At 39.4% G+C, this 72,089-nt stretch overlaps 1 pseudogene; it reads right to left on the reverse strand.

Moving 5' to 3' along the window:
* Positions 1-7,266: 7,266 nt before the first annotated feature.
* LOC134315267 (uncharacterized) lies at positions 7,267-9,926 on the reverse strand (annotated as a pseudogene).
* Between the last annotated feature and the right edge of the window lie 62,163 nt (positions 9,927-72,089).

Below are 72,089 nucleotides of genomic sequence, written 5' to 3' on the forward strand. Positions count from 1 at the left end.
GATGGCTGCAATTAAATGTTGTCCACCTGCACGTCCTCCTTGTTCTCATCTGTTAGTCTTTATGGTGAGTAGCCCACTCTCTGCACGCTGCTAAAGGAAGCAATGTGCATGTGTAATGCAGTTATGTTCCTACTGATGCATGAAGCTCTGGCTCTGCTTTTTGTCACGACCTCGCCACTAAAGTCAATTTGCCAAGGCTCCACAGAATGTAATATTTCTTTAATCAGATAAACAAGGATGTTATGTAGGCTGGCGCTATTGATAGGAGGAAATAATTATACTTGGCTCGGAATAATTTCACCCGCTGTGCATTACAGTAAACTCCATAAAATCCTGACCAGCACCCCATCCCACTGGCAGGATTTTATTGTTGTGCAATAAGATTGAGATCTAAGAGAGGCAGAGAATGATGGAGAGAGTCTTTCAAGAGGAAAGAGGAGATGGAACAAGTAGGAAGATTCTATTATTGCCTGTCTGTTTTTCTTCCTTTCTTTCATTGTAGTGATGACTTATTGATCATTAAAGGACAGGAAAACATTAGAGGTTGAACTTGCCTGTGACTTCAGGTCAGTGGAGACACAGGTACAGCTTTACAACTACACAGCATGATGTTAAAAGTTAAAGCTAGAAACATTCTCAAATATGCAGATGGGAACATTTCAAGCTATGCAAGATATATACACCGATCAGCCATAACATTAAAACCACTTCCTTGCTTCTACACTCACTGTCCATTTTATCAGCTTCACTTACCATATAGAAGCACTTTGTAGTTCTACAATTACTGACTGTAGTCCATCTGTTTCTCTGCTTTCACCCTGTTCTTCAATGGTCAGGACCCCCACAGGACCACTACAGAGCAGGTATTATTTAGGTGGTGGATCATTCTCAGCACTGCAGTGACACTGACATGGTGGTGGTGTGTTAGTGTGTGTTGTGCTGTTATGAGTGGACCAGACACAGCAGCGCTGCTGGAGGTTTTCAATACCATGTCCACTCACTGTCCACTCTATTAGATACTCCTACCTAGTTGGTCTACCTTGTAGATGTAAAGAGACGATCGCTCATTTATTGCTGCTGTTTGAGTTGGTCATCTTCTAGACCTTCATCAGTGGTCACAGGCAAGGACGGATTAAGGATAGTCTGGGCCCCTGGGCAAAGAGTTGCAGGGGCCCTCGTGATCAAGGGCCCTCTAATGGTATGCCCTGCTCTTCTCTAGGGCCCCCTGGTAGGGGCTCTCATAACCAGGGCCCTCTAAAAATATGCCCCCCTCTTTCCTAGGACCCCTAATAGCCAGAAGTCGAAGTCAGAGCAGTGCCACAACGCCTCATCCATTTTCATAAGGGGCCCAAAAGCATGGCTAGGGCCCAAAAGCATGGCTAGGGCCCCCAAAAGCATGGCTAGGGGCCCCAAAAGCATGGCTAGGGCCCCCAAGAGGCCCTGGGGTCAAAGTCCCTAATAGTCAGAGGATCCTTTAAATGGAGGGCCCTCGGAAATAAAAATATATTGTATCATAAATGTTGATAGGCATCGCAAAATGTTTTGGTGGTCCTGACGATTGAAGAACAGCATGAAAGGGGGCTAACGAAGCATGCAGAGAAATAGATGGACTACAGTCAGAATTGTAGAACTTCAAGGTGCTTCTACAAGGTCAGTGGAGCTGATAAAATGGACAATGTCTGTAGGAACAAGGAGGTGGGTTTAATGTTATGGCTGAACATTGTATTTACATACTGTTGCGTTCCAAATTGTTTTACCTGGACAATTCTACTAATTATTGAGTTCAGATGTTTAGGCCATACACATGGCATCAATCATTTAGTCATACAATATCCATTAACAAATAATAGCAAATATTAATGTGGGTCATGGTAAACAGGTCAGAGACGTTACACATGGCATGGTTATAGGATGCCAACTTTGTGCAAGGCAAGCATAATCTGGCATGCCAATTGGCATTGCTAATATTGTGATATAGAAGTGCTAACAACTAAAGACTTACAAACTTGTTTTGGCAGCAACATCAGCGCAATAACTATGTAGTGGAAGCATCCATATCTACCAGCTGCACACAAGTCTAAGATCACTATGTGCAGTGCTGATTGTCAGCTTGATTGGCATAAAGCACTCAGACACTGGACTCTGCATAAGTAAAAATGTTCTCAGGAGTGATGAATATTTGGGACTGGCAAAAAGTCTACATGGTGCCAACTGTAGAGTGAAAAAAGTGATTTGGCAATAAGCATTGAAAGGCATTACACATGTGGCAGTTTGAAATTTGCAGTGGCTTCCCATGTCTCTTAGGAATTTTACCTTATTACCTAGGATCTTGGTGACAGTAATGGTGCAGTGATAAGTCCTTTTTGAATATATCAGTGTTTGTGTGACAAATAAAACCACCTGGGTCACTGCAACAAGACTTGGCCTGCCACTGCCCCATGGTGGCATGCAATTACTGACATTACCTCCTTAGTGATAAGAGCAAAATATGTAATAAAATAGCAAAAATTCACAGCACAAATGAATTTTGCATGAAATAAAAAAGAACAACATGTTTTTTCCAAGTGTGCTCGAAGTTCTCAAAGTGCCCTTAAAGCTATCAAGCTTAACCTTTGTGAATATCTGTGTTGGAGCTATCAAGCAGTGAAACACAATACGCCTTGATCATGCCTCTTGATGAAAGCTGAATTTATCAAACTGTGGATGAGCAGTCCCATCTCTGCCTGTAATTATTTAGACTCCATTTTTAGTTAATTATTGTCATTAGCATTATATGCTTTAAGTGAACGCATAATTTAGTGTGGGGGATCTCAGCTGAGCATTTAAAATGAATAGAACATTTGGTTTTTGGGGAAGGTGATAGAAAACAGCTGAAAAAGAAACAATTATTTTAACGATCTTACTAATGCAGATGTTGTACATTTGATTTAGCTTGATAATCACCTACTGCTAGCAGTGAGCAACTGGTTAGAAGCAGGAACATGCAGAACTTCAGTGCTGGAAACGTTTCAATATTAGGAAGATTTACGATTCAGAAGGCTTTATTGTCATTGTAGCTAAATACAAGTACAAATTAAAACAAAACAATGTTTCTCCAGGACCAGAGTTATTTGGTAGTTTTAATTTCTTTAGCATTAATCTATAATGCAAATGAAAAAAAATATATATAATTCCTGGATTTCTATGAAGATCAAGATTTCTAATACTTGGTTTAATTTTTTAACATTATAAAAGAAGTAAATCTAGTTATAAAATTTTTACATGTAGAATTTACCCATTGTTCCTATTGTTACCCAATTTATCATCACTGACATGGTGGCGGTGTACCACCATAGCAGCGCTGCTGGAGTTTTTAAACACCTCACTGTCACTGCTGGATTGAGAATAGTCCACCAACCAAAAATATCCAGCCAACAGCGCCCCATGGGCAGCGTCCTGTGACCACTGATGAAGGTCTAGAAGATGACCTCAAACAGCAGTAATAGATGAGCGATCGTCTCTGACTTCACATCTACAAGGTGGACCAACTAGGTAGGAGTGTCTAATAGAGTGGACAGTGAGTGGACACATTATTTAAAATCTCCAGCAGCATTGCTGTGTCTGCTCCACTCATACCAGCACAATGTACAAGCACTGCAAGCACTGCATTTGGTATTGTGTAAGTTAGGAATTACGTCAGATATGCCATTTTGACATAATACAGTAACATTGCTTATTAACTCTACATTGCTTAATTGCCATGTAAAATAAATCAGTAGCAACTATGTAGGCTGTTAAATCATTATGCCAATTGAAAATAGCTAGCTTGATTTCTAAGGCTACGTTTGAATCATTCTATACCTGTTCCATTTGCATACTGTATACATAATATGAACAAAGTATGTGGACAGCACTCATCTCCCTTATTATTGCATTTTGGTCAACCCATTGCTAACAGCTGTATAAAACATCAGTTATATAAAACAAAATAGATGTCTTTAACTAAGTGGCAACATTTCAGAAAGTGCTCAAATTGAGGTCCACAAAGCATGGTTTGACAAGTTTGGTGGGGAAAAACTCTAGTGGATTGCACAAAACTTATTGTCAATTTAAGATTACATGGCTGAATTGCATTTTTGGCAGAATACCACAGTACACTGTGTAATATAAATACAAACATATGTTTTACATAAAAATACTGTAAAAGTAACACACAGAAGATCTATACAAATAAGACATCAGTTGCAGATACAGTTTTGTTAATCTCGACTACAAGAACCAGAACAAGAAGCACACTCAGTGCTTAGGCGTCACTGGGCTTTTCAACAGGTCAATGAGCCCAAGCATACCCAAATGTCCAACAAAGCTTGGTTTCAAAAGAAGTCCTGGAGGATTCTGGAGTGAATAACAGTCAATACAGTCACCTGACCTATCCCATAGAAAATATTAATTGAGTTATTTGGTGGCTATGATGTATGTGCTAAGATTTCTCAGGAATGCTGCCCAAAGCTGGTGTCTGGCTATGCATCACATTTGAAGCAGGTCATAACAGCAAAAATGTGCTCTACTAAATACTAAAATCACTAAAAGTGGCATTTTTGTTGAAGTTGAAGAATCCACTTGTTATATTAGTTGTGTTGAGCTATTTAAATGGTTCTTGTTTAGTTTATTGCAGAGAGCTGAAAGTTTGCTAATTAGCAGTGGGGGTTGAATAATTTTGATTGCAACTTGCTCTACAACAGGCTAGTTTGACTACACGCTATATTGGCACAGATATGTAACCAGCTGTAATTTATTATAATCACTAAAGGAGGTCGTGCCACAACTGACTTTCTCTCTGCATCATGAAAATAATAATCTAAATTACTGTTTGTATAAATTTGACTTTGTGATTGTCATATTGTCATATTAAAGCATCATTTTCCAGCATAATTGTATTGGATTAATTTGTAATTAAAAAAGAATAAAAAGTCTTTGCAGAGAGGCAAATTACCATTGCAATGCAAAGCTGTTAGAGAGCTAAAATTACCACCGAGGGCTTCAGTGAGGAGATGTGCTTTTAGGTGAGACCACAGTTTCATCACTAAAACTGTTGTGTGCCAGTAAACTGTGGAAAACATAAACACCTTGCAAAAATTACCAGGGTACATAGATTGAGCAAGTGGGTAAAGTGCCCTGGTGTAAGCTGTGTTTGCAGCTGTTTTTGTGAGGGTTTTATAGCTACATAAAACAAACACACAGAGAAAAGGAGAAAGCAAAAGGGGTAGTGAACAAAAGAGAAGAAAGGCGACCAGATTCGCTTTTCTCTTCTTGGGAGCAGCACAGCGTGAGGAAAAGCTTGTTAAAATCCTAATAGTGGCTATCAAAGGGTATTGATTATCCTTCCTGGCCTGTTTGGGTGACAAAGTGAGCATTAAGGCGGGACCAAAATGTATGTTGTGTGTCCTTTGGGGTAGCTCCCTGAGTGGTGAGAAGCCTGCCTGAAGCGGCTCCACCGTCCCATTCACCCTCCTGCCACCAGATAATCCACTTCTCCGGCTCACATCAAACAGCCTGCCCCAGGGCCTGGAAAACAAGCTGCAGCCTAATCACACTGCATCCAATGCACACAGATGATGATCCTTCTTCCTCTTATTCATACAGGTCTGTGAGAAAAAAGTAATTGCATCCCATTTGTGTGTCTGTTATTGCATATTTGTCCAGCTGAATGATTAAAGATTATTAAACAAGGTAACAACACATTTTCTTAAAACTGAATTCTATTTATGTAAGGATTACATAATTATGTTACACCTATGTCATGCTTTAAAATAAGTACCCCCTTTGTGTATAATTAGTGAGACAATGTAAATAATTAAACACAACCAAGCTTGTTTTAAGCTAGTCATGTCGATAATAAATCTTAAAACCTTAAATTTTTAATCTTGAATTTTTAAGAAGATTTTTGAGGCCTCCACAAAAACACAGTAGAACAATGTCATCAAACAGAGAAATTATTATTACTATTTAGGATTTTTACGTCATGTTTTACACACTGTAGTTACATTCATGACAGCACAGGTAGTTACACATTACACAAGATTTAACAGTTTACAAGTTTAATGTCAAACAATCTGTTAATATTATCATACTGTTAATATTTTAGTGTCTGAGATTAAGACAGAACACATCTATCACATATCTACAATTCTTTAAAATAAAACTGTGAAAGATATTTTATGTTAGATATAAATAAAAAATAAAAATACTGTTCTTGTTATTGAATTAGTAACTATGTTTAATTAATAGCATTATTTAAATTATGTTTTTTTGGATATCCTTAATGGTGCTGGGAATCAGTTCTAAACAAATTATGGCGGTCTTATTTAAAATAATAAATTGGAACAATGGGTGAATTCTAATTTGTTTATTAAAATGTTATCATTAGATTTATTCTGTATATTGCAGATCCTAAGAATTACGCTAACCCTCTGATAAGTCTTCTATCTTGACATTCATAATTTCAAAAGTTACTGTTAGATTTAATTATTTTAACATTATAATGTTGAGTAATGCTGAACAGTTCCAGGATCCTGGTGACCTGGGTTGAATCTTGTCTCTGATCACTGTCTGTGGGAGATTGGCATGTTGTTTTACAATTGTGTTTATTTTATTTAGGTACACTAATTTTCTTACATCTCCAAAAATACCAGTAGCTGTATTGACTACTTTAAATTTGACATAGGTGTGAGTGAAGCATCTGTAATGGATAGGAGCCTTTTTGGTTGTATTATTGTCTTGCATCCAGTGGTTCTGTCTAGGCCGAGTGCAACCCTGATCAGGATAAAATGATTACTGGAACTGAATAAATTAATAAATGAATAATAGAAGCATTCCAATATGTGTCTTGCACTGCAAGAGCAGGAACAAGAAACAGCTGTGCCTTTCTCCCTATGGAACTTACTGATTCTGTTGCCATGAATCTATGCAAAAAAATCAGTGCTTACATTAGCACACCTGCACTGCCTCTGGATGGGCATCCCTGGGCTTCAGTTCTCCACCTGGAACCCAAACAGCTAAGGGAGAAAGTGCATACCCTCAGCATGGGACTCAACTATGCCCATTTCACAACTCACAATAGTGCCGTCACCTCTCCAACTGAGTCGTCAAGATATTTACACCTCTGACTGTAGTCTCTCTCTCTCTCTCTCTCTAGCTCTCTCTACCTTTTGCTTACTAGCTCTTTTTTGATTCAGCTCAAAAAGATACAGAAACACATTTACTCTGTCACATACAATATTATTCACATTACAAATGATGTTCAGTGATTGTTAAATCCATCACATCATCAGAATGTTTCAGATGTGATGAACCTGAACCAAGAACATGACCAGGTTTGATAATGGCAGTGTGCTGAACCTGTAAAGCACAAATTCAGCATATTCAAAATGGTTAAGTGAATTAATCCACAGCAGTGGCCTCTCTGGGGAGACCTACCTGTAGTGTAATACCATAAATGCTTTAGGCTGTTTGTCGGATCTGCAGATTATTCAGGAATGTATAGCCATTGCTCTGCAGGAAAAAGAAACCTGATCTAAGATGTGTCAGATTATTATAGGAGTAACATATTCTACTGAATCATTTATTAAAAAAATTGGCAGCACTGGACATGGTGGAAGCCAAAATAAGACATAAATTTGTTACACTTAAGAAAAAATATTAATATGCCATCCACAAAGTTGAATCAGTTCATCTGGACAAAGGTTGTTGTAGAGATACGTTTCATCACTCAATTCGAATGACTTCTTCAGTCTGAGCTGGTGTTGAATACCCAAACCTTATATGCAGTTGATTTGCATAACGACCGATCACCGCCCATTGCATAACAATGGAACTGGTGATCAGGTCTATATGAAATTCACAATGACCATTAATTACAATGGCCATGTGTGTCTTTCACACATGATTGGGGTAAAGCTCCAATGACGGCGTTGTATGATGGTGAGAGATGTACTCTCAGGCCCCCTCCCCGGTTCAGAGATGGTCGTTCCCTGTTCACGTAAATGGCCTCTTTGACTCCACGTTCAAACCAGCGTTCCTCCTTGTCAAGGATCTGCACATCTTCATCATTAAATGAGTGGCCGCTGGCTTGCAGGTGAGTGTAAACCGCAGAGTCCTGGCCAGAAGAGGTCGATCTTCTATGTTGGGCCATCCGTTTCGCCAGTGGCTGTTTAGTTTCCCCGATGTACAGTTCCCGGCAATCCTCCCGGCACCTAACAGCATACACTACGTTACTCTGTTTGTGTCGAGGAACCCGGTCCTTAGGGTGAACTAATTTCTGGCGTAGCGTGTTCTGGGGTTTGAAAGCAACTGAAACACGGTGTTTGGAGAATATCCGTCTTAATTGTTCCGATACTCCCGCCACATACGGAATCACCACTGGTTTGCGCTTAGCCCGCGGTTGTTCTTCTCCTCCCTTCGATCCACTGGAGCTGTGTTTGGGCATTTTTCCCGCTTTTACGAATGCCCAGTTGGGATAACCACATTCACCCAGGGCCTTCTTGACATGAGATTTCTCTCTATCCTTGGCCGTAGTGTCTGTGGGGATGCTGTTCGTCCGGTGGTGCAGCGTCCTGATGACTCCTAGTTTGTGCTCCAAAGGATGATGGGAGTCAAACCTTAAGTACTGGTCCGTGTGCGTTGGTTTGCGGTAAACATTTACTTTCAACCGTCTCCCATCTTTACTAGCAATTACACAGTCTAAGAAGGCTAAAACGTTGTTGCTTGCATCCTCCCTTTTGAACTTGATGTGTTTGTCCACCGAGTTGATGTGGTCCGTGAAATGTGGTACTTCCTCTGATTTTATTTTAACCCAGGTGTCGTCCACATATCTGAACCAATGACTCGGTGGTGTCCCTGAGTAGGTCCTTAGTGCCTTCTTTTCCACTTCCACCATGTACAGGTTTGCAACAATAGGTGAGACGGGGGACCCCATAGCACACCCATGTTTCTGTTTGTAGAACTGTCCTCTGTACGAGAAGTAGGTGGACTGAAGACACAGTTCTAGGAGTGTGCACACCTGGTCCGTTGTAAGGGTGGTCCTCGTGCTCCGGGTGGGGTCGCCTTGTAGTTTCCTACGGACCACCTCCACTGCCTCAGCAACCGGAATGCACGTGAAGAGGGATGTAACATCATACGAGACCATTGTTTCCTCCATCTCAATGATGACGCCCTTCACCTTGTCCACAAAGTCCATGGTGTTCTGAATGTGATGTTCCGTGCTACCTACCAACGGGTTGAGAATCGATGCTAGAAACTTAGAAATGTTATAAGTCACAGAGTTAATCATACAAACAATGGGTCGTAAAGGTACATCCTGTTTGTGTATCTTAGGTAACCCATACAGACTAGGAGTAGCCTCCCCCGGATATAATTTGTAGTACAAAGCCCTGTCAATAGCATTGTTCTGTTTTAAAACTTTCAGACAATCTATCACCTTTTTCTTGTAGCTACTACCTGGATCTCGTTTCAGCAGCTCATAAGTGTTAGTGTCACTAAGTAACAACATCACTTTCTCATGATAGTCTATCTGGTTTAATAGAACAGTACATCTACCTTTGTCAGCAGGAAGTATGATGATGTTATTGTCCTTACTAAGTGTAGTAAGTGCATACCTCTCGTCTCTGCTGATGTTGGATGGCGGAGGCTTTGCATTACTCAGGCAAGCTGACACTTTCATCCGCAACTGTTCCGCTTCCAGGTCGGAGATGTTGTTGTTGCGGATTGCTGATTCTGTGGCTGTGATCAGTTCCACTAGTGGGACTTGCTTTGGTGTAACAGCGAAATTCAACCCCTTAGCCAAGATGTCTTTCTCCGCTTGTGTGAGTTTGTCTGTCCGACAAGTTTTTTACCCACTTGTCCACATCACCAGCGTGTGTTTGCCCTTCATTCCTCTTTCGGCCATCCATGGTCTGTTGGTGTTTCTGTCCTGCAGCAAGCAAGTCAAACTTTTTTTGCTGCCTGGTTTTTGACTTTTCATGTTGTCCTAGACGAGCCTTCTGCGTGAAGTTAATCACCTGTTGGAGAGTGGGCTCATCTAGACGTGATGTAAGTCTTTGTACAATCTGCTCCTCTCTAGTTTTTAAGACAATCGACAGCTCAGACTGAAGAAGTCATTCGGATTGAGTGACGAAACGTATCTCTACAACAAACTTGTGTCCAGATGAACAGATTCAACTTTATGGATTTGTGTACCTGGATTATTGAGCATGCATCAAAAAATAAATATGCCATGTTAGACAAGTACAGTATATAGACAATATACACTGATCAGCCATAACATCAAAACCACCTACTTGTTTCTACACTCACTGTCCATTTTATCAGCCCCGCTTACCATATAGAAGCACTTTGTAGTTCAACAATTACTAACGAGTAATCTAACGCGTTACTATTTCCAATCCAGTAATCAGATTAAAGTTACTTATCCAAGTTACTGTGCGTTACTATTTTTGTAATTTTCCTTAGTAAAAAGATATTTTTGCTTTCTTCTTGGCAGGGGCGGAGCCAGGGGGTGGCCAGTGGTTGCCATGGCCACCATAAAGTAATCTTCGGCCACCCCTATGGCCCCCCCCACCACCGCTTTGCCGGCAATTTTTTTGCGGAAGCATTTCTGCACGCAGGAGCAGCGCACCTCAGATGAGTAGTTCTTCACCAAAACAGTGCAGTAATACACTCAACATAAATGTCAACCACCAACACAGTTACAGAAGTAGTATTATTTAGTAGTATTCGTGGCGCGCTACGAGTAAAAGCGCCAGCTGGCTCTGCGCATTCCAGTGTTGCCAGATTGGGCGATTATCCGCCAAATTGGGCGGATTTTGTTGGAAAACAATTTAATAGCAGGTAAATAACACTTCTATTTAAAAGACAATCTTCCGTTTTAAGAAGCTCCAGCATTGTAGAAGGCTATTAAAAGTAAAGTCAATTTTCAATGCTGATTTAGCGTAATAGTGTTGGTCAGTCTGTATCATATTCTTGAAAGAAAATTAAAATTTGTTTTCCATGCATTCACACTAGCATGTTCTGGGATTCAATTGAGTCTCATCAGTAAACACAAGTTGGCAGCCAAATGAATATCTTTGAAATATTTCGCATTATATAACTAATAAAGTAACTTGTAATCTAACTTAGTTACTTTTAAAATCAAGTAATCCATAAAGTAACTAAGTTACTTTTTAAAGGAGTAATCAGTAATCAGTAATCAGATTACTTTTTCAAGGTAACTATGCCATCACTGCATATAGGAGCACTTTGTAGCTCTACAATTACTGACTGTAGTCCATCTGTTTCTCTGCATGCTTTGTTAGCCCCCTTCCATGCTGTTCTTCAATGGTCAGGACTCTCCCAGGACCACTACAGAGTAGGTATTATTTAGGTCGGGGATCATTCTCAGTACTGCAGTGACAATGACGTGGGGGTGGTGTGTTAGTGTGTGTTGTGCTGGTATGAGTGGATAAGACACAGCAGCGCTAATGGAGTTTTTAAACACCTCACTGTCACTGCTGGACTGAGAATAGTCCACCAACCAAAAATATCCAGCCAACAGCATCCCATGGGCAGCGTCCTGTGACCACCGATAAAGGGCTAGAAGATGACCAACTCAAACAGCAGCAATAGATGAGCGATCGTCTCTGACTTTACACCTGTGTCTAATAGAGTGGACAGTGAGTGGACACGGTATTTAAAAACTCCAGCAGCGCTGCTGTGTCTGATCCACTCATACCAGCACAACACACACTAACACACCACCACCATGTCATTGTCACTGCAGTGCTGAGAATGATCCACCACCTAAATAATACATGCTCTGTGGGGGTCCTGACCATTGAAGAACAGGGAGAAAGCAGGTTAAAAAAGTATGTAGAGAAATAGATGGACTACAGTCAATAATTGTAGAGCTATGGCTACCCTTATAAAATTGCTGGCCCCTCCAGTGTACTGTGCAGGTGAGTTTGCCTCACAGATTGCAGCAGCTAATCGCGGTCTCGTTTCTCTAGTGCAGGATTGTTGTTGTACAGTAAAATGTTAATTGTATCGTATTAGTCTAAGCACATCAGATAATTAGTTATATATTAACTATATCAAAACGAAGCACTGTTAAGTAGTGTTATTGGTATTTTGATACTTTTACAGGCCCATCTACCGTGGAGGCTCAGTTTACAGAAATATGCCCACCTGCCATGCCGTTATGGCTAACATAGGACAGATGACTGACGTTCACTTTGATCAAGCAGGTGCTGCGCCTCATCAGTGTTAATTTGCTGCAGCTGGGAGACCTCTTTATATACCGGTTTCATTGGCCATCTTGCCGCAGGCTCATTCTTTAAAAACAGGCCTACCTTACCACAGGCACCCATTTGCAAGCCCTGCATTTGCAAGGTCAGAATACATGAACCTGAATGCAGGTTGATAAGTAGAAAACTATTAACAAAATACAGGTGGCCAAAATAACAGAAACTAAAAGCAAATGTGTCTACAAAGCCATGCTGTTGCAGTGCTTGCACAATGAAACATGGCATTGTCTTGGTAAAATAACCTCAGACTTTCCAGAAAAAGCAGTCAACTTAGTTGCAGCAATTGTATCTTAGCATATGTGACATATCAATATACACCTCTGCATCAGTGGTACCTTCACAATATGCAAGTCACACATGCCAAGGACACTGATGCCCTCCTATACCCCCGCTCACTGTTGGGATAAAGGGAACTTGACATCCATTTATTTTTTCCAAAAATATCTGAAACACAGACTTATCACACAGACTTAGTGTCTTTTGGTTTATATTGAGATTAGCTTGGGCCTTATGAAAGAAGTGATGTATGGCTTTCTCTTTGCATAACAGATTCTCAAGTTCATTTCTTGTTGCAGTTTCATTAGCCCATGTGGCTATCTTTATCACAGTAGCATGACAGTTTCTTATGCAGTGCCATCTGAGTGTACAAGGTCACACACATTTAATACAATTCAGGTTTGCGTCCCTACTCTACACAGAGAAAGATTTCTCTCAATTGTCTTTGAACATATAATTGGCCTACATATTAACTATTATTATAGATTATGAATATACTTGTAAGAACTTATATAAGGAATGAATAATTATTCATCAGTGTAGGCTTCTAATCAGCCATAACATTAAAACCACCTCCTTGTTTCTACACTCACTGTCCATTTTATCAGCTCCACTTACCACATTTCACCCTGTTCTTCAATGGTCAGGACCTCCACAGGACCACCACAGATTGAGTGCTGATGGAGTTTTTAAACATCTCACTGTCACTGCTGGACTGAGAATAGTCCACCAACCAAAAATATATCCAGCCAACAGCACCCCGTGGGCAGCGTCCTGTGACCACTGATGAAGGTCTAGAAGATGACCAACTCAAACAGCAGCAATAGATGAGCGATCGTCTCTGACTTTACATCTACAAGGTGCACCAACTAGGTAGTAGTGTCTAATAGAGTTTACAGTGAGTGGACACGGTATTTAAAAACTCCATCATCATTGCTGTGTCTAATCCACTCATACCAGCACAACACACACTAACACACCACCACCATGTCAGTGTCACTGTAGTGCTGAGAATGATCCAACACCCAAATTATACTTGCTCTGTGGGGGTTCTGACCATTGAAGAACAGGGTGAAAGCAGGGTAAAAAAATCAAGCAGAAAAACAGATGGACTACAGTCAGTAATTGTTGAACTACAAAGTGCTTCTATATGATAAGTGGAGCTGATAAAATGGACAGTTGGTGTAGAAAGAAGGAGGTGGTTTTAATGTTATGGCTGATTGGTGAGTCCTTTTGCTCCCTGGCACTAGTGTTGGATGTAAAGGTCTGGCTTGCAATTGATGGTCCAGTTCATCTCAGAGATGTTCCTATTGGCAATAGATGACGTTTTGAACATAAAGTGTGGTGTGCCTAGTAAGTGTATATAGTGTTAATTGGTGGCACAGTGGCACAACTTATAATATGGATGCTGCCAGAATTGGTCCCCTCCTCCTATAACTGTCTGTGACAGGTGTGTGTGTGATTAGTTTATGTCTTGAACTGCCTTGACCAGGTCTAGCTGTCAGTGTATGCTGTCAACTACCATTTATTGGTCTTGATTTGTAACTTGTGTTTCTAGGTGTTGATCTTGACTCTTATTATTAGTCACCTTTGTTACAGCATTAGCCATAGTTTCCACATTTCTGCCATACTTTTTATTAGCAAAACACAGTAAATGACCAATAAATAAATTTGTAAATGATGGGTAACGTTCACCCCCTTTTTCGCCTTTAGCTTAAGCTGAAGAGGGGAAGAACTTATTCCACTCCTGTACTCACTGATAAAGTTGTTCTTTTTTTCTTTAATAATTCAGGTGTTTTCATTGGATAACTCCCAGTGGCACCCGGTGAGGCTTATTTCTCATATATCCTTTATTTCTGTAAATTCTGTATACACTTCTAATGGCTTCCTGCATCTTTTATGACTTCTTCAACCATATTCACAGCCAGATCAAAACACATTTACATATCATACTGCTACCCTATCTCACGTATTACAACTTCAGTGTGCAGAACGGATGAAAAATGCAAAAGGCACCGTTAATTTCATTCCCTGCCACTCAGGACACATCAGGGTCGATTCCATTACATATCTCTATTGTCTACCTAATGCAGCTGAAGAGGAAATAGCAGCAGGGCTCAGGGAAAAAGAAATCAAACAAAATAAATGGGCAAAATCCTTTTTTGCAGCACAGTTTTTAAATTGGCAATAGCGAATGGGTCAGCGAGTGTTAGGACATTAAATTGCACAAAGGGAGGATAAGTTCACAGTTTTAGTTTCCAAAAAAATCATTTAAGTTTGGTGTAGTGTCAAACAATGAAACAGAATCCTCTCGGTTAAGGTTGTTAAAGGGTGAACGCTATGGTCACAGAGAATTAATCCATAAGCAGCATCTCAGCTGGATTTAGATAAACATATTTGTAATGGTGTATATTTAAAATGGCCAAGATCTTTTTCTTTTTTCCTTTATGTTTATGTGGTAGAGAGTATCATTCACAAACAATTCTCTATTCTTCCTTTTTTCTTTGATATGCCATCAGTTGCTAAAACGTTCCAGTGATTTTAATTTCACTGACGTAGGCACAAGCTAAGGCGGTACATATGTGCAGCAATGTGCACAAGATGCAGCTTTTCTTCAGATTTGATCAGGGGTTCGTGGAGACAGATTGCAGCACTGGAATGTGCCACTGAGCCTTACAAAGCCCATCTGTTTGAGCGACCCAGTGGAGGGGGAAAAGAAACGGACGGCAGGCAGAATGATGGAGTGCCTATTAAAAATAAAGCAGGCTATGGTTGTGCACCTTACTGTGCTGTTTTTTAGGTTTGGAGATGGGGCTACACTAATTGCATTTACTTACTGTTTTTTTTTTTTACTATTTATATGCTTTTTTCTTTCTTAGACTATTTAACCATGTTTTTAAAAAAACTATTCAACTGCCAACCCTTTATTTAGCTGACAACCCCTTATTTACATAAATAACACACAACCTGCGATTTGTATCTGTTTGAAAAAGCTTAGATTGTTGTTTATACTCAATTGAATAAAAATAGAAACTGAAATATCAACAGAATTTATCTCCCTTGTTTAGTATCTGGTAAAGCCACCTTTGCCACCTTTAAACCTGCAACCATGCTACATAACTCCTAAATAATTTTTCACAATGTTATGTATACACCGATCAGGCATACCATTATGACCACCTTCCTAATATTGTGTTGGTCCCCCTTTTGCTGCCCCATACTCAACAAACTGCGACACACTGTGTATTCTAAAACCTTTCTATCAGAACCAGCATTAACTTCTTCAGCAATCTAAGCTACAGTAGCTCGTCTGTTAGATCGGACCACACGGGCCAGCCTTCGCTTCCCACGTGCATCAATGAGCATTGGCCGCCCATGACCCTGTCGCCGGTTTACCACTGTTCCTTCCTTGGATCACTTTTGATAGATTCTGACCACTGCAGACCCACAAGAGCTGCAGTTTTGGAGATGCTTTGACCCAGTCGTCTAGCCATCACAATTTAATCCCTGTCAAACTCACTGAAATCCTTACGCTTGCCCATTTTTCTTGCTTCTAAAACATCAACTTCGAGGATAAAATGTTCACTTGCTGCCTAATATATCCCACCCACTAACAGGTGCTGTGATGAAGAGATAATCAGTGTTATTCACTTCACCTGTCAGTGGTCATTTAAATTAAAAAAGTTTGATTTGGTTGATTAATTTAATCAAAGCCATTGGCTTCTGCAACTAAACCACAGTGGCAGCTGGTGTCACATTAGCTATTTTAGCAAGTTCTTTACAAGTTCAAGTGTTTTTTCAAGTTTAGAGGTGCAGTCCAACCTAGACAGAGTAGTTCTAGATTAATAAGATCTTCACATCTTTATGGTGAATTAACAGAGCTTTACGATATGTAAAGTGCCTTTGAGATGGTCTTTTATCACCAGATCTGTGATTAGATCTTTGACTTATTTAGTTTGGTAGACAGACTCTACCTTACTGACAGACCTAACAAAGAAAACAATTCCTTTGTTATGTAATGCAAAACAACTAATAAATAGAATAATTAGAATTTAATTAGGTCTACTAGAATCTCTGCTGGGATCCCTAGGTGTTCCCAACCAAGTCAGGAGATATAATCCCTCCAGCGGGTCCTGGGTCAACCACGTTGCCTCTTCCTAGCTGGCTGTGCCTGGTATACCTTCACCGGGAGGAGTCCAGGAGGCATTCTTATCAGATGCCCGAACCACCTCAACTGGTTCCTTTCCACATGAAAGAAAAGTGGTTCTACTCCAAGCTCCTCTTGTATCACTGAGTTCCTCACCTGATCACAAAGAGTATGCCCAGCAAGCCACCAGAGAAAACTAATTTCGGCCTCTTGTATATGTGATCTCATTCTATTAGTCACTACCCAAAGCTTAAGACCATAAGTAAGAGTGGGGACCTAGATTGATCGATAAATTGAGAGCATTGCTTTACAGCTCAGCTTCCTCTTCACCACTACAATCTGGTACAGCGGCATTACTGCTGACCCTGCACCTAACCTACATTCAATCTCTCGAACCCTCTTTTCATCATTGTGAACAAGACCCCGCGATACTTGAACCCCTTTCATGTGGGATAATTTCATTTGCAAATAGCAGAGATGATACCTCCCCAACCTCCTAATGGAAGCCCTCCCCCCCGTCCCAGGCTACACCTTGCCACTCTGTCCACAAATGTCAAGAACAGAAGTGTAGATAGAGCACAGCCCTGATGAGCCAAACACTTACACTGAACAAACCTGGCTTACTGCAGAGAATGTGACCACAACTCAAACACTGATGGTACAAGGACCGAACAGCTTGCCTCAGACACTATACTCTTGAAGCACCCCTCACAGAATATCTGGACAACTTGGTCATATACCTTCTCCAAGTCCTATGGCCCCTCAATTATCTGCAAGAGGGTAAATAGTTGATCTGTTGTTCCATGACCAGAACAAAATCTGCATTGTTCCTCCTAAATCCAAGGTTCCATTATTGGATAAATTCTCTTTTCCAGAACCCTGGCATAGGGAGGCTGAGAAGTGTAATGCCCCAATTTTAGCACACACTTCCTGGTCTTCCTTTTTTGAGAATGTCAGCCAAGACAGCCTCCCCAGCATCAAGGGCCTCCAGCAAGCCTTTGTCTTTTGAGTCATGTGGACCCACCACCCACAAGATCCAGAGTAACTGCATGTCATGCACAGGTCGTGGGCAAAGGGGAACCTGGCTGCATCGATCTTGGGTGTGGAAACTGGCTCTTGGCACATGGAATGTAACCTCACTGAGGGAAGGAGCTGGAGCTGGTGCAGGAGGTTAAGAGATGCCAGCTAGATATAGTTGGGCTCATCTCTACACACAATGTGAGCTCTGGAACCAGAATCCTCCATAGGTTTGCCCTCCTACTTAGGAGGTGCACAATGTGAGAGGTCCTGGGTGTGAAGATACTCACAAGTCTTCTGCCATACAGGTGGCCTCAATGTGGCATCGGCTTGTAGAGAGAAAACCTTTGCCTGTTGTGTGTGCATATGAGCCCAGCAGCAGCTCAGAGTATTCAGCCTTCTTGGAGATAGTGGGAAGAGTTCTGGAAATTCCATATCCTGACTCAATACACTCTTTAAAATTCATTTTAATGGTTTTGACAATCATAAAATTTAATGAGTATAGGGTCATTTGTTGCACTGATCTAGCCTTAAAAATAAACACATAAAAAATGGATTTTTAAACATTTTTTGATAAGCTAAAGCCTTTGTGTTTTCCTCAAATCAGGAAGATGTTGCAGGCCTGAAATGTAAAAATAGATGTATATTAACAAATGAAATGAAGTTAACCAGACAAAACATGAAATATCTTGGGTTCATACAATCTGCAATTAAAAAAAGGTCAAAGTAAATGTAATTATTGTTGTATTTTCCATACTGTCCCAACTTTTTCTGATTTGTGCTTAAAGGTGCAGTCTAAAATTATACAATTTACAACGGTTTGAAGGGGCAAATACTTTTTTTAAACACTGAATTTTGTCTTTCCTTTGGTGTGAGGCACTATAAAATAATGACCTGTTCCCTATTTTACTCTAACCCCTTTAGAGAGAGCGATAGCCAAATCACAGGTTTAAATATGATTTTGTCTGTGTGTGTTAGAGTTTATTAGTTGATGTGGAACTTTACCACTCACACTTTGTGCTCAGCACATGTGAATTGGTGCTGTGTGATCCTGATGCTAATTCCACCTCTTCTCCAGCAAGGCTTTGGTACGTTTCAGCTCGGTGACAGCTTGATAACTAGACTCGGCAGAGGTGTCTCTGCTACATTTCCCATTTGCTGTCTAATTCACACATCAGAAACATATACTCACAAAAGTGAGGTGGTAACGGTAAAGACATCAGCGTTGTGGGTTCATTGGCAGCACCTATTCAGCAAAAAGTGAGAGTATCAATGTGTTCTTGGTGCAGGAGGTGGATATAATCAGAGTAAAAGAGAAGGAAACAGAGGCATGGATGGAGGGGGCTTGCATTGCAAGTAAGAGTAGGGCTTGAATGGGAAATCATGTTGGGTTATTTTTAATTCATGCACTACCACCTGGTTAATGGAGTTTTTGGATCTTTCAGCTCTTTCAGGCTGAAACCAGGCTTACTTTAAAAGATCAGCCAACTAAAAGCTTTAAAATAATTCATGTCTGCTGCATTGCCAGCCACTAATCATATGATGTAGAAATGTATAAATAGGCAAATGTCAAAAAACATTATATTAAATTCGACTGAACAAACAAAGCAAATAAGGTATTGGGAAAAGCAGCGTGGACTAAATAAATGTCTGTTATGGAAAATTGTTGATGCTTTTAAACAAAGACATTTAAATGGTATTTCTTTTAAAGTAAATAATCCTTAAAACCAGTTTTAATTTTTACTTTTGATTGTTTTATCCTTTTGTATTTCCTAAGCTCACTATGATTTATCCAAGTTGGAACATACCCTGGAGAAGGCACCAATCCATTGCAGGGCAAAGCACACTCTCAGATTGATGTACTCACACCTAGATGCATTTTTAAAAAGCCAATTTAATTGTACTATGTTTTTCAGTGTAATCCTTTTTCTTAAATATGTTCCAATAGTTTGTTAAAAGATTGCAATATGTCCTGAGCCTACCAAAACACACTGGCCAATTCATTGTGTCACACACTTGCCCAATAATCTTTATTCACTTACACTTATAGGCAATTTACTGTATCTAGATAATGCCAAGTTCACACTACACGACTTTCAAGATGTTCAGATTGCTGTTCAGTTTACACTACACAACTGGATCTCCTGCACTCGGGAGTCTTTTGAGTCCTTGTGTATTTCACACTACAAGACTAATCGGCGATAGGGGGTTCACACTACACGATCTATCACCAGGAGGAATCGCAGATGAGTCAGTCTGGTCTCCCAAACTACGTTTTGTCACGAAAACACACGCGAGAAGTGATAACACATCCAAAAATGCACATCAACAATAAGCAAGCGATCAAAGTTCGCAAAACAATCTAATTCTTGTTATTGTATATTTCTTGTCTTGTATATTTCCCCAGACATTACCGGGGCTGTAGAACTGTTTCAATAAAAAATTAAAAAATGTCTTTATTTACATGTTTGTAGCTTGGAAAAGAGACGAAAGGGGTTTGCTAAACTAAGGCCAGGAACAAAAATCATTCTGGGTTAGTGAGTTCCTTATAGCTGTTTAGTTAGTTGCTAAATTGATGTCTGCTTTGTTGTTATGCTCTTTGACAAGCTAAGCAAATAGTCTGCATTAAGTGGAATTAATCACATTAGTTCCAGTTCAACTGATTCTATCAAATTAGACTTCATGCAAGCCTACTGCAGAAAGTGAGAGATCTTATCTTTATTATATATGTGGTGCGAACTGCATCAAATTGAAATAAATCAAATGTCACATTAATAGGTGCTGTATGACATCACTTGGCAAGTTCGGGATGCGATCCTGTGCTGAGATCAGAGATTGCATAGAATCTAATCATATGCAGCAAATTAAAAAGATTTTAATACTGATAGTGCACACTGGCATATCATTGTCCTATCAGTTTAAAATAATGCTTTTTAGTGCATCTATTCTAGATGAATGGGGTAACAAATCGATGATCTAAACAAAGATGTAGTGTTATCTTAATACAAGCAGAATTAATGAATATCTGAGAACAGTGAGATAATGTTATCAGCCTAAGCAAATAAAAAATCAACCAGTTCTTAAACAGCATCTTGGTCCTTACTTAGAACAACCCCCTCAAATTATGTGAACATCAAAAAACCAAGACATGTACCAGTGCATCACCAGCATGTTCTTCAACTTCTGTGCGTTGTAAGGTGGATCCTCCTACAGTACATCCTGGTTCCATTGTTCGGCAGGTAGCCAATGCACATGTGCCCTGCCTACCACATGATCTTGGAGAAACAGGATTTGTCTGAGTTTTAGACCTTTTTCATTGCTCTGATGTCTAGTTCCAATACCTGCATGGTTATTGTAGGTGTTTTATTGAGCTAGTATGGGCCCTATACACAGAAGGGTTTGATGCACTGTGTGACATATGAACCTCATCACCTGTATTAAAACTGTCTAGAATTTAAGCCACTATAGCTTTTCTGTTGGACAATACCAGATGACATAGAATATATCTGACAGTTCACCTGGCATCAATGATGGCCACCCAACAACATGACAGGCATTTGTGTCTTGTTCTTCCTCAGACCACTGTTGGTGGATACTCACTATAGCTGCCTATATTGCTGTTTAGTGATACTTCAGCCCAATATCTAGCCATAATGATTATCAAAATACCCTCATCAAAGGCACTCTGGTATTTAGGTCTGCCCATATCTGCTGCATTGAATTATTATAAGTAACTGCCATCATGCTAAAATAAAATACATCTCTGACCATGACATGTACAACTTTTATAAAATAGGCATTGCCATGCACATTTTATTTTGGGGAGAGGGCATTAAAAGTCTTGGCTGAGCATGGAATGTGGTTACAGATCTTTAAAACAACATGTTTAAAACAACATGTTTTCAGACCTTATTGCTGTGTTCTGATAAGCCACTGTGGTGATGTTTAGTTGTTTATTCAGACATAAATAGTGTGCTTTTAGGATTTGCAGTCATATGGAAGACAAGGTAGGCCCAATTGAGATCACAACAAAAAAGTCGATATGGGTATTTACCAATAAAAGGCTGAGATTTAGTGTTGAATACTTATAAGAGGATTAGAGGACTTTAGTCAGTGCGCTGACAGGGTTCAAGGCTCTTGGCTTTGGGTCTAATTGTCATTGTTCCTCATTCACAAGCTCAAATCCCTCTTCCTGTTTCTTGAAGCAGCTTAATACTCAGCCGAATGCACTAGGAAGGTGCCCTATTGTAACCATTTAAATTGGTCTTGCAACATTTAACCCTCTGTGTGCCCTTAAGTGTACCCCTGAATGGGTCATTCAAAAAATGTTATATAAAATGCACTACATGGCCAAAAATGTGGACACCTTTCATTTCTAAGCAACTTCAGATCTCAAGATACAATGTACAAACAATTTTATATAAGTATAATGTACAAATTTGTGAGTTTTTTTGGTTCCTTTGCTTCAATTTTCCAGTCACAGAAAACAGTATGATTGCTGAAATCATTACAATTAATGATTGTAAGAATTAATAATTGTAAGACTTACAAGTGTAAGAGTTGTGTATTCAACATTATCTATTTAATTAACCACTGTGGCTGTATGTTGATTTATTTTGAATAAACAATAAAGTGATTTTATTTAAAAGCAGATCTGATCAGATTTGTACTGTATGTTTCTGGTTTGGACCTTGGTTTAACATCATATGCTTAGGGTTGAATACATCTTCACAACTCCTAGTTGGAATTCCAAGGTGAGCAAGCACATTTATTTTAATTTGTAGATGTAACTCAATATTAATATTAATTAATAGCCAATATTATTTATTTGTAAAGCACTTTGAATTACTCTGTATATAAAGTTAATGCTATATACGCAAATAGCCTATATCCATAAACATGTCAAATCTTTCAAGTGGAAAGCCTGAAGTATATATTGGAATGTCCAACCCCCTCTATACAAATTCTTGATTTATGCCCTAGAATTTAAGTTATATGTATGTCACTTTTTTATATGTAAATATGTATGATGAATAAACCCAGTAAAGAAAAGAATATGTAATTTGTTAATTCTCTTTAATCTTTATTTAACTGACAATAGTACAAATATAAGATTTTTTATGTCTTATACGCAGGTGAATAGGTAACAGGTGGGGAAATCATGATTGGGACTTGGGATTGTCTTTACAAGCAATGATGGGTTGTGGTTCACCACTTTGTACCAAGCCTTAGGAGATAATTGTCAATCAGTTAAAAAAATTCTTATTGCAAGACTGCAGTCTTTCACCATTTACTGTTCATAATTTTGTAAAAAGATATAGGGAATTTGGAGAAATCTCAGTCTCTGTAGGGCAAAACCACTGTTGAATGTGCATGTGCATTCTGTGCAGAGACACTTCTCAGAGGGAACAGATGAGTCCACGGTTTAGCTTGTTTTAGGGAAAAATGGACGTCGAGTTTCCTTTCAAAAGATGAAAAGGACCATCTAGACCATAATCAGTGAAAGTGCAATAGCCAACATCTGTCATGGTATGGAGGTGCATCAGTACCAATGGGATGGGTGGCTTGCATATGTGTGAAGGTACCAGTAACACAGAGTGGTATATTGGGATTTTAGAGAGACACATACTGCCATCAAAGCTTCTCTTCCTGGGACGTCCATAATTATTTCAGCAAGACAATGCCAGGTGTCCCACAAAAATGTAATGGGTAATAAATTTTTTATTTCTTTCCATGGCAATGCTATTGGTTAAAATATTTTGGCACATTTTTATCTCCCTGCTTTTATATCAGAATATTAACTTGACTTGTATTAACTTTATATTGAAAATTGAAATTGAAAATACAATTAACATTTTATTGAAACATATATGTTGGACAATCTAACATGACACAATCACAAAGACCAGGCTGAGACGTCTGTGTTGCTGTAAGCAGCAGTGGAGAAGGGGGAAAAGTGGTTGGTTAAAGTTGACAGATTTTTCACCTGAAGGCAAATGCAGGCAGAGGAAGCTGTGGGTTCAGTGGGAAGTGGACTGCCTCTTCCAGGAAGCATGTCTCCTCTGTTATTCATTATTCATCTAGCCTCATAATTAGCTCCTGTAGTTTACATCACAAGATTTGCTGTGGCATAAAATAATATGCAAATGGTCCCATTTATTTCCACATTAAATGAGCTCAAATTGTGTTTATTTATTCAATTTGTTACAGCTGTTGGGAGTATAAAGAATTCTGTATATTTTGTGATCTCTAATATAGTTCTAAGATGAATATCTGAAGCTAGAAGCCTTAACTTTAAAATGTTGGGTTAAACCATGAATGTCAGAATGTGTGATATAATATTGTATAAAGTCTGTTTTTGGACTATGCACTATGGACTATGCCAAGTAAAGTACCTTGCACTAATGACAAATTATGTAAACCACAGTAAATCCTTGCCACAGTCGCCCTTAGCTTGCTCAACAGGGTTTTTTTGTATCTGTTGGTCCTGGATTTTGTAAAGTTGCTTTGAGACAATGTCTACTGTAAAAAGCGCTATATAAATAAAATAAAGTTTAAAAAGCTATATATAAATAAAGTTGACTTGACTTGACACTAAACCCACTTCTAGCTAACTGTTAACTAGGTGGTTAAGGTACTGGACTAGTAATTGAAAAATCCCTGATTCCAGCCCCACTACTGCCAGGTTGTCCCTGTTGGGCCCTTTGAGCAAAGCATTTAGTCCTTAATTGCTTGGATTCTATATGGTCACAGTTGTAAGTCACTTTGGATAAAGGTGTGTGCTTACTGCTTTAAATGTACCTAGCCAGCACAGAGCCCGGACACTTTAAAGCTTTAAGAAGGTTATTCTTATTAAGAAAGAGTAAAAAATCTGTTAACATTTGTCACAGTACACACATTTAGATTTTTTATTGGTGAATTAAAAAAAATGTTTTATATGGTCAGGGTTAATAGTGTTATCATGCTGGTGGACAAAAACTCTGGCAATGCTACTAAATAAAGATCCATTTGGGAACTGAAGACAGTGGGCTTTTATTGGTTAACAAGGGAAATTGATATGACTCACTCTAAATACTTAATCATTACTAAAAAAATATTCATGACTTTTTGACAAATTGCTGACAAATATTTTAACTACAGTATAAACATGCAACAGTTAATCCACAGAAGAAATTTTAACACCAGAAACTTCCTGCATTATGGTTTAAGGTGGGGATTTGCCAAAACAGCCTAGCCATTGGGAGGTGCACTTGTCTGTGCACTTTCAGTATCGGTCCCAAGCCTGGATAAAAATAGAAGCTATGCCAAGTCTTGTATGTGGACTGTGGCAACCCCTAAATATGGGAGCAGGTGAAAAAAAAGTGGTTAAACAGAATGTTTATTTTTAATTATGTATTTATTTATTCTTTTATTAGTTTAACTGGATTCCCCTTTCCAGAATATCATTGGCAAATGACAAATTATAAAATCAAATTGTGATTTTAAAGCCCTGGCATTTGGTCCATTTACCTATATAGTTGCTTCAGTTACTAAAGGATGTAGACAGCTGAATGTTCTTTTCTTCTCCTAACCTGTTTAGTCTCTATGTAACTACAGCGAGAGGCAAGTGGTGTGTGGCAAAAGAAAGAGCATCTGCTTCAGATCAATGCTGGCACATTGGTTGCTCTGCGTGTGGGATATCTGAGGTTATGAACTGGAACATCAACATGTTTGTGGAGACCTTTTTAATTGACTTATACATAATACTCATCATAATTACACATTATTCCAGCTACATGTTCTATGTTGACTTATGTGCACTAACTCACACTATTATCACCAGAAATACCATAAAACCCCTTTCTAGATTTTGATTTTATTATACTTCCTTGGAGAATGTTTTCTTTATTCTTTGTAATTAAAAATGGTTTGCTCTTTCATACATATACTGTTTCCTGTTATCTCATTTTGCTCTTACCAACATATATCCATTTAAAGAAAAAGATTAAACAAAGATTTATTTGATAAAAAGAAAAAGCCTATGCAAAATAGATTTCAGAGCTAAGCCATTTATTTCCAATAAATTAAAGACCAAGGATGATTTTCAGTCTTTTGGATGGTAGCTTCTATGAATTTGTGAATAGCTTTTTTTTAATGCTTGTCTAATATCTTTCAGGATCATTGTCTGTTGTTATGTAACTTTTGGCACATGTGAAAAAGTACTGTATTTTTTATTATGTCAGTACTATGCATTGGGGTAAACTACAGTATAATTCTTTATTTCTGCTTGTACACTGTTAGCATTCTATCAGGGTGTTCTAATTAGAGCTGGTTCTTAATTATCAACATAAGCAGTGCCAATAACCACTGCTGGGCTACTACTGTTATTGTTACATTGTCAGTAAAGGTTGTTTGAGCAACAGAACAAAAAAGGTACGTAACTAGGGTAAAATCAACAGAGGTTGTTTTGTGTAGGAAATAAGACAGTTTACAGTTATCTCGAATTAAAAACCATCAGATATGAATTTATGTAAATTACACAGCTTTTTATCAATTTTACAGTTTATTGGCTAACATGTAAACTAATACACTGTTTTGTTAAAATGCTTGAGTTCAAGATATACCTAAACTTGTAACATGTAGCCCCATTAGTATGCATAGTTAAAGGAGATTTAGGTGGAATTTTTTATGAAAGAAACTGCTCTTTAAGATGTACCTTGTTAAGCACTGCCTACAGGCTTGGCTCACGCAGGTGATTATTCTGGGCTTTGATTAGGGTTCATGTGGAATTATTAGCCTTTGCCGCCCCCCTTATGTTGACTTGGATGTGAAGCTGAAAACCTCAGGTTGAATCCTTTTTCTTTTGTAAGTGTGCACCAGCTACTGCACCGAGAGACTCTGGATTAAACAGCTGACATCTGTAATGAAGGCCAGAACACAGTGTGGGTGTGGGAATGTTCATATGTCCAATTAGCCATCTTTGGGAATGACCTTCTCTTAGATTAGTGAACTGAAAGGTTCATAATGGTCCATTTTGTTTTGGTGTAAATTTATTTTTGAGGCATAGTATTAAGACAAATCATATGCACAGTGAAAGTGGGATTTATTAGGAGTGAGCAATAAAGCTATAACCTTATGTTCTATGTATCTACTGTGAATACTTGAATTTAAGTCCAAGACTGACAAACCATATTGTGTTAATCCTTATCTGCTAAAATGTGTGTAATATTTAATATCTTATATGTAGTAACTCTCATATTTTATAATGACAAATAAACTGACCTGGGTTCAATTCATGCCTTTGGTCACAGTCTCCGAAGAGTTTTGCATGATCTCCTCTAATGATGTCTGCTGGGTTTTCTTCCCTCAACTCACCAAAACTTGCAAAGGGTGTTTTGGTTACTCTAAACTGCCCCTTGGTATGACTGAGTGAGTAAGTTAATGAATTAGTAAGTGTGTAATGTACTGTTATGCGTTGGTGCACTGTTCAGGGTGTATTATTGTTTAATATTAACAATAGTTTGAACATATGTGGTTTATAATGCAGTGCCATTTCTTCCTTTTTCTCCCAATTTAGCGTAGCCAATTAGTCTTCCGCTGCTGGAGATCCCGATCGCGTTTGATGAGGATATATTTGCCTGCTCCATGTCCCTACCGATACATGCACAGTCATCCAACCCCTTCTTTTTCGCCCGTGCTTTAGTGGATTTGCACATGAGGCTCATCCACTTTTGCACAGGTGCCCGGGTCTGCTAACCAGGGTCCTTAAACAGTGTTTGAAGACCCCATCCACTTAGTCCGGCCTTTTTCCACCCAGCAGACTCGGTGGCTAATTTTGTGTGCTGCAAGATCTGCCAATTGTTCCTGCTAGATGACGCCCAGACCGGTAGCCGAGCTGTTCAGAATCTCAGCACTGGTGTGCTAGCGGAATATCCCGGTGCGCCACCTGGGCTCCCATTCTCAAAATCTTTTGTTGATGATATACACTATAGATGGTGAAATACCCCAAAATCTTGCAATTGCTCACTAACAAACATTGTTTTTACACTGTTGGATTTTTTGCTTATGTATTTTTGGACAAGTTTGCTTACATTTGAGCTTACATCTATTATTGCACGTAACAACACAGAGCTTTTTCTGGATGTTATTTTATACATAATAATATTTACATTAGCTGCTTTTTTATTAGAGTGTTGCTAGTCTTGAATTTCCCAGTTCCAACTTATTTGAAATTGCAGGCAAGTTGCAGGCATCAGTTTTACATTATGCATATACTGTACTTCCATTTGGGCTGCACAGTGCTTCGGTATTTAGCACTGTCACCTCACAACAAGAAGGTTCTGGGTTTAATTCCAAGGTGGAGAGGTCTGGGTCCTTTCTGTGTGGAGTTTGCATGTTCTCCCTGTATCTGGGTTTTCTCTGGGAGCTCCGGTTTTAGGTTAATTGGAGATAGTAAAATCGCCCCTAATGTTAATGTGTGTGTTAAGGTGTGAACGTGTTTGTGTGTATGCTTGCCCTGCAATGGACTGGCACCCTGTACAGGGAGTTTCTGTGCAACTTGCACCTATTAAGAGCTGGGATAGAGTCCAGGACCCCACTCTGATTAGGTTAAGTTGCATAGAAAGTGAGTGAGAGTAAGTAAATTCCATTTTATTTATTGATAAATGAGGCTTAATTTTGAAAGTTTGTTATAATGATGTTCTTCCTCTGCTTGGGCCTTTTGTTCATCTGTTTAGTTTTGGGTACAAACTTACAAAACCTAGCAGCTTTGTTTCTCTGCACTGTGACTGTCCTTCAGGGTTTATAATTGTAGTCCATTCTTAGACACTGCGTATCTGTTTATTCTCTTTTCTACAATGTGACATACGTATGCGGATGTAGTCATTTTGAAAACTCTTAAAACAAGAGAAGCTGCCCTTGTTCCATTCTGGATATAGGGTAGGAAACAAAAACACAAAAAAGACATGAATTGAAAAAGAGACAAATCTTTGCTTAGATAAGGCAACAATTGGAACTCAGTCTATTGTTGTGAGCTGAAACAAAAGATATGTTCAGTGCCCACTGTCGAGCTGTGTGCTTTTGATTGTGCTTAGGGACATCTGTTTGTGTTTATAAAGAATAATTGTCTGGCTATATCCTGACTTGTGCGTACAGAGGATAAAGACGTATTATCTTCAGCCATCTTCATTTGTGACAAACATAATAAAACATCCACAATAGTAAAAAAAGGAAAAAATGTTCTACAATGTTTTGTAGATAACGGCCTCCAGCCAATGTCACACTGGCATTAAGCAAACTTGTTATGTTCTTTTTAGTTGCCAGCTACCAGGATATTTGAAAATTTTATTCCAAAACCAATCTTGCATCTGGCATTTCAGGTTCCAGCTTGATGAGAATTTAACAGCAGACTTAGAAGAGTTCTCAGATTTTATTGTATATAATTGTATATAAAAACAATGTGTATTGATAAAACATTATTTTTTTAAATCTTTATTTTGTCGAACAGACGTTCTCTTTTTTCATATTGGTCCAGTGGTGTCCAGCATGTGTGGCCATCTGCCTTTGCTGTCAGTATCACAGCACTGGAGTAAATAATGTGTGATGAGACTTTGCCTTTTTCACAAGCTAATCCAGATGCACTAACATCTGTGCAGTATAACTCCTGCAGGTCCTCTTTTTTCAGTATAACCCTATGATGGCCAGAGAACAATCTGGAATTTCTGCTGCATCTCTCATCCCCTGGTACCCTATTTAAGGTATTTAAAATCTGATGAACTAAAGCAATTATTTTCCTTCCTACCTTCTTTAGTTTTAATTAGGGCTGGCACCGATCCGATACTGGCCCAAATTACTAAATCGGATATCAGAAGGAAAAAAACGTGTAATCTGATCCGATACTTTTGCCTAATGTAAATAACACTTAATGTAAATAAGGCCATTCAGAAATTAAAACACACTGATCTACTTAAACTTTTACCATTAAAAAAATCATCTACTACAGCCACAACTAAAAACACTGTTTTACGGCATGTCGTTCAAAGTATCTACAATTGGAAGATGTGGATGTCAATCAAACGCGATGGACCTAGTCCTATGACCTATGGAATTAGAATTGACGCAGTGCTTGGTTGAGATTTTCCGTTAAAGTTCTGTCATGTTTTTAGATTAGTAAAAACCAAAGCGCGCTTATTAAAAAAACCCTGCTGGATTTTGAAGAGAACATCTGTGGCTAAATGGGAAACGGTGAAGTTTGTTTTAATTCATAACACTAATGGATTAAATTTCGTTGAGGTTGTGAGATATGGTAAAATGGTACGACACTGGGGAAAAAGCATCACAAAGGAAGGTGACTGTGTAGAAAAGAGATTTAATTTGCTTTTGAAATTCTAAATAAATAGAGTTTAAAAAGTATGGAAACTTTTTGAAAAACAAATAGTTATTATAATTACTTATTTTGGTTTAAAATAACAGATTCTGATGCTTTTTATTGTGTAAAATGAGCTTTGTTACACAGCTGGACTTTTTTTTTTCTTTAAAAAGGCTTAACCCAGTGCTTATACAAAAACTGCTATCCCAGTTCAGTTGTCAACTTTATCATTTACTATTTTAATTAAGCTATCAGTTCAGTTAACTTATTTTTAGCCTGTATGTAGATGTAACAACTGTTAGACAAAACTGAAAGGCAAGAAGATGTGTAATTTTGTGGTGAGTGCCCAAGGTCTTAACATTTTACTGTTGAAGTCTAAGGTGGCAATACCTGCCCTAGCTCTTGTTAAGATAGCATGTAGTTTGCAGGCCCCTCTGGCTGCAGCAGCTGTGCCCATGTCCTTCAGCTCAAAGCTAATGATGGAGCTGGCTGAGGTGATTATTATCAGCTAGCTGTTCCAGCTCTCAGCATGGGCCGAATGGGACTGACATAGTCAGGCTACATTAATAAAGTGCAAAACTGATAATGACTTTAAGATTGGATAATTAGCCAAAATTTGTTTAATTGGGGCTCTCTCTCTAGCCCTGTGGCGGTTGTTAGTGGTAGTCAGCGCTAGAGCAAAGCTGTTTTATGTGCATGGGGGTATATGTTTGTATGTGTGTGTGTGTGTTAACATCAACTTTATGGTCTAAGTGTTTCAATTGCTCAAAGTTGCTCAAAGACCCTTGTACCCACTTTTCCCTATTTTAAAATGGGTAGATTTAAATGTTTATGTATGTTTTTATCGTCTCAGTGGCAACCCAATTATTTGCCTTTCTAGTAAGCTCTGATTTTATATTTGCTATTCTAGACCAAAGATTAATTTTGATATTGTAGTATTTATTTAGTAATACATTTTCACTACTAACAGCTTTATCTAGGTCAGGGTCACGATCCTGGTATTGGGTCCAGTGCTACAGAGTAGAAGCCAGGAACACAACCTGGACAGGGTGACAATTCATCACAAGGCACAACACACATTTACTCGCTCCCATAGGGCTAATTTACCAATCCAACACCTGCCGTTTTTGTACCATGAAGAAACCCAGTTGGACGGTATTAGTTACATGCCAAATTCCTCACAAACAGTGATCTGAGGTGAGGATTGAATCCAAGTTGTTAGGTCCATCAGCTCTGTCAAATATTTAAATTCTTAGTTCAGTGGTAGCTTGAAACTCAACGTCTATTGGTTCTGGCAGTGGTGTTGAATTTAAAAAGCGTTGAGTTTCAAGGTATTTTTTCCCACAGGATGTATAGGAAACCTGTTAATGCATTCCATGGTTTCATAGAACTGCATGAATTTTAGGCTAATGTAAAATAATGGGGTTGTTTTTAACACTTATACACTGAAAATAACACAAATATAAAATAAAAACACTGAAATACAATTAAAAAACAAAATCAATCAAAAATACAATAAAACCTGCACTTTATCTTTATTTCTTTATTGTTTCCTTATGCTTCTTAATTAGTGGAGAGAACAAATAAGCAGCAATGATTAAGAGTTAAGAATTAAGTTCTTTTAATTTAATTTTTTTAAATAAGCATTTTAAACTTTCTAGAAAAAGCTGATTCTTACAATTTCTCAGAACCCCGACTGTAACACAAGTTTAAAAGTAAAACAGGAGAAAAAATCAGCTAAACACAAATACATGTGGAGCTTTCAGAGTAAATGTGACGGTCATTCCACACAAATGCAGATTCGTCTCATGTTCACATGACGTTTTACCGCACTGCTTAAGCTGAGCGCTGAACAAAGCAGCAGTCGCAGTGAGTTTAAGGGAAACGTTGAGTTTAAGGGTACAAATTTCTCGACAAAGGGCGTTGGGTTTCAAAGATTTTGAGTTTGGGGGCGTTGAGTTACAAGGGATCACTGTACTTAATTTATTTTGACCAGAAATACAACTGCTCTGGAGTCCAACCTAGGAACCACAGGGCAATCCATCACAGGGCACTCACTAATTCACACTCACCTAAAGGCAATTTATCCAATTAATCGAATAACCTTAATGTGTTTAAATTCCACACAGACACAAGGAGAACATTTACAGACTTAATCAAAAGCAATGTTTGAACCTTTTTTATTGGAGTTGTCCAATGCCAACAGTACCTTCTGAAGAATCATGTCACTCCACACTGTAATCATAACATTAATGCCTAATTAAAATACAAAGTAAAATGGTTTAAAAAATACACATTATACATTACATTATTCCCACTGGAGCTGGTGGCGTGGGTGCTGCACAGCATTATGGGTTCTGAGAATCAGTATTTAAATTAATTGGTTCCTGCCAAGCACTTAATAGACAGCAGTATATTCAAACAATTTAATAATCAATGGTATGGAATGCTTTTGCTATAATCCTCACACATTTGTTTCTTTAGTGAAAAATGGCCTGAAAGCTAAATGAATGTAATACTTTCTACCCTCTTGAATATGACGTTCTTTATTTTATTATTTTGTTTGTATTATTTCCCTTAAGAAAGCATTTCAGCAGGTACTTCAGCTACTTTTAAAATGCTTTTTAATCCTTAGGAAAATTACTCTCAAACTAACAAGTTCTCGCCAAACCGACTTCAGACATTGTTAAGAGTCGACTCTAGCCCGTGGCTATAAACAAACCTTTTTTTTTTTTTTTACACTTTATTCATAATTCAGCTATCTTTCTTAAATTATTCAAGCAAAAAGTGGCAGGAAATAATGGAGTTCACTGAGTCTTGCACATAAAACAATTCTACTGGAAATTTGAATGTGCAAGGCTTTTGTACTGGTGGAAGTGGGAGAATATGCTATATACTAACAAACAGTAAATACTTCATTACTGGGCTGAATAGCCGCAGACCAGTCAGGATGCCTATGCTGACCCCTGTCCACCCCCAAAAGCACCAACAATGGGCACATGAGCATTGGAAATGGACCAGGGAGCAATGGAAGAAGGTGGCCTGGTCTGATGAATCACGTTTTTTTTTTACATCACATGGATGGCCGGGTGTGTGTGCGTCGCTTCCCTGGGGAACACATGGCACCAGGATGCACTATGGGAAGAGGGCAAGCCAGCAGAGGCAGTGAGATGCTTTGGGCAATGTTCTGCTGGGAAACCTTGGGTCCTGCCATCCATGTGGATGTTACTTTGACACGTACCACCTACCTAAGCATTGTTGCAGACCATGTGCACCCTTTCATGGAAACGGTATTCCCTGATGTCTGTGCACCCTGCCACAAAGCAAAAATGTTTCAGGAATGGTTTGAGGAGCACAACAACGAGTTTGAGGTGTTGACTTCGCCTCCAAATTACCCAGATCTTAATCCAATGGAGCATCTGTGAGATGTGTTGGACAAACAAGTCCAGTATATACATATATATATATATATACAGTGTATCACAAAAGTGAGTACACCCCTCACATTTCTGCAAATATTTCATTATATCTTTTCATGGGACAACACTATAGAACTAAAACTTGGATATAACTTAGAGTAGTCAGTGTACAACTTGTATAGCAGTGTAGATTTACTGTCTTCTGAAAATAACTCAACACACAGCCATTAATGTCTAAATAGCTGGCAACATAAGTGAGTACACCCCACAGTGAACATGTCCAAATTGTGCCCAAAGTGTCAATATTTTGTGTGACCACCATTATTATCCAGCACTGCCTTAACCCTCCTGGGCATGGAATTCACCAGAGCTGCACAGGTTGCTACTGGAATCCTCTTCCACTCCTCCATGATGACATCACGGAGCTGGTGGATGTTAGACACCTTGAACTCCTCCACCTTCCACTTGAGGATGCGCCACAGGTGCTCAATTGGGTTTAGTCCATCACCTTTACCTTCAGCTTCCTCAGCAAGGCAGTTGTCATCTTGGAGGTTGTGTTTGGGGTCGTTATCCTGTTGGAAAACTGCCATGAGGCCCAGTTTTCGAAGGGAGGGGATCATGCTCTGTTTCAGAATGTCACAGTACATGTTGGAATTCATGTTTCCCTCAATGAACCGCAGCTCCCCAGTGCCAGCAACACTCATGCAGCCCAAGACCATGATGCTACCACCACCATGCTTGACTGTAGGCAAGATACAGTTGTCTTGGTACCTCTCACCAGGGCGCCGCCACACATGCTGGACACCATCTGAGCCAAACAAGTTTATCTTGGTCTCGTCAGACCACAGGGCATTCCAGTAATCCATGTTCTTGGACTGCTTGTCTTCAGCAAACTGTTTGCTGGCTTTCTTGTGCGTCAGCTTCCTTCTGGGATGACGACCATGCAGACCGAGTTGATGCAGTGTGCGGCGTATGGTCTGAGCACTGACAGGCTGACCTCCCACGTCTTCAACCTCTGCAGCAATGCTGGCAGCACTCATGTGTCTATTCTTTAAAGCCAACCCCTGGATATGACGCCGAACACGTGGACTCAACTTCTTTGGTCGACCCTGGCGAAGCCTGTTCCGAGTGGAACCTGTCCTGGAAAACCGCTGTATGACCTTGGCCACCATGCTGTAGCTCAGTTTCAGGGTGTTAGCAATCTTCTTATAGCCCAGGCCATCTTTGTGGAGAGTAACAATTCTATTTCTCACATCCTCAGAGAGTTCTTTGCCATGAGGTGCCATGTTGAATATCCAGTGGCCAGTATGAGAGAATTGTACCCAAAACACCAAATTTAACAGCCCTGCTCCCCATTTACACCTGGGACCTTGACACATGACACCAGGGAGGAACAACGACACATTTGGGCACAATTTGGACATGTTCACTGTGGGGTGTACTCACTTATGTTGCCAGCTATTTAGACATTAATGGCTGTGTGTTGAGTTATTTTCAGAAGACAGTAAATCTACACTGCTATACAAGCTGTACACTGACTACTCTAAGTTATATCCAAGTTTCATGTCTATAGTGTTGTCCCATGAAAAGATATAATGAAATATTTGCAGAAATGTGAGGGGTGTACTCACTTTTGTGATACACTGTATATATCCTATCATTTAGGAAAAGACTGTCATGATATACTGTACTGTATTTCCTTACTAAATGTACGAACTATACAAACTTCTACAAACTGTAGCTTAAAAAAAAACAAGCTATCACCGAGATGCCAAGAACAGGAAATGCATCACTAGTGCAATGAATAAAATAACAAAAAGTAGTTGTCAATTTAACATACCTTCACAGTCAAATTGCTTTTTAATGTGAAAATATGATACTGAATATAATACTAGGTTTGTCTCCTGATGATAGATTTTCATGTTACATCAATCATAAAAGTTAATTTTGAAGAAAAGCCATATGGCTATAAATAATGAGGTCCCTCAATGTAAAAATCACAATTTCTTTCGCTGCATTGTACACATAGCTTTCTGACAATAGTCCATGTCATATTAGTGGAAAAGAGGCTGTGGATCTGGCAGGCTGAAAGGCGGTGCAGCAGTGTAGACAGTGTGAGTAATAATTCTCAGTAGGACCAAGACAGTCTGTGTCTGAATGAGGCAGCTTCTAACTAATGGCCATCTGTGTGCGCCAATAATGAAAAATCTCACTCCTGTATGGCCATGCCAGCTCGTTAAGGGGCCTCAGCAATGAGTAAAAACAAAACAGATGATGGCTCCAATGTGTGAGAGCTATCCTGCTAATCTCTCCCTGAAGGACACGCTGCAGCTCATCCTGAGAGGAAAAATTATTGCTCTGAATTATTCTCTGCGATTTATTTGATCAACCAAAGGGATCAGTCTTGGAATATCCTGAATTGACCTTCTTTATTTTCACTTTTAAATCCCATAAAATATTTTGCTGGGATTTAAGGACAGCAGTTGTAGCATGAAAGCTATCAAACCTCAAAGGATGGAAGTTTTTGCACTAGAAGAATGGGCAAGGATTTCATGAGAATGGTGTCAGATGCTTGTTAGCACTTGAGAAAACCATAATAAAGAGGTTACTGTGTTACGCTTCACCTCTACTGATACAACCGTCCACTGCTGACTGAAGAGCTTCGCAACTGACACACACCCCCTCCAACACGTGCTCAGTACCGACTGCCTCTTTTCACCTGCATGAGGCAAGTTTATATGCGGATCAGCTTTGTGCACGGAGAGCCACACCCTGACCAGCATTATTCCCCAACTCTGCGCAGTCGCCATAAATCAGCCAGCAGAGGTCGTAATTGCACAAGTTATGAGGAACCCTGGTCCGGCTCATCCCACCCTGAACAACAGCCAATCGTTGTTCATGTGGCCGCCCAGCCCAGCCGGATGGCAGAGCTGAGATTCGATACGATGTATTCGAAATCCCTGCTCTGGTGTGCTAGCGTAATTTACTTTTCACTCTTGTTTTGCTGCTGTCCTGACTTTTTGAGTGTGTTGCAAACACCCAATAAATATAGGAGATATTTGCATAGTTCTAACTCTACATAGAATATTATTATTTTGCAGGAATTTTAGTGCATAAAAGGCAAGGGTGCAAGACTAAGCTGAACACCTGTGATCTCCGATCCCTCAGACGGCACTGCATCAAAAACCATCAGTTATCAATAGCTGATATAACCACATGCATAAGGAATTACTTTGACAAACCTTTGTCAAGCGCTACAATACAGAGTTACATTCATAAAAGGACCATTCACCCCCATACTGTTGCACACCTTAAGACGTATTTGACGGAAGAAATAACACCTAAAAGTAACACCTGAAACACTTCATCGCTTGGTATCCTCAGTGCCAAAAGTGTTGTGAGAAGGAATGGTAACAGTACAAAGTGGTAAATGCTTTACTGTCCCTACTTTTTTGGAATGTGTTGCAGGCCTAAACATGAAGGTGACTAAACAAAACATAGAATATATTTTTCATACTGTCTGCAATTAAATAAAAATTAAAGTAAATTTAATTAGCAATGCATTTTTATGCATTTTTAATACTGCCCCAACTTTTGGGGTTGTACATACAGTGGGGCCAAAAAGTATTTAGTCAGCCACTGATTGTGCAGGTTCTCCTACTTAGAAAGATGAGAGAGGTCTGTAATTTTCATCATAGGTACACTTCAACTATGAGAGACAGAATGAGAAAAAAAAAATCCTGGAAATCACATTGTAGGATTTTTAAAGAATTTATTTGTAAATTATGGTGGAAAATAAGTATTTGGTCAATAACAAACAAGCAAGATTTCTGGCTCTCACAGACCTGTAACTTCTTTTTTGAGAAGCTCCTCTGTCCTCCACTTGTTACCTGTATTAATGGCACCTGTTTGACATCGTTATCTGTATAAAAGACACCTGTCCACAGCCTCAAACAGTCAACCATGGCCAAGACCAAAGAGCTGTCGATGGACACAAGGAAGAAAATTGTAGACCTGCACTAGGCTGGGAAGAGTGAATCTACAATAGGCAAGCAAATTGGTGTGAATAAATCAACTGTGGGAGCAATTGTAAGAAATGGAAGACATACAAGACCATTGATAATCTCCCTCAATCCCGTGGGGTCAAAATGATCATGAGAACGGTGAGCAAAAATCCCAGAACTACACGGAGGGACCTGATGAATGACCTGCAGAAAGCTGGGACCAAAGTAACAAAGGCTACCATCAGTAACACACTACGCCAAGAGGGACTCAAATCCTGCAGTGCCAGGCGTGTCCCCCTGCTTAAGCCAGTACATGTCCAGGCCCGTCTGAAGTTTGCCAGAGAGCATATGGATGATCCAGAAGAGGATTGGGAGAATATCATGCGGTCAGATGAAACCAAAATGGAACTTTTTGATAAAAACTCAACTCGTCGTGTTTAGAGGAAGAAGAAGAACCCAAGAACATCATACCTACTGTGAAGCATGGGGGTGGAAACATCATGCTTTGGGGCTGTTTTTCTACAAAGGGGACAGGACGACTGATCCGTGTTAAGGGAAGAATGAACGGGGCCATGTATCGTGAGATTTTAAGCCAAAACCTCCTTCCATCAGTGAGAGCATTGAAGATGGAACGTGGCTGGGTCTTCCAGCATGACAATAATCCCAAACACACCGCTCGGGCAACGAAGGAGTGGCTCCGTAAAAAGCATTTCAAGGTCCTGGAGTGGCCTAGCCAGTCTCCAGACCTCAACCCCACAGAAAATTTGTGGAGTCCGTGTTGCCCAGCAACAGCCCCAAAACATCACTGCTCTAGAGGAGATCTGCATGGAGGAATGGGCCAAAATACCAGCTACAGTTTGTGCAAACCTGGTGAAGACTTACAGGAAACGTTTGACCTCTGTCACTACAACACTTTGTAGTTATACAATTACTGACTGTAGTCCATCTGTTTCTCTACATGCTTTTTTAGCCTGCTTTCACCCTGTTCTTTAATGGTCAGGACCCCTACAAGACCACTACAGAGTAGGTATTATTTAGATGGTGGATCATTCTCAGCACTGCAGTGACACTGACATGTTGGTGGTGTGTTAGTGTGTGTTGTGCTGGTATGAGTTGATAAGTTAAGATAAGACACAGCATTGCCAATGGAGTTTTTAAACACCTCACTGTCTAGAAGATTACCAACTCAAACAGCAGCAATAGATGAGCGATCGTCTCTGACTTTACATCTACAAGGTGGACCAACTAGGTAGGAGTGTCTAATAGAGTGGACAGTGAGTGGACACGGTATTTAAAAACTCCAGCAGCACTGCTGTGTCTGATCCACTCATACCAGCAGAACACACACTAACACACCACCACCATGTCAGTGTCACTGCAGTGCTGAGAATGATCCACCATCTAAATAATACCTACTCTGTAGTGGTCTTGTAGGGGTCCTGACCATTAAAGAACAGGGTGAAAGCAGGCTAAAAAAGCATGTAGAGAAACAGATGGACTACAGTCAGTAATTGTAGAACTACAAAGTGCTTCTATATGGTAAGTGGAGCTGATAAAATGGACAGTGAGTGTAGAAATGAGGAGGTGGTTTTAACGTTATGGTTGATCGGTGTATATAGATATATTGAGAGTTGAAAGAGAGAGAGAGGGCGATCTGTCATATCAGTCTCCAAGTTTCCAAGTTCCATTTTAGATAGCATTTGCAAATGCAATGCCACTTGTCTCTTGCTCTGTGGCTCTGAGGTGCTGTGCTATGAGCCCTATCATAATGTCTCACACATGAGTCTAGCTGCAGAAATCCTCTGCTCCCAGTGCATGGGTGAGGAAAGTGAGGAAAGCATTTAGAAATGAGTGTAGCCCCTGAACGCTGTGACTAATTTGACACATATCTCAAAGCATCCGCGCTGTCTGCCACCATCAACACTTCCTAGCTGACCAGCTTGCCATGGACATCATACCTCTGAGGTTCTGCTTGAGTTGCCTTTGCAGCACATTCACTTAATGGACTAGAAAATCTTGAGACAGTGTCCTACTGGTAAATATTGCATAGATAAAACTTAATTATTCTTGTTTTAAAACATTTTTGTTATTTTTACACAATAATTATTTTCTGATTTTACATGAAATAATATCTGATAATATTTTTATAATATGTGTAATATTTTTAAATAATTTTATAATAATATTGTTTATTCTATGTTTATATGTAGTGTTCCCTTTTCTATTATTTAATTAGATGTATATACACTGATCAGCCATAACATTAAAACCACCTCCTTGTTTCTACACTACAGGAGGTGGTTTTAATGTTATGGCTGATCGGTGTATGTTGACACCTGCACCATGAGAAAATTCCTTGTACATCTGGTACTTGGTGAATAATAAGGATTCTGATTTTACCAGTCACATTACTGGACAAACACATTATGCCTACATTTATAGATACAAACAAGAAGGACTTTTTATGTTTTCATTAATTGCATTAATTCATGTGCAACACTCAGAGGTCTCAGTTCACCATGTTAAACCGTGGAAAGGCCAGACGGGGTGTAGCCTCCTTGCCACTGGAACAGCAATTCTACTGTTAATCGTCGTTCTCTATATGCGCTCACACATGTTAGAGGAGGAGTGTGCTAGCTTGAGACCTTTCTCGGTGCATGGTACATAGGAAAATAAAGTATATTCAAGTTGGGACAATCCATAAAGGGAAACACATAAATAATATACACTGAGGTTTGCATGATAGCAAGTCATATACCCTGGTGAAATCTTAATTCCTTCTACTCTTCTCAGCAGTGAAATGGACTTCATCTTCTCTAATGAGATGTTCTGTGAAATGTTAATTACACACCAGGCTAGAAGTGTGAGCTGCTTCTCTGAATGATCCCATTTTCCTTCTTGTAATAACAATTACTCCGACTACAAGTAGGTTGGGGGGGGGGGGGGGGGAGCCACAGTGAGACTTCTATCACAGAAAACTCAATACAGAACACAGTTATAACACTTTGTTAACTGTTTAACAGTTTTCTAGTTTTGCTAGATATACACTCATCAGCCATAGCATTACAACCACCTCATTGTTTCTACACTCACTGTCCATTTTATCAGCTCCACTTACCATATAGAAGCACTTTGTAGTTCTACAATTACTGACTGTAGTCAATCTGTTTCTCTACATACTTCTATTAACCTGCTTTCACTCTGTTCTTAAATGGTCAGGACCCCCCACAGAGCAGGTATTATTTAGGTGGTGAATCATTCTCAGCACTGCAGTGACACTGATGTGGTGTGTTAGTGTGTGTTGTGCTGGTATACGTGGATCAGACACAGCAGTGCTGCTGGAGTTTTTAAATACCGTGTCCACTCACTGTCCACTCTATTAGACACTCCTACCTAGTTGGTTCACCTTGTAGATGTAAAGTCAGAGACGATCGCTCATCTGTTGCTGCTGTTTGAGTTGGTCATCTTTTAGACCTTCATCAGTGGTCATAGGATGGTGCCCACGGGGTGCTGTTGGCTGGATATTTTTGGCTGGTGGACTATTCTCAGTCCAGCAGTGACAGTGAGGTGTTTAGAAACATGTTATGGCTGATCAGTGTAATATCAGTTTTTTAATCTCTTCTTTTTTCGTGAATATTAATAAATGCTGATATGCTAATTATAAGCCTCCTGGAGATGCACATGTGGATATTTCTGTACACGCTGAGCAGTCCTGCATGTATATTTATAACAGGCTTAGACTGACAGGTGATTAAGAACATTACTTTAGTTTGGATATGTCTAAATGCGTGGCGGTTCCATGGATTAGTCCTTGCGTTTGCAGTGACTCACGAGCGCCGGTTCTGTTATGAATGGCTATAATTGTTCGGTCGCTTACTTGCTTTGTACCGCTGCCAGCTGGCACCTGCTCCCCCAAGCATCACATGACACTCCAGCTGTGTCCACATGTTTCCCGGGTCAGCACGTCGGCTCGGATAATGCATGCTTTTGATCAACTCGCTCAACTTTTCTTTCCAAGTGATCTCATCATATTACCATAGATTGCTACCTATTACCCAGAGCTACTTATTTAGCAATGTAGCTTAAAAAGTGGAGAGCTAATTTCAGTGCTGACATTTTGCCACAGTGCTGCTGAGTGGACAGAGATTTAGCAAGAGAATAATTAGAGTTAAATGGAGCTCCTGCTTGGATTGTGTGGGTGGGTGTGGCTGTAAATGTTTATCTTTGTGTATGCGTGATCTTTATTCCCATGCTGTCCTCAGAGAGAAACAGTTATGTTTGTGTCTCATTGACCCAGATGCTCTTAAACCCTCATTTAAACAATAGAGGCAACAGCAGTGAGTTTCGCAAACACAGGAGTGGTAGAGCATAGCACTACGCTCGGCAGTAAATGAGGTAATTGCTATGTTGTATGTCTCCCTTGCACAGACTGTTACCTCAAACATACAACAAGCATTTATTTACACAGACACAGCAGCACATGTATTTACTGTGTAATCTCATTCACTGGCTGTAATTTCCTGAACTGTTTTTTTTCTGGGTGCACACTGTGCATTGTTGTGCTGAAAGATTGTGCTTTGCCAGTTTTTGTCTGTATTAGCAAGATTGCAGTGCGAAGGGGTTTTCTTACTAGAATCACATGAACAAACCTAGTGTTGAAAAGGAAAAGAAATCTACCGGGCACCATAGACACCCGTTCACCCACTCACATTTAGCTATGGCCAAATTTAGAGCAGCTTTTCTTTTATTATTATTATTATTATTATTATTATTTTGTTTATGCATTTTATCTCATTTTTCTCCCGATTTTACTGTATTCCATTACCCAATTGCATTATGCCTTCTCTTTACAGATGTTGATCTCCGCCCTGGTTGAGGAGAGCGATCATCTTTTCACCTGCACAATGCGAGTTCATATGCGGATCAGCTTTGTGAGAGCCACACCCTGATCAATGCATTATTCCTTGAATTTGTGCAGGCGCCATCAGTCAGCCAGCAGAGGTCGTAATAGCATCAGTTATGAGAAATCCCTGTCCGACACTCACCCTGTATGAACAACAAGCCAAGCCAATTGTTCATGTAGGCACCCAGCCTGCTGGATGGCAGAGCTGAGATTCAATATGATGTATTTGAAATCCCAGCTCTGGTGTGCTAGCGTATTTCATCGCTGCGCCACCTGAGTGTCTTCATTTATATTTTTATCTTTATTATCTTCTTCATAGTGATTAGTCTTGCAGTTGGTTTAAAGTAACCTGGAAACAATGGGTGCAAGGCAGGAGTCCTTCCTTAACAGTGTGCCCATCTACCTGGCACCATAGACTCACCAATTTACTCACTTACAATTAGCTATGGCCAATTTAGAGCAGCTTTCTTTTTAAGTATTATTGTGTTTATGCATTTTCTCCCCTTTTTCTCTCGATTTTAGCATATCCAATTACCCAACTGCATTAAGCTTCCTCTCTACTGATGTTGATTTCCGTCCTGGTTGAGGAGAGCAAGACTGACACACGCACCCTCTGACACGACTGCATCTTTTCACCTGCATGAGGCAAGTTCATATGCGGATCAGCTATATGTACAGAGAGACACACCCTGATCAACGCATTATTCCTCGACTCTGTGCAGGCGCCATCAATCAGCCAGCAGAGGTCGTAATTGCATCAGTTATGAGAAATCCCCATCCGGCACCCACCCTGTATGAACAACAGTCAATCGTTGTTCATGAAGGCGCCCAGCCTGCCAGATAGCAGAGCTGAGATTCGACACGACGAGTATTTTTAGATAAAAACAAACCCTTGAATGTAAACTAACAAAGACATAAGTTATTAAAAGGTGCACAGGGTAAACCTTTGGCTCTAGTGATCACAGGAACCTTAGAAGTGATGAAAGATTTTTATGGTATCACAGGATGTGAGCCTAGAGGTTATAGTGGATTAAAGTGCTCTTCAGATTTCTTCCAGCCAGCCCAGTTTTTATGTCATTGGTTTTGTAATAAACTGGCTTTGATTAAATTGTTGTTGTTGTTTTTTTTATTATTTTGTATTATTTCCCATGATATTTTTATATAATTGGCAATATTAAAAAATAAAAATCACCAGTACATTATCATTTTTTTTTTAAATAAGCCATATATCTCTTACCATATTCCCTATATATCTCATACATACCTATCTAGTATGTCACTTTTGAAAGAAAATCAGCATGTTTTTAGCCAATATGTGTAGATTCTTGTCTTTACTGCTTCGGTGTAAGAGTAATTTTTGTTTTAAGCCTAATGTCAGAACATGTTCACATTTACATTTTGCTTTACAAGAAATAGAAATACAGTCTATGCAATAGACCTGTTAATATTTTGTTGTGTCTTTGTTTAGGATGTTTGTTTTATCAAAAAAAAAAAAAAAACAGTTGCCATCATTTATTTATATAGGCAGTGGAACATGGGAGGAAGTGTGTTATCGTGAATAATGACATAATGACCTTAAGGGTTTTATTACTTTTATTAACATTTAGTAAAATAGTCAAATAAAGAACAAAAACGATGTAGAGAGATGTGCTTTATCAAATGAAAATGGTTTAGCCATTTGACAATTTTATAACAGTTTGCATCCAAGAATATTTTTGAACAAACAGGACAAATCCCAAATTACTTTCTTTACTACATTTATTCTACAGTACATAGAGTGGCCCCTGCAGTGTACTACATGTCAAACGTAATGCCATTTAAGAGTCATCCACAGAAACAACTAACACAGTCAAATGTAGCAGAGTAAAACTGTTGTTTTAACAAATGTGCTCGAATAATAACACAAAAAAATAATTCTTATTTAAGCTATTAACTGAATTAAATGTAATGGTTTCACAGTAAACTAAGTAAACTAGCATTTACTTCTCTCTCACTGACGTGAAGTAGCACATGTTCCATTTACCCAACTAAACTGCCCCAGTGAATGTATTCTCTGAAAGAATGATTAATGTTATTATGACTTAAACCACTTCTCCTCCAGTTTTCATTTTCTTCTGAGAACAGCTTTACTGTGCTGAAAAGGTTGAATGACTAGATTTTGTGGATGATAAGGAAGAAAACTCAAGACAATGACGACTTTATTATTTTTACTCCAAATTCTCTGTAAAAGCTATAGGGCCCAAAACCAGAGCAGAAACACATACACATAGTTATGAACTATTTCACATTATTACTACTACTAAATTTATGCTTTATGGCACAGGAAGTCAGTAAGGTAGTAAAAATAAAATCATGAAATTTAAATATGCAGAATCTCCTCCTGCCTGTAAAATCTAAGTGCAGGTCACCACCTGGAATATACTCCATTGATTAGAAAGTATAAATAGGCGTAAGATATTGACTATAATATTAGTCAAAATACAGTAAAATTTGAACGTTAAAATACAACTGTAGAAGACAACAGTGATGGTATTTTACATGAGTTCTATTAGTTTATGGAGTATTCTCTGAAAATATTGGATCAAAATGCAAATACATTCAATTAACAGGTTTTTTTTTTATTGTCACGAATCCAGCCTCTGTGTGCTGGAACTTATGTGCACCTGCCACGCCCACCTCTCCGGGAGCACTCAGTTTACTCTCAATCTTCAGCCAACGACCCTTTTTGTGATTGGTCCCCGGCTAATTATGCCCAGCTGAACCTCGTCTGAGACAATAAGCCCAGGGCATTTAAGGAGGCAGTTAGTTGCCAATCCTTCAATGGAGGCTATTTTGGTTTGACTTCTTATGATTTCGGTTTGGTGCTCATATTGGTTTGTCATGATTGTCGTGCTTTTGTTTGGGTCATATTCTTGTTCGGTTATGTACAGAAGTCTTGTTAAGAATTAGTCTTGTTCATGTTCTTTGTTAGCAAGTGTTAGCTTAGCATAGGGTTTAGCATTAGCATAGGTTTTCCTGTCTCATGTGTTTAGCTTAGAAGTTAGGTTAGCAGTTAGCTTAGCATTTAGCTTAGTTCATGTGTTTGTGTGTCTTGTTTTGTTTCTACCTCTTGTGATTTATTATTATTATTAAACTTTTAGAAACATCTATGTGTGTGTATGTCTGCCCCTCTCCTGTCTTGTCCTAGCCCATATTGTAATATAAATATATAATCATTAACTAAAAATAAGGAGACCTTTTATACAAAGCTAAATTAAACTTTATACAAGTTCTTACACCAAATAATAATGTAAAGTGCTGTCTGTATATTTAAAATAAACAGTTTCAAAGTGGTCACTTAAAGACAAATTGTACTGGAAATAGTATGGAGTTTATTTAATATGTCTGATTTTATGCACATGCTAATACAGTTTGACTTCATAGACACAGAGTGCACTTGCATGACTGTCCTGCGTGCAGTCTAGTCATAAATGCATCATGAAGAGGAGAATCGAACCACAGTGATCACCAGCAGCTGAGCAGTCTTGTTTTCAAACAACAATGGGCAAATATTCCACCTACAAAACTGCTATTCATAGTTTCCAAAAACAACCCTAAATGAGAAAACAAAATAAATACATTGACTTATTTCATTGCAGACAGTATGAACCCAGAATGTTCCATGTTTTGCTTAATCAACTTTATTTCATTTGTTAATATACAGCCATTCCTGCATTTCAGCCCTGCAAACATTCCAAAAAAGTTGGGACAATAAAGCATTTACCACTTTGTAAAGTTGCCATTCGTTCTCACAACAAATAAAAGACATTTTGGCACCAATGATACTAAACAATAATGTGTTTTAGGTGTTATTTTGTATTTCGTTATTTTGCTCCTGCAAACACGTCTTATGATGTGCAACAGAACAGGGTTGTCGATGTCACATTTGCTGTTTCATAATCCTACTTACATTCTCTATTGTGGATATGTCAGGACTGCAGACAGGCCAGTCCAGTACCTGTACCGTCTTTTTCTGCAGCCATGCTTTTGTAATGTGTGCAGCATGTGGTTTTGCATTGTCTTGTTGAAAAATACATGGGTGTCCCTGGAAGGTCTTGAAGCTATGCTTGACAGCATATTTTGCTCTAAAATCTCAATAAACTGCTCAATGTAATTTCTGCATTAATGCTGCCATCACAGATATGTAAATTAGGACATGAAGAATCCAGAGTAATACGTCTGAGAACACTCCTTAATATGTAATCATCATATCTAAGATCTAAGTTGCTGTTGGTGGCCTTTGTTTGACTAAAATACAGCAAAATACTTTAAACATAAATCAATTTAACTTGTGTTAAGACCCCTTACTATGTTTAACAACAGAGAAAACCCCTAAACTATATTTTTCCCCTTAAAATCTTGTTTTTTCCTAGAGTGTAATGAATGACAGGTTATTTCTTTATGCAAAACAGATTTGGGGTTTAAAATTTAATTAAGCTACTTTTTTAGTGAAGGTGGGTTATTTTTGACTCTTAGGACAAGGGAAGTATACAGAATGTTAAGACTACACAAGGTTAAGTCAATTACTAATTAACTGAAATGCTTATTTGTAACATAAATCCCTCATATTAAGGATAATTTATGAAGAGGATACATCATATTATTAATTAAAGGTACAAAAGTAACATCTAAGAGATCAAAAAGAAGCAACTGCATTTGCAGGCTGTTTCTGGTTTGGGGAAAAGACAGACACGGAGGCCATTATTAGATATAACTTCACATTAGTGAAAGAAAAGCAAGGGAATGATTGCTTAATGATAGCACTTCTACAGGACCCAGCTGTGGTTAATGCCAGAGGATTGGTCTTTGATGAGCTAAAGCCAGACCACTTATTGGACTGCACTCTGCAGTAGAAACTGCCCACCAAAACATATGCATAATGGAAAAATAATGGGATTTATAATAATTTGTTTAGCCAGAGAAAGAAACAGAGAAAATTAGAGCAGATTGGCACTGGTGCCTGCAGACTACATGCACCTCTGCCATAACAAGATTAGAATTTAAACTATGGGGCGAGTAGGTCTTACCTCCTTGTCTAGATGAAATATTAAAATAGGCTATGCCTTTGCATTTGATCTTGCTCGCCCCTCACTTTATCTGTGCCACTTTGCCTCTGACATATGCCTGCCAGTCAAAATGATTGACACCGAACATGACTGCATCAAGGCAGGCCCATTTCATCAGTTTGTTTTGCATTGTGCTGTGTTAAACATGAGCAGGTAGGGCATTGCCATCAGATAGGAGTCTTTTCTTTGGCCTTTATAGATGAAGCACAGTACAATAAAGCTGCTATCTGCATGCCACACAGTACAGTGTATTGCATAAAAAGAGAATGGTGGCACATTTATACACTAATATTATGCATAATTAAAACACAGTAAAGACGAGTCTGTGATTTGGTCATTCTCTGACAAATCTTTGATTTCAGGTAATTAATTTATCAATTAACTGGTATTAGTTAATTAATTGATAAAAGTACAAAAAAGTGTTCCAGTGTTTTCACTGAGCAACTTCATTGGGTTTTGTAATTAGGGGCAAGCTGTAGCCTAGTGGTTAGGGTACTGGACTAGTAATCAGAAGGTCGCTGGTTCAAGCCCCAACACTGCCAGGTTGCTGCTGTTGGGCCCTTGAGCAAAGCCCTTAACCCTCAGTTGCTCAGACTGTATACTGTAACCGTAATGTAAGTCGCTTTGGATAAAGGCATCTACTGAAAATGTAAATGTAATTATAAATGCATTTAGAATTTAACGCCTGCAACACACTCCAATAAGTGTGTTGCAGGACAGTGGGACCTCCTCATCATGCTGAGCCATACATTTTTAAAAGTATACAGATCGGGACTGCAGGCAGGCCAGTCAAGCACACACTCTGTGTTTACAAAGCTATGCTGTTGTAGCACATAAACAATGAGGCCTGCGAAACGACATCACCTTGATAACAGCATGTGTTTCTCAAAAATTCCAGTATATCACTCTGTGTTAATGGTACCTTCACACATATGCAAGTTATCCATGCTGTGGGCACTGACAGATTTTGCCTTTTGTACCATTTACTGATAACAGCCTAGATGTTTCTTCTCACACAGAGAACTCAAGGTTGGTTTTTACTGGACAAGCTCATCTGACCACAGCACATGTTTCCACTGTCGTTCAGACCATCTGAGATGAGCTTGGGCCAGTGAACTCTAAGACATTTCTGCATAGAATTGATATATGAGTTTTTCTTTGTGTAATAGTTTCAGGTTGCATGTCTTGATGCAGTGGTGGGTTGTGTTGAATGAACTGTTTTCTGAAGTACTCTCAAGTCCACATGGTTTTACTTGTCACAGTAGCAATTTCTATCGTAATCCTGTCTGAGAGCTCAAAGGTCACGCACATTAAACAGTGGTTTTGGCTTTGCCCTACTCCAGATTCCCTGAAACTTTTCACAATATTATGGACAGAATACTATTCTGAATGACAGGATTGAAGGATTAAAGCCATTTTGGAAGCAAACCTATATATATATATACAGTGTATCACAAAAGTGAGTACACCCCTCACATTTCTGCAAATATTTTATTATATATTTTCATGGGACAACACTATAGACATGAAACTTGGATATAACTTAGAGTAGTCAGTGTACAACTTGTATAGCAGTGTAGATTTACTGTCTTCTGAAAATAACTCAACACACAGCCATTAATGTCTAAATGGCTGGCAACATAAGTGAGTACACCCCACAGTGAACATGTCCAAATTGTTCCCAAAGTGTAAATATTTTGTGTGACCACCATTATTATCACTGCTTTAACCCTCCTGGGCATGGAATTCACCAGAGCTGCACAGGTTGCTACTGGAATTCTCTTCCACTCCTCCATGATGACATCACGGAGCTGGTGGATGTTAGACACCTTGAACTCTTCCACCTTACACTTGAGGATGCGCCACAGGTGCTCAATTGGGTTTAGTCCATCACCTTTACCTTCAGCTTCCTCAGCAAGGCAGTTGTCATCTTGGAGGTTGTGTTTGGGGTCGTTATCCTGTTGGAAACTGCCATGAGGCCCAGTTTTCGAAGGGAGGGGATCATGCTCTGTTTCAGAATGTCACAGTACATGTTGGAATTCATGTTTCCCTCAATGAACCGCAGCTCCCCAGTGCCAACAACACTCATGCAGCCCAAGACCATGATGCTACCACCACTATGCTTGACTGTAGGCAAGATACAGTTGTCTTGGTACTTCTCACCAGGGCGCCGCCACACATGCTGGACACCATCTGAGTCAAACAAGTTTATCTTGGTCTCGTCAGACCACAGGGCATTCCAGTAATCCATGTTCTTGGACTGCTTGTTTTCAGCAAACTGTTTGCGGGCTTTCTTGTGCGTCAGCTTCCTTCTGGGATGACGACCATGCAGACCGAGTTGATGCAGTGTGCGACGTATGGTCTGAGCACCGACAGGCTGACCTCCCACGTCTTCAACCTCTGCAGCAATGCTGGCAGCACTCATGTGTCTATTTTTTAAAGCCAACCTCTGGATATGACGCCAAACACGTGGACTCAACTTCTTTGGTCGACCCTGGCGAAGCCTGTTCCAAGTGGAACCTGTCCTGGAAAACCGCTGTATGACCTTGGCCACCATGCTGTAGCTCAGTTTCAGGGTGTTAGCAATCTTCTTAAAGCCCAGGCCATCTTTGTGGAGAGCAACAATTCTATTTCTCACATCCTCAGAGAGTTCTTTGCCATGAGGTGCCATGTCGAATATCCAATGGCCAGTATGAGAGAATTGTACCCAAAACACCAAATTTAACAGCCCTGCTCCCCATTTACACCTGGGACCTTGACACATGACACCAGGGAGGGACAACGACACATTTGGGCACAATTTGGACATGTTCACTGTGGGGTGTACTCACTTATGTTGCCAGCTGTTTAGACATTAATGGCTGTGTGTTGAGTTATTTTCAGAAGACAGTAAATCTACACTGCTATACAAGCTGTACACTGACTACTCTAAGTTATATCCAAGTTTCATGTCTATAGTGTTGTCCCATGAAAAGATATAATGAAATATTTGCAGAAATGTGAGGGGTGTACTCACTTTTGTGATACACTGTATATATATATCTTAAGTTGCTCTGATGCTCGCATTTATAATTATATGAATGTTTTTTTCTGAATAACACAAGTCAGGTTGGTTTAAGTGGGTGGGCTGCAGTGTGAGAATTTCACACGGTGAAGGGTTAAAAGGTTGACTGAGCCTTCTCTTGGGCTTCAGGCTGACAGTGAACATGTGTTTCCTCTGTGTGATCTGCTTGGCCATAGCCCGGGAGCTGTGCAGCTCGCTCAGGGGCCAGTCACAAGGCATTTCGCCGCTCAGAGTCCTGAATGATGCAGAAGCTGTGTTTGGCTGGCAGCTTGAAACCAGTGATGCCTTTACAAATTCCCTCAGTCAGCTACTTCTGAATCATTGTGCTTTTACATGGAAAGGGAAGCTGGGAGGTTAGCTACAAAGCAGATTGAAGCTGTTCACTTTGTAGTTTGTACTGTTGGATATTGTCATGACACAGTAAGACTCACTCAGTGTCATCAGTGTATGTGCAGATTGTATTCTGTACAGAATTTGGTAGAGCTGTAAGACATTATATTAAAGATTTGGTATGAGTAAAAGAATTTTAAACCTGATTAGATTTTTGTGAAGATATATTGTTAGATATACTGTAAGTCAAGCACTATAAATCCTCCCTTATTCATTTGTAATAGCCACCAGAGGGAGCTAGGATGGAAGCTTTGGAAAACTCTTTTTACTCCATAGAGCCAAAAACACCACAGTTTTGTGCCAGTGTTTATTGCAAGTCTGCAAATACAAGATAATGATATATTATTGCCAGTTACACTATGTGGCCAAAAGTATGCCAGTATGTGTACACCTGACCATAAGCTTGTTAGACATCCCATTCCAACTTTACTTCTTTAGGAAGGCTTCCTACAAGTTTTTTAATTGTGTTTTAGGAATATGAGCCTGTTCCTTTAAATGTGTTGGCCACCAATCAGTTTTCTGATTCATCCCATAGAGGTCAAGGCTCTGTGCAGACTTATAGAATTCTGGTTGTTTTGATGGGCCTTGCTAGAACAATCATGCTGAAACAAGGAACATACTCCAAACATAGTGCTGTCACAAAGTTGGAAGAGTATAAGTAGGTGTGTCACATTTGATCTCTGGTCAGTTTTGCATGTTGTCTATGTCTGGGTTTTCTTTTTGGTACTTTTTATGCAAGTCAGGGTCAAGGCAAGTCCGGTGCCTTTCAAAAACACTGAAGACAAGGGAATAGATAGTGGATCACACATACACACACACACACACACACACACACACACACACATTTACTCACATTAGCTACACAATAAAGATTAGCTAATTTACCTTCTGGATATTTTTGGCAGGTAGGGAATAACCAACCTACTTCTTAGACAGATCAGAGGCAGGATTTCAACCCCAACTCTGCCAGCTGGACACCATGACTCCCTAGCAGCATAACAATAGTTACACATCAGCTCAGTTTTATTCCCCTATTGAATTGTTTATTTTATCCCCATATAAGGCCAGACAATGGCAGCATCTGAATTAATTTAAGATTTCATTTCATTTTAAAGCACCAACAATGTTTTTAATTTAACATTGAATTGTGAATAATATGATACACCGATCAACCATAACATTAAAACCACCTCCTTGTTGAGTGTATCAGACACAGCAGTGCTGCTGGAGTTTTTAAATACTGTGTCCACTCACTGTCCACTCTATTAGACACTCCTACCTAGTTGGTCCACCAAAGCATGCAGAGAAACAGATGGACTACAGTCAGTAATTGTAGAACTACAAATTGCTTCTACATGGTAAGTGAAGCTGATAAAATGGACAGTTAGTGTAGAAACAAGGAGGTGGTTTTAATGTTATGGTTCATCGGTGTATATGTAATTAAGTTATTCATTTTGTAAAAGAAAATTAATCAAAATTAATACAAAATAATCCATGTTGTCATTGTGCATTGTGCCATATAAACCAGTTTCATGGACTAGTACTTTATGAGCAATTGTAATCAAAGCATAATCAAGACTGCTGCTTGTTTAAAAAATGAGGCTTAATTTCTTTTTCCTAATCTCACTTCATATTTGCCATCAAACCATCAAAACAAGTCATTAGTGGAAATAGCCAGGCCGCTTGCATTGGCAGTCATGCTAAATTCCCCCGCACTGCACTGCACGTGCAGGAATGATGAAAGCAGGGCATGTCTTTTTTTTCATCTGATTCCCATTTTCATTTAAATTGTGGTCTGATGTCATGCCGTAGCTTCTGGTTTGTGTGTAATCACTGAGGAATCTGTGCCTGCTTTTCCAGAAAGCTGTTTAGCAGGTGCACCCCAGAGCTGTCCAATAGAGATATCCCTTTATCATTGATATCAGATGTGTGGCACACAAACACAATTACAGACAGACTGGCTTAGTTAGGAGCTTAATTTTCCTCAATTGAGCTCCATGTTTTACTGTGCCCACAAAATATCTGACTTGTAAGTGTTCACTCCTCTTAAGTCAACTTTAGGCATTGTGATTTGTAATCCCCATCTTCCTCCTTGGTGGGTGAGGTCAGCACTACTTGGCTTGAGGGAGTGGTACAGCTCTCCGGTTGAATCCGAGGGCCGGTAATCCCCCATTCAGGATGCATCGCACTGGGATTTAATGAATAGTCTTTAATGGAACCTCTGTGTATGCATTTCGTCCCTGCGGGGAGGAGATTAACACTAGTGTCATATTCCAAAATGAAGCCAGTGGGTGTTAAAGTTGTGAGGAAAAAAAGTCTATGGATAAATGGCTCTTAAAATGTCATCACTGATTTTTTTTATTTATAAATGTTCTTCAGTAAACAAGGTTTAACATGATAGGTATGAATATTGTGGGATAATAACCTCTTAAAATATGTTATGCAAAAACAAAATAATAAATGAATGAATAAATCTAACTAATAAATCTAAGTAACTGTAAAATAAAATAAAAAAGCTTAAACAGTGGTCATTACAAACCTTATGTTTTAAACTGTAAAATTGACATTTTAAACAGGTGTTTTAAACATGATTAAACAAAGATTTTTACATGTGTTAGTGATTTTGCCATTGTTTTGCCATTAACATTGGGCATTTTCATTTTAACTATTCATACTAACGGAAACATCTGTATTTTGTAGTGCATAATATCATTAAACAATTCAAGGAATTGGGAGAAATTTCAGTGAGTAAAGGTCAAGGGCGCAAGCTTAGGCTGAACACCCGTGATCTTCAAACCCTCAAACGGCACTGCATCAAGAACCGCCACTCAACAATAGCTGATATAACCACATGGGCAAGGGATTACTTTGGCAAACCTTTGTCAAGCACTACAATACAGAGTTACATGCACAAATGCCACTTAAAACTTTACTGTGCAAAAAAAGATGCCTTATGTTAACCATGTCCAGAAGCATTTTCGACTTCTTTGGGCTTGGAGGCATCTAGGATGGACCATCACACAGTGGAAACGTGTATTGTGGTCAGATGAATCAGCATTCCATTGGCAGCATTAATGCAGAAAAGTACATTGAGATCTAAGAGCAACATATGCTGCCTTCTGATGTCATCTTTTCCAGGGACGTCCATGAAATTTCAACAAGACAATGCAAAACCACATGCTGCACACATTACAAAGGCATGGCTGCAGAAGAAGAGGGTACGGGTACTGGACTGGTCTGCCTGCAGTCCTGCCCTGTCCCCAATGAATGTATAAATACATAAATAAGTACATAAAGATCATCCTACTGTTCTATTGCTATACTGCAAATATAAACAAAACACCACATATGAACACCAAGCTGTGAAGCATAGTGGAGGAAGCATCATGGTGGGGCCAATATAGTAAGCAGCTACAGATAAACTTAAAATAATATACAAATAGAAAAAAATTTAGAATGGCGCAGCTCTACAGACACAAGGAAAAAAACCAGATGTAAGTCACCTCCTTACCAATGCAACAGCAATGCCTAATGCCTGATTAAGGTGCCAGTATAAGGGCAAAGATATACAGGGAGTCTGGCTTGGGGCACTGTAGCCTAGTGGTTAAGGTAATGGACTAGTAATCAAAAGGTCACTGGTTTAAGCCCCACCACTGCCAGGTTTCTGCTGTTAGGCCCTTGAGCAAGGCCCTTAAACCTCAATTGCTTAGACTGTATACTGTCACAGTACTGTAAGTCATTTTGGATAAAACGCATTTGCTAAATGCTGAGAATGTAAATGTGTTAATGTGTGTTAAAGCTTTTTTGTAGGAAGCTGCCACTGCCTGTTAGTCAGCAACCCACCTTGCCGAACGTGGGTGTTGTGCATGTAGTGCAGGTTAAAAAAATGTGAAATGTTTGTACAGAATAAATTGTTTATTATATTTGTGAGTTTTTGCAATGAAAATTGCTTTTTTTATCTGGAAATGCCAAAGAAAAAAAAAAATCTAAAAAGAAAATAGGCCAAAAATACCAACTTCAGCTGATCAGCATTTACAAAAATAATAGTTTGAAATATTTAAATGCACATACTGTTTAAAATATTTTATTTTCAATAAGATTGTGCAATAGTGTTGTGATTTGTGTTTTATGTCTTGTATTGTCTTTAATGTTTGTTTTATGAGCAAACTGAATCTATATGCAAGCAAAGGTCCGGGTGCATATTTATGGTTGACAAACTTTTCTCACAGTTGTGTATTCATTCAACAGTCTGCTCCAATGAGTATCTAAGAAATAATCAAACACAGTTTATTTCCTAAGATAGGGATATTTGGGTCCAATATTATCCAAGACTATAAGTCAGGATCATAAAAAATCTGTTTTAATGTTTGAAAGGACACAGGTTTATGCATTATATATGCATGCTGACCAATAGAGCATGCATTGATTTGTGTGTGGGAGAGGAAAAGCAGGAAAGAGACAGAAAGAGATGGAGCGTTAAAGAGCCAGAGAAAGAGAATGAGCAACATGCAGAGATAATGAAAGCGAGATGATTCTTTCAGAACACTGCTCTTTTTCTCATACCCCTCCTTCCTTCCCTTCTGTTGCTCCATTCTGTTAGGCGCCAAACAGTCAAGATGTGGTGTATCGTTTCCTGCAGAGAGATGACATCCACTGAGAGAAAAGTAAGAAAAAGAACAACAGCAAAAGAAAACAGAGTAAAAGACTACTAAAGAGAGGCTTAGTGGTGTCAAACTCAGGAAACCAGAGTTTTCAGACTTGAGGGGTTAGTCTGAATGTGTCAGAAGGAAAGACCATAGCATAGTGTGTGTTTGTGTGTGTGTGTGTGTGTGTGTGTGTGAGGTTGGGATTTGGCAGCTGATGTGGTGCACCGAGACTGGGCAGGCTCCTCAGACCCTGGGAAGTGCCATGCTGCCAAAGTGCCCTGGCAAAGCCCTGTGAGCCTCATGAACAGTAGAAGCTTTCTGTGCTCACCTAGCCAGCAAAAATCCTGCTTTGCTTTTCCTCTTCTTCTCTTCATCTTCTAGATGCAATGACTAAAGTTTTCTGCTAGCAATGTACTTGCCTGCTAACTCTTTAAACACATCAGAGCCAGAATCCTGCTGGGAAAAAGACACTGCCTGACCTCTAGAGACAGGTTCCATTTAGCGGCAGAGAATTAATGTCTCCAACATGTGCATTCCACTGCCTGTCTGACTCCTCTGTATTACACACGATTGGTCTGATACTTTCTGCACCTTGTGCTCGTATCTCTATATGTCTCATGTCTTGGTATGAAACTGCAGTGTACACTACATATTAACTTATCTAATCCCTCTGTGACACTAATAAAAAGGGCACTACTAAATTTATGGGAAAATGTGCTTAATTTCACGGATTTACAAACAAAAGTGCCACATTTCACGGCAGTCATTAAATAACTCTCATAAACTGAATTATAGAATCAATGGATGCTACAATACACAGCACATCCTACCTTAACAGCTCCCTTTCAAAAACGAATATTCTCATCCGTGTTTTGACACTCCATCCTCTGAGTCCACAGAATTGGTTGTGCGTTTTCCAAACTCCGCTACCTGAGTCGTCTTTTTAGCTGCTTTAGACTTCGACATCTTAAACATTTTGTCTAACCCATTGCTAATGTAACCGAGCATCTTTAGAGTTTGCTGAGTTTATAAAGAAATAAATAAACTGTACTTAAACTATTTCAGCACAGAGATCATCACGTGTGTAGAGAAGCACACTTTTCCTTTGACTATGGAATCCCCAAAGAGACAAAATGCACTCAATACATAAACACATACTTCAAACGTTGTCAGCACACTACACTACAGAAAATGTACACTAACTTACCGTATGATTGCTAGGACTGCCTCATATTGCCTTATATTTCATTCATATGTGAATGAACAATATTAAATTGCTAAACACAAACCTTAAATTTAGACCTTTACAGCAAATTGCATGTTACATGGGAACCGACCCATTTCACTGTCCATGACGCGATTTTCACAGCCGTGAATTAGGTAGGGCCTTACTAATAAAACATTGTTTACAGTAACAGGGAGAACGAACAGACATGCCTTGGCATGAGGGCGTGTGAGGGAGCACTTCCCAACACGCCTAAACAAGGGAAAAATAGAATCCATGACAATATATTTAATCCAAGATAGAACAATTTGTTTGGTTCAGCGTGGATTAGCTAGAGTATAGTCCAAAGCAAAATACTAATCCCAGGACCTGTAGCGCTAATAAATGATAAACACTGCCCCTAAAATTGTGGCTACTAAAGCAAACTTCGAAGATCAGTAAGGTGCTTATTTAGTATCTTTGCTTTCGCCATTCTTGGCAACTTGTAAACACTTCTACTTGCTTCAGCATTTCTGAAAGCCATCTGCCATTACATTTGAATCATTTATAGTGTTGGTTTGCTAAATCGACTCCTGCTTGTTTTCTTCTCTTTTCCGCCTTATTTAGTTTACTTTTGGGAGAGAAGCAAGACTGGGCATCGGTTGGCTGGTGGACTAAGCAAGCTAATTGGCTGGTTCCATGGTTCAACTTAGGACTCTCTCTCCTCTCCCTCGCTGTTGTTAGATAAGCAAAACAATTAACCCTTTGAACCTCTTTCCTTGCTTTACTGAACAGTGGGCCAGGTAGCTGTTCAGCTCAGACTGCAGAGCTCTTGACTAGAAGATAGTGGTGGGCAGATCGATCCAAATATAGATATTATCGATACCAACGTTGGTATTGGTATCGGATCGATACTAGTGTGATGGGATCGATACTTTAGTTTTACTTTTTCTCTGCAACATTTAGTATGTTTCTCCCGTTTCATCAAAAAGTAAAGACCATCTGTACAGACTCCGCTCCTCTCACATGCACAACTAGCTCCTCCCCTCCTGCTCTGCTGTGTTTTGTTGTGGTACCGTCACATTGTTATGTTGTTAAAATCCTAACAGACATCAGTACATTGATAGGCATTGGAAGATTGTAAGTTTTTGATTACTTTGCTTTGCAGATACAGAAATAGGGGTAATTTTATGGAAATATTAGTGTAAACTATACATAAGTAAAGTACGGACGCACCTTACGCACATGAATCAAAGCATGCGTAATGAGGTTCTTATTCTGTGTTTTGGTAAATGAGAGCTCTTTTCTTTTTACTTTGTGCTTATAAATGTAAACAGAATAGCATCGATTTTTTTTTTTTAATTCACAAGGACACATGTATTCGGTCACTTAAAATTTTTACAAATGTATTCACCCAGCAAACACAACTATGCATTAGCCGCTTTGTGGTGATACACCATGATGGTAAAGTGGTACATTTTTTACAGTTAAATAAGGACAAAACAGAGATTGTGGTGTTTGGCAGCAAAGAAAAGAGGTCTAGTGTCAGTGAGCACCTCAGTTCCCGGGCTCTAAAAACCAAAGACCAAGTCCGAAATCTTGGCGTTCTAATAGACTCAGGTCTTACATTCACCAGCCATATTAAAACCATCACCAAAACAGCCTTCTACCATCTTAGAAATATAGCCAAAATCAAGGGTCTAGTGTGCCAACAAGACCTAGAGAAGCTGATCCATGCTTTTATCTCCAGTAGGGTGGACTATTGTAATGGTCTCTTAATTGGACTTCCCAAAAAGACCATTAAACAGTTACAGCTCATTCAGAACGCTGCTGCTAGAGTTTTAACTAAGACAAAGAGAACTGAGCACATCACTCCAGTTCTAAAATCTCTACACTGGCTTCCGGTTAGTTACAGAATAGAATTTAAAGTGCTGCTACTGGTCTATAAATCACTGAATGGGTTCGGCCCAGAATACATCTCAGATATGTTTAGAGAATATAAACCTAGTAGATCTCTTAGATCCATGGACTCAGGTCAGCTAGTTGAGCTCAGAGTCCAAACTAAACATGAAGCAGCATTTAGCTGTTGGGCTGCATATAACTGGAACAGACTGCCAGGAGATATTAGATGTTCCGCAAATGTAGAAATGTTTAAATCCAGGTTCAAAACTTTTTTTTTTTCTTGTGCCTATGATTGAGCTTGAAATTTTTGCTATTACCCTATTTCTTTTAGTTTTTCATGCTCTTAATAATTATTTTTATAGAGTAGTGTACATTCTAAATTGTAGTGTATATTTTACTATATTTTCTTTTAGTTTTCATGTTTTAATTGCTTATATCTCTTGTTTGAATTTCATGTTGTCTTAATTGTAACTAAATGTTTGCAAGAAGTCTTTTTGAGGTTCTAGATCTCAGGAATGTTTTAATGCTTTTAATTTTGCCTTATGTAAAGCACTTTGAATTGCCACTGTGTATGAAAGGTGCTATACAAATAAACTTGCCTTGCCTTGCCTTGCCTAAAGTTGTGAGAAAGTATAGCACCAGAAACAAGAAATCGGGCCGCTTTAAACAACTGAATTTATTTACAACCCTACTGAGAGCAGCTACTTAAAAAAATGTATGTATTACAATAATACACTTAAAGTCATGAAAATTCATTCAGATTTAGCCATTTGAAGATGCATCTACCTTAATTAATAAAAAGTATCAGTATCGATATTAGCGATACTGGCCCTGTATTTACTTGGTATCGGATCGATACCAAATTTTGCAGTATCGCACACCACTACTAGAAGAACAGTCTAGTATCTCATACTGCCTCAGGTGGCCTTAAAATAAAAAAAATCAAGCTAATCTAGGATGGACACACTGCATCAAAACATGCCAACCAATGAGTGAAATATCATTAGTCTATTAATTTAAACATCATTTAAACATTAATCTAAACATCACTTTTCTGGCTCATTGTAAAACAGCAGCAGTGCCTACTTAATGGTCTCAGCCAATAATAAATCTGTTCCCTTTCTAGCATCTAATTTCTAAACAACAAAAAGGATAATTTCAGAATATTTAGTTTAAGTGCATCTGCAAAGACCATGGAGGTAGGAAGTGTCTGCTTGCATCTCTCTCATTGGATGACAGAGGAGTCAGCTGTCACCCTGCACTTCTCAGCTCATTAAATGAAATCCCATGGCCAACACAGAGGAATTTAAATTAGTCACTGTGTTTGATGTTCTGGGTTTCCCCCTTCCTAGCCCACTGAATCTGACACTGCTCATGCTGAAGCTGGGTGGCAAACACCCTGTTTAAGGCACTGATGGGTGAAGGTCTCTTGGGCCGACCTTGAGGAACTCGAGGAGCTGAAACTGTATATGTGAAAATCCACTGTGAATCCCTAACACTGCCCCTTTTCGTCTTCCTTTACAGCTCCGCTCCCTTCAGAAAGTGGATCACAGCACTGTTTACAAGACCTCATGATTCATTAGGGATAAGAGGGCTTGACAAGGCAGGGCTCGGGTGAGTGTTTGAAAAGTTGGTAACCTGAGCCTTAAAAAGAGCCACTTTCAAGCATTTTAATGAGGACATGAGGTAAACCCTTAAAATAATCATTGGATTTTAGTTTTCTGCAATCAACAGGTACAGAGACATTTTTATATATATATATATATATATATATATATATATATATATATATATATATATGACTAATATTATACAAGTAACACACTTCTGAAAGGTTCCACAATTAGCAGGTCATCAGGATTGAGCATAAAAGTAATCCATGTTTCATTTGGTCTATCTGAGATGAGCTTGGGCCCAAGCCAACTTGTCTTTGAGCTGTCTCGAGTTGTCTATCTGACAACTACTCTTGGAAAGTGGGCTAAGAACTTCAAAATTCCACCCATACTTGGAATGGAGCTTGGTATGGAGCTTGATAGCGTAGTCAGCTAGGGAGCAGTAACCCTGCCAGAGATGCAAGGGTTAAAGCTTACATTTCAGCACTATTGCAGACCAGTTACCCATCATATAATTTTGGAGCAGGCATGTGGGGCTCAGTGTGATAAAGAGTGAGGGGGCGCCCTGATGAATAGACGAAGGTTCTCACGAAGGTGGTCTGATGAATCATGTTTTCTTTTACATCACTGGATGGCCGGGTGTGTGTTCATCGCTTACCTGGGGAACACATGGCACCAGGATGCACTATGGGAGAAAGGCAATCCGGCGGAGTCAGTGTGATGCTTTGGGCAATGTTCTGCTGGGAAACCTTGGGTCCTGCCATCCATGTGGATGTTACTTTGACACGTACCACCTACCTAAGCACTGTTGCAGACCATGTACACTCTTTCACTGAAATGGTATTCCCTGATGGCTGTGGCCTTTTTTAGCAGGATAATGCACCCTGCCACAAAGCAAAAATTCTTCAGGAATGGTTTAAGGAGCACAACAACGAGTTTGAGGTGTTGACTTGTCCTCCACATTCCCCAGATCTCAATCCAATCAAGCATCTGTGGGATGTGCTGGACAAACAAGTCCAATCCATGGAGGCCAGACCTCACAACTTACAGGAGTTAAAGGATCTGCTGCTAACATCTTGGTGCCAGATGCCACAGCACACCTTCAGGGGTCTAGTGGAGACAATGCCTCAATGGATCAGGGCTGTTTTATCAGCAAAAGGGGGACCAACACAATATTAGGAAGGAGGTCATAATGTTATGCCTAATCAGTGTATTTGACATTTAGCAGATGCTTTTAATCCAAAGCAACTTACAATTGTGACTTAATACAATGCAAACAATTGAGGGTCAAGGGCCTTGCTCAGGGGCCCAACAGTGGCAACTAGACTGTAGTGGGGCTTGAACTAGCATCCTTTTGATTATTATTCCATAGCCTTCACCAATAGGCTACCACTGCCCACTAAAATCTTTATCAGTTCAAGTCAGAATATTTAGTCCATATGAAATGTAGGCCACTGGCACATATGTTTGATTAAGGTCTTAATCTAGACATACCTTAAGCAATCATCTTAACTTGCTTTCACTGCCACCATGCACCTTAAACTCTTTTCCTTTTCAGTGCTTTCGATCTTTCCATCAGGTTTTGTTAGGGATTTGCCCTCTGAATCCCTCAAATCAACAGTGGATGGATGCCTATTGTGTTTAATCAAAGCACTTCCTTCCTATAATCCCTCACAGTTTGAACAGGAAGAAAGAGGACATGACAGAAAGGGCTGTGAATGAAGCCCATCAAGGCCCATATTATACAGTCTCCTTTCAATTCCATCAGCAGCCTTTGCCAGAGGCCAATCTTCTTGTTTGGTGTGGTTTTATTTACCCGTTTTTGTGTCGTGGTTAACATACTTGACATGTTTTTTGTGTATAAGCTCAGTCAATCACTTCTATGTACAGTTGTGGATAAAAAATTCCATTGTCACCTGAGGAAACCTGTTTATAGGTTTAGGTCAGAAAAACCCTGTGGCAGAGACACACAGTGATGCATCAGTCAGATGAAATCAGTAAACATTAAGGCAGTCACCCTGTAGTAATCCTGTACAGCCTGAGAATCAGACTAATCTTTGGGGACTTACCCTATTTGCACTTTTTCCCATAATCCTTTGTGCAGAAGTCCTTTTAGGCTTGCATGATACCCAGACTGTTTTCTACATTTACATTTACGGCATTTTGCAGACGCTTTTATCCAAAGCGACTTACAGTACTGTGACAGTATACACTGACCAGCCATAACATTAAAACCACCTCCTTGTTTCTACATTCACTGTCAATTTTATCAGCTCCACTTACCATATAGAAGCACTTTGTAGTTCTACAATTACTGACTGTAGTCCATCTGTTTCTCTGCATGCTTTCTTTGCCCCTTTTCATGCTGTTCTTCAATGGTCAATACTCTCCCAGGACCACTACAGAGCAGGTATTATTTAGGTGGTGGATCATTCTCAGCACTGCAGTGACACTGACATGGTGGTGGTGTGTTAGTGTGTGTTGTGCTGATATGAATAGATAAAACACAGCAATGCTGATGGAGTTTTTAAACATCTGCTGGACTAAGAATAGTCCAACCTAACCAAAAACATCCAGCCAACAGCGCACAGTGGGCAGCATCCTATGACCACTGATGAAGTTCTAGAAGAAGACCAACTCAAACAGCAGCAATAGATGAGCGACCGTCTCTGACTTTACATCTACAAGGTGGACCAACTAGGTAGGAGTGTCTAATAGAGTGGACAGTAAGTGGACACGGTATTTATAAACTCCAGCAGCGCTGCTGTGTCTGATCCACTCATACCAGCACAACACACACTAACACACAACCACCATGTCATTGTTACTGCAGTGCTGAGAATGATCCACCGGCTAAATAATACCTACTCTATGGTGGTCTGTAGGGGTCCTGACTATTGAAGAACAAGGTGAAAGCAGGCTAAAAAAGTATGTAGAGAAACAAATGGACTACAGTCAAACTACAAAGTGCTTCTAAATGGTAAGTGGAGCTGATAAAATGACAGTGAGTGTAGAAACAAGGAGGTGGTTTTAATGTTATGGCTGATCAGTGTATATTGTCTAAGCAATTGAAGGTTATGGGCCTTGCTCAAGGGCCAAACAGTGACAACCTGGTGGTGGTGGATCTTGAACCAGTGACCTTTTGATTACTAGTCCACTACCTGTTCAACACTGTTCAGCTCAGGAATTAAGTGAATAAGTGAACTGCCTGTAGAATATTTTGGCATATCTGAAGATCATCTGATTCTGCTTAGAGCAAATGAAAGTTTGCATTATTCAGAACACTGTGCCCTCAACACCAAGACAAATTATCTGTTTAGCCCAGAGTCCAGCATAAATCAAATTATGTCCATCTCAAAGGCAAGCACCAGAATAAGGAACAAGGAAAGAAAGAGGTGCTGAGTGGTTTAAATTCACACAACATGGACTCTTGGTAGATCATTCCATCTTTCCCCTGCACCACAAATCTGGGCTAGCCTCCAGCATAATTCACTTTTCTCTGCCAACCTTTTTTAGTGGTCCTCCTGAGGAACAGGTAACCCAGCCTTCCTTGCTGTACAGTTTTCTGAAGGCTTTAACTTCAACGCCTTTTTTGATAAAAAAATACCATCACTGGAGACTAATTAATCCTCATAATAGTTTTATATCAAATGATAAAAGTGCTTATATGCTCTCTAATCTTTGTAGTTTACTTATCATAAGAATCTCTCCTTGGTTTTATGTCACATATGGTCTAAAACATCTGTTATTTCACCAGTGTTGTCTTAATGTCTAAATAAATATTTTAGAATTGCTGTATAAAAGATGTTATGCTTATAAATACTCAGTGTAAGCACCCTTCATAGTTTGTGCAAGAATTAATGCCAGTCTGCAACAGATTCTGCTAAAACACTTGGGAAGATATAAAATGTGTTCAGCTGTTGTCAATAATCTAAAACAAATCTAGAACAAACAGTTTGATACACTCAAAAACATTTGCATGTGTTCAAAACACTTTCAACTGGAAGTTTCTCAACAGTATTGAAAGTTTGATGTATGAAAACAAGTCCAGAATGGAATCCCTGTAACATTTTTGTGGAAGGTTACTGAGGGTACATTATTTACAGGGACGTTAAAAAAACTCAAGCTTAGGTAAGTCTGCAGTAAAATAAACTTAAAATTGAGGTACATTCAAAAGGTAGTCAGATAAGGCTTGTTCTATTAATTATTGTATGCATACTATGGGTGTAAAAGAGCCCATAATCATGTGCTCCAGACCAGGGTTTTTTAGAACCCCAAATTAGAACAAGTTGGGACAATATTAAAAATGCAAAAGAACCGTAATTCATCAATAGCTGATATAACCACATGGGCAAAGGAATCCTTTGTGGCAAACCTTTGTCAAGCACTACAATACGGAGTTACATTCCCAAATTAATTAAAACTTTACTGTGCAGCCGCGGTAAAAACACATGCTGGAACCAGAGCTGGGATCTCGAATACATCATATCAAATCTCAGCTCTGCCTGCCGACTACGGCTGAGCGGCCACATGAACTGTTGTTCAGATATGGGTGGGACCAAGCTCAGGGTGTGTCCTCTCCGTACACAACGCTGAGCTGCACTGCACTCGTCAAAGTGTAGGTGATAAGATGCATACGGCATGCTGCCCACGTGTCGGAGGGGGCGTGGGTTAGCTTTGTTCTCCTCAGTCAGAGCAGAGATCGGCATTGGTGGAGAGGAAGCATTATGCAATGGGGCAATTAGACGCGCTAAAGGGGGAGAAGAAGGGGAGAAAATGCATAAACAAACAAACAAACAAACAAACAAAAAAAAAACAAACAAAAAAAAAAAAAGACGCATTATATTAACCATGTCTAGAAGTTGCGTCAAGTTTTTTTGGCTTGGGGGCATCTGGGATGGACCATCACATAGTGGAAATGGTATTTTGGTCAGACAAATCTGTATTCCAGATTTTTTAAATAGAAATGGACACTGTGTGCTCCAGACCAAAGACAAAAAAGACCATCAAGACTGTTATCAGCAACATGTCTAAATGCCAGGGTCTGTCATTGTATGGGGTCGTGTCAGTGCCCTTGGCAAAGTAATTTACACTTCTGCCTTCAAGACAACATATTTTCCAGGGACGTCTATGTATTTTTCAACAAGACAATGCTGCACACATCACAAAGGTATGGCTGTGAAAGAACAGGGTACAGGTACTAGACTGACCTGCCTGCAGTCCTGACCTGTCCTTAATCGAGAATGTGTGGAGAATTTTGAAATGAAAAAAGGGACAATGACAAACCCATATTGTTGCACATCTTAAGACGTATTTGCCGAAAGAATGAGACAAAATAAAAGCTAAAACACTAAATCACTTGATATTCTCAGTGCCAAAACGTCTTTTAAGTGTGGTGAAAAGGAATGGCAACATTACAAAGTGGTAAATGCTTTACTGTCCCAACTTTTTAGTATTTGTTGCAGACCTGAAATGCAGGAATGGATGTATGTTAACTAATGAAATAAAATTGACCAGAGAAAACATAAAATATCTTGGGTTCATGCTGTCTGCAATCAAATAAAAGTCAAAGTAAGAAAATCTTTTATTTTAAAATTTACTTCCATCTGACTTGGGGTTGTAGCACCTTGTTTTCAAGTGTTGGAGTAAGACTGTGGACCAGTTACTGAAGATATATACTGTAAATATTTCAACAGATCAACACTCACTCACTCACTCATTCACTTTCTTAACCGCCTATCCAATCAGGGTCTCTAGGGGTGTAGGTGCTGGAGCCTATCCCAGCTTTTCAATGGGTGCAAGACACACAGTAGAACCCTGGACGTGGTGTCAGTCCATTGCAGAGCAGACACACATACACACACATACACACACCCATTCACCTATTGGGCAATTCAGTGTCTCCAATTGACCTGACTTCATGTTTTTGGACTGTGGGAGGAAACCGGAGCTCCTGCAGGAAACCTATGCAGACACTGGGAGAACATGCAAACTCCACACAGAAAGGACTTGGACCACCCCACCTGGGGATCGGACCCAGGACCTTTCTTGCTGTGAGGCAACAGTGCTACCCACTTAGCCACCGTGTCGCCCGATCAACAAACATTAAATAAAATTAGGCAACAAGTAACCTTAATTACACATTCTACTTTAGTTGCCTATTTGTACTGTCCTGAAATAAGACTCCTGAGCTTAGAAAGTCAATGCTAGAAAATTAGCATTGAACACTGAAAGCATCATTAAAGAGCTACAGAGATTTCAGAAACAGCTGCTTAGTCTTTTTTCTCAGCCCTCTCAAAATATCTGTCAGTTTTAACACGTCTAGAAGCTTTTTTCATCATCTGAACTTGTTGTCACTTCAAATGTAGCTTTAATGTCTTGTTCTCAGAGTTTTACAAAGTATTATGTTAGCAATTTAGTGCCCATTAGCCAGTCAACCAAATGGTAAATGGAATGTAAACCCATGGAATTGCTGAGGTTATGTGTTTATTACTGTGTCAAGCAGGAACAAATGCTGTCCTGCCAGAGAGAAGGTTTTCATTTAACAATGGTTGTTCACACGTAAAATTAATAAAACCAGTTTGTCTTGTGTTGTATTTTTTTGAGAAAGTTTGAATTAGATACAAGGGTGTTGAGTGTTAAAGGTGTTTTGCCAAGAAAAGAGGCACTATAATAAAACTGATGGTGCATGCCTGTGTGCTAAATAATGCCATATGACCGTGATGTTGCTCCATTAAAAACCTGGTTGTGGAGCTCCCTAGCAGAGGCATCTGTAAGGCTGCTGGGCTGCTGTAAATATTGCCCAGCAAAGCACTGTTTCAGACACAAAGACTATATGAATTATTAGACACAGAAAATTCACTGCTCTAGCTTGGAGCTACAATTCAAGCAGTGTTTTAATCATTTTACTACTAGGCAACATAGTAACTCCTTATACATTTTCTGTAGCTATAAAAACAATAAATAAGAAATGTAATGCAGGGAGTTTCTTAGTAACTAGCTGTGATTTACACTGCTGTCAATATTGCTTCATTACGTAACTTAGATAATAAATTTTGACCAATTAGAAATTGTGATTTAACAGAAATGTGGTGCAGCTGCTAAAAACAACATTAGTTTGCAAGTCACGGCTAGATATTAATTTACAACCCCAAATCAGAAAAAGTTGGGACAGTATGGAAAATGCAAATAAAATAAACATGCAGTGTTCCTTACATTTACTTTAACATTTATTTGATTGCAGACAGTTCAACTCAACTTAATTTCATTTATTTATAAACATCCATTCCTACATTTCAGGCCTGCAACACATTCCAAAACAGTTGGGACGTGGGCAATTTAGGGCTAGTAAGGAGGTGAAAAAGCAGCATCCAGTAAATGCATTTGCATATTTCTCCCTCTACAGTGCATAATATCATTAAACGATTCAAGGATTCGGGAGGAATTTCAGTGCGTTAAAGCCAAGGGCGCAAGCTTAAGCTGAATGCCTGTGATCTTTGATCCCTCAGATGGCACTGCATCAAGAACCGCCACAATAGCTGATATAACTGATATAACAAATATTTGTTTGATGGTGGACGCTGGCGCATTTGGCTGCCGCTACCGTTACCGTATTTTACCGTATTTTATTGTATTTTTATCGTTTTTCGTTTTCATCTTTTTACACACCTTGTGGATCTATTTCTTTTATGTTACTTTTGATACTTTTATTTGTGCTTTTGATACTTTTTGTTCTTTCTACTGTACATCGCGTCTGCGGCCGGTGGTGAACGGTGGATGAGTTTTCCTGGGATCGGCACGATGTTGAACTATTCCGTTGACCAGCTGATGAAGTTCAACAACTGCACTACTCCATCGTGTATTTCAGTCATCAAACAGCTTGGACTCCTTCGCCGGCCTCGTTATATTCACAGGGGCTCCCGGAGAAAGCTTGTTTATCTTCGAAACGGTAACGCTATTCCATCCTTCTGGTCAGCCGTGCGCACTGTCGCTCCGCAAACACGTCATCAGAGCGCTGCTGCCTTGCACACCAGTAGCGGTGTAGTCTCCATGACAACGCTGTCCACGGAGTGGGATGGGAAACGCGGAGTGGACTTAGCAAATCTCCGTTCTCTTCCTCGTTCCTCACAGCCAACTACACAACAATACCACTTGAAAATGGCATTGCTTAATGTTCGTTCACTCAACACAAAAAGTATTGTACTCAGTGAATTTATATCTGACAGTGAACTAGACTTTTTCTGTCTCACTGAAACTTGGCATAAACCCTTGGATTATTTTATGTTAAATCAGACCACGCCAATGGGATACTCGTATATTGATGAACCTCGTATGGAAGGGCGAGGTGGTGGTGTTGCTGCAGTCTATAGGGATGATATTAAAATAACCACTTTGTCTTTTCCTGCTGCTCTTTCTTTTGAACACCTGGCTTTCAAGTTGTCAGGGCCTACTCCTCTGGTCACTGCTGTAGTTTATCGTCCGCCAAAGCCAAACGCTTCCTTTCTCTCTGATTTTTCAGATTTTTTAACCCAGCTTAGTGCCCTCTCATCCTCTGTACTGCTTATGGGTGATTTTAACATCCATATTGATGACAACAACTGTAAATTTGCCAGGGAATTTTTGGAATTGTTACAGTGTTTTAATTTCACACAACATATACATTTTCCAACTCATAAAAAAGGTCATACTCTTGACCTTGTCTGCTCTACTGGTGTCCTAGTTCATCAGCCGTCCAGCCATGACCTTACTGTCTCTGATCATTTGACAATCATCATGGACATTGAGGTCACTAGGCCCATCACTAGAGCTAAACGTAAAATATCCTTCAGGAATCTTCAATATATCTCTCCCTCTGCTTTCTCAGATTCTCTTGTTAAAAAGATGTCTGTCTGTCCTGTACTGTCTAGTAATTCATCTGACCTTGTCGATTACTATAATGACATACTCGCCTCATGTCTTGATGAGCTGGCTCCTTTGAGAACCAAATTTGTTTCATTTAGTCATTCTGCACCATGGTACACAATTGAGCTTCACCAAATGAAATCCCGTAAACGCCAGCTTGAAAGACTTTATAAGAAAACCGGTCTAACAGTACATTATCAGATTTATTCTGATTATCTTCAACATTACAAAGACGCTCTTACGGCAGCCCGATCCACTTACTATTCCGAACTCATACATGCTGGATCAACAAATCCTAAGACTCTCTTTTCCACAATAAATAAACTTCTCAAACCAGTTGACAATACTACCAATTCCTTTACAGTTGACAAGTGTAACTCTTACCTCTCATTTTTTCAAACAAAAGTTGAGAATATCCACAATTTTCTGACAGTTTCCCCTGTCATCTCTGTTTCTCCGCCTATCTCATCTCAATTTATTACCCAGCCTCTGTCTCAGTTCTCACCTGTGTCTCATTTGGACCTATCTGAGATCTTAACAGGGATGCGAAGCTCCACTTGTGTTTTGGATCCTGCTCCATCAAAACTTGTTAAGGGTTGTTTTCCAGTTATCTCATCACTTATCACAGAGATAATCAATTCCTCTCTTAGTTCTGGCTCAGTCCCTCAATCACTCAAATTGGCTGCTGTTACTCCCATACTTAAAAAACCTGGACTTGACTCTAACATTATGAGTAACTTTCGGCCCATTTCCAATCTTCCATTTCTGTCGAAAATACTGGAACGTGTTGTTGCCTCACAGCTCAAAGATCACCTAAATTCCAATAATCTATTTGAATCATTTCAGTCTGGTTTCCGCCCCCAGCACAGCACTGAGTCAGCCCTCCTCAAAGTCACAAATGACCTTCTTCTTTCCTCAGACTCTGGACAAATTAATATTCTCGTCCTCCTTGATCTTACTGCAGCTTTTGACACCATTAATCACTCCATTCTTCTGTCCCGCCTTGAATCCTCTGTCAACATCACTGGTACTGCCCTTTTGTGGTTAAGGTCATATCTCGTAAACAGACAACAGTTTGTTAATATCAACAATTGTAGTTCTGCCATTGCTCCACTGTCCCAAGGCGTTCCCCAAGGCTCAGTGTTAGGTCCCCTTTTGTTTATTCTTTATATGCTCCCCCTTGGTGACATCATACGTCGGCATGGTTTACATTTCCACTGCTATGCTGATGATATTCAGCTTTACATCTCCTCCAAATCCATTAATACTGAACTTCACTCCACTCTGACAAATTGCATCACTGAAATGAAATTGTGGATGAAAGCTAATTTCCTCAAATTAAACTGTGAAAAATCTGATATGATCATCGTAGGTCCTACAACCCTGGCAAAAACCACAAAAAATTTTCAAATTACCATTGATAATGACACTTTGTCTCCGTCTTCTAACATCCGAAATCTTGGTGTAATTTTTGATAGCAACCTCTCTTTTGACCGCCATGTAAATCACATCACCAAAACTGCTTTCTTTCATCTAAAAAACATAGCACGTCTACGTCCATCACTCTCCTTTTCTGCCGCCGAAACCTTGATTCATGCTTTTATTACATCCAGAATTGATTATTGCAATAGCATCCTTTATGGTACATCTAACAAAATCCTAAAAAAACTTCAGTATATCCAGAATTCAGCTGCTCGCCTCCTTACTCGTACTCGCTCCCGTGATCATATTACACCTGTTCTACAAAAACTTCATTGGCTTCCCGTTGCTCAACGCATTCAATTCAAAATTCTTCTATTCACTCACAAAGCTCTCCATAATCAGGCCCCATCCTACCTCACCGACCTGCTCCATCAGCACATTCCCTCCCGTAGCCTTCGCTCTTCTGAGGCTAACCTACTGTCCATACCCTCTAGGACCAAGCACCGGACCTGGGGTGACAGGGCCTTTTCCATAGCTGCTCCATCTTTATGGAATGCTCTCCCCAAACACCTACGAGATTGTCCTGACCTGTCCAAATTCAAGTCACTTCTCAAAACTCATCTATTCAATATGGCATTTAACTTGTAACAACACGAAATAAATGCTTTTATTTTTGCTATTCTTTTTAATAGTTTTTATACTTAGATCACGACAGAAATGTGAAGTCCTAGATCCTAAAACTTGTAAAGTTTTCAGTTTCCTGATTGCATGTAAATCTGTCCTGTTTCTGTCTAATTTTAAGAAATTGTTCTATATTTGTTGTTCTCTCTCATAATTTAGCTAATTTTTAATGAACTGTCTTATGCTGCTCTCTTTGTTTTTATCTTAATTATTCTTGATGTTGATGTACTATTTTGATTTTGTACTATGATTTGTATGGTGTATGTACGTATTTGTTTTGATTATTTGTCTTATGTAAAGCGTCTTTGAGTATCTTGAAAAGCGCTATATAAATAAAATGTATTATTATTATTATTATAACCACATGGGTGAGGGATTACTTTTGCAAATCTTTGTCAAGCACTACAATACAGAGTTACATGCACAAATGCCACTTAAAACTTTACTGTGCAAAAAAGAAGCCTTATGTTAATCATGTCCAGAAGCGGCGTCGACTTCTCTGGGCTCGGAGGCATCTAGGATGGACCATCACATAGTGGAAACGTAAATTGTGGTCAGATGAATCAGCATTCCAGGTCTTTTTTGGAGAAAAATGGACGCTGTGTGCTCCGGACCAAAGACGAAAAGTACCATCCAGACTGTTATCATTAAAAATGACAAATGACATCACTTTTCTACACAGTCACCTTCTGATGCATTTTTTCCAGCAGTATACCAACTTTTTAATGCCATCAG

This window comes from Trichomycterus rosablanca, chromosome 5 (genome assembly GCF_030014385.1).
Source record: "Trichomycterus rosablanca isolate fTriRos1 chromosome 5, fTriRos1.hap1, whole genome shotgun sequence".
Classification (NCBI taxonomy): domain Eukaryota; kingdom Metazoa; phylum Chordata; class Actinopteri; order Siluriformes; family Trichomycteridae; genus Trichomycterus; species Trichomycterus rosablanca.